The following is a 71795-nucleotide window of genomic DNA, read 5'->3' as shown; positions in this document are numbered from 1 at the left end:
GCTTGGGAGTTGGGCAGTAATGCAGCGGGTTAAATGTGAAGCGCAAGGACCAGCAGAAGGATCCCGGTTCGAGCCCCCACCTTCCCACCTGCAGGGGAGTCACTTCACAGGCGGTGAAGCAGGTCTGCAGGTGTCTATCTTTCTCTCCCCCTCTCTGCCTTCCCCTCCTCTCTCCATTTCTCTCTGTCCTAACCAAAAAAAAAAAAAAAAAAAGAGTTCTGGCTTATGGTGGTACAGGGGGACTGAACCTGGCACTTTGGAGCCTCAGGCATGCGTTTTTATGCGTAACCATTATGCTATCTATCCCACTTGAAAAGGCAAAATCTTAACATGAGCTATACAACCCTACATGTTCTAGCTCCAGGCAGGCTGCAGAACCCTTGTCTATAATTGTTCTTTTGCCCAGTTTCCTCCTCTGGCCACCCTGAACTTTCTCCCCTCATCCTCATCCTCATCCTCATCCTTTCTTGCCACATTCCACACCTCAGGGTCTCTGCACATGCTGCATCCCTGGCCCGGAGTGTCCTTTCTCCTCTATGCCTGCTCACTGTCTACTCCCCAAGAATCATTTCTTCAGAGAAGCCTACCTGAACTTCCCTGACCTCAAGGATTTTTTTCCCTAGTTTTTCATGAAGGCTCATTCCAGGCAGAGGGGAGTGTCCTCCTGGGTAAAAAGGGAGGACTGAGTAGGGCAGGCTGCCTCCTGCACTGCCCTCCCCCCACCCACACACACACTGACCCAGCTCAGGAGCCTAGGCTTAGGAGACTCATGAGGCAGAGGCTGCTGGACTGGGTTAGAAAGGTTCCCAACTCAGTCAGCAGCTGAAGCCACAAGGGGCTGGTTTTCTTCCTGTCTTCAACTTAAAGGTCACACTGATCCCAGGTCTCTCAGGAGCCACACAGAGCCCTCAGTTTTGTCCTTGCCCTCAGTTCCCTTTGGGATCCTGGCATTTCCAGACTGGACCACCTCTCAGGGTAGCAGGTCACTGTGAGAAGCACAGCTTGTCCTAAGCTCACCTCACTCAAGTTTCAAGGGGGGTATCATCCCAGAATCTCAGGAGTCAGTGAGGAAGGAAATGCACCGGGGGCTGCCGAGGTGGGAAGGGGAACTCAGGACATGTCTCACTCTGGGGACCCTTTCCATCACACCAGCCAACAAGCTGTGTTCCCACAACTGTGCAGACAGGCAGCCTGTCTCTCCGTCCCCTGCCTGGCCCCTCCATGAACCTGAGGACACTGAGAATGAGTTGATGAGCAAGAAGTGAAACTAGGCTGTTCAGCTGACTTCTCTCCAGTCAAGAGGATCCCCACAACCCTGTTGATAGCAGGTAGATGATAGGCCCCCTAAGTCACCAAGTTCCTTTAATTCCTCTTCTTCCCATCTGGGGCCCCTTTCTCCAGGAAGCCTGCCCCCACCTGCCACCGGGCACTGAGGCCTTTATCTAGCATCACAGTCTTCCCAGCACAACCCAGGAAACAACCTGAGTCTACACTCCCAAATCCTGCTGGTCTTTTCCTGTCCCCCACCCTACCCACTGCCCACTGACATGGCCTGCCAGTGTCACCTCCAAACCCCACCCCAGATCTCTTCCCTTTGACCTCCCTACCCCCTAACTTGCTTGGACAACCACAATAGTTTCTGTCAGCATGGAGCCCCCAGAGCATATGGCTCTCCCTGAGCTTCTGGTTCACTAAAGGTAAAATGTACAAACTCGAAGAGGTGTCTCAGGAATGACCCCAGGACCTTTCTCTCTCTCACTCCACCGAGCCACTGTGACCTGCTTTCTCTTCTTCAGGCTTAAGCCTATCCCCGCACTTTGCACTGATGAGAATGTTCATTCTCCACTCTTCAGTGTGACTGTGTGCTCAGTGTACCTAACAGATAATCCTATAGTGCTTTATTCTATGCTAGGATGAGTCTATGTCCTTTCCAAGTTCTGTGTCATTTGTTCTTCAAATAGCTAACACCCGCCCCCCCAGCCCTCGTCAGTGCAAATACCCCTTCTTGTAAAATGGATGTAGAAATCACTGCTCCCACTAGGTCTTGTGGGAAATATGCCCTTGATTTGTTCACAGCATAACAACCAATGGATATTTTCTTTTTATTAAATTTTTTATTTTAATGAGAGAGAGAGAGAGAGAGAGAGAGAGGGAGAGAAAGTCACAAGGAGAAACTCCAGAGCACTGCTCAGCCCTGGCTTATGGTGCTGGGAACAGGCCCAGAGACCTCTGAGCCTGAGGCATGAAAGTCTTTTGCAGAACCATTATGTTGTCTCCCTAGACCTTGGATTTTTTTTAATGTGTGTGTTGTTATGAGCTTATTGACCATCTCATCCATGAGACTGGGATTCCAGGAGGATAAGGTCTGTTGAAGAGGTTGGTCTTTATATCCCTTGAGCCTAGCACAATGCCTGCCCATGTACCTGCCTTGGAGAAGTTTCCGAGACCACCATGCTCACTAAATCCCATGGCTGATGTATGAAAAGTGCCGGATCTAAGTGGGAACACTTCCTGTAGACATTGCTTGGAGTCCTAACCAGGGGCTGGGCTTCTAGAAAGCAGGAATCAGGCGTTTGCATAAATATGAAAGTAACGACTAATTCATTCATAGCTGCTTTAGAGCACTCAAGGGACTTCACACACAGGAACTCTGAGGTAGCTTATTACGCAGGTCTTTAGGACAAATATATAAAGCACCTGGGACAGAAGCTGGTACAAAGGAGCCTACTGCTCTTTTTTCTTTAATATTTTATTTATTTATTATTGGAGGGAGGAATTGAGAGGGAAAGGAGGAGGGGGGGAGAGAGAGAGAGAGAGAGAGAGAGAGACAGCAAAATACCTGTAGACCTACTTCCCACTCATGAAGTTTTCCACTTGCAGGTAGGGACCAGCAGCTTGCCCATTTATAGATGAGGTGGCTGAAATGCAGAGAGGATAAGTCACTTGCCCAGTGTTGCATGCTTAGGTCTGGAAATTCAGCTAGCAGAGAATTCTGATAGCTGTGAGTCCAGTTGTGGCAGAAATGGCTTCAAGAGCCTCCTTTTGCCCCCTGGGTTTCAGCTTCAGTCTATAAGTCCAAGTACAGACTAGATACTGTCCATGCCTGGATGGCTCAGTGGACAGGGATGAGAAAAGGATGAGTGACTGCTGCTGCTTCTGGTGACCCCAGACAATCTGAGGAAGGCTAGCTATACATCTTGGAGAAGGCAGGCCATTCCATTGGATCCCAGCCTCCTGTGTTGACTGGGTGACAAAGACCAGGGCTGCACAGGAATGGAGAATGGCTAGAAGGATTTACACTTCCAGGACCAAGACAGTGACTCATCATGTCCATGGGGGATTTTAAGGTAAGAAAATGCTAGGAAGATGCCTAACATGGATTTCTGAGCTTCTTTCCACTCTAAGGTCCCTATTCTCATCTACTCTTGTTTCTACTTTTTGATTCCTGTTCATTAATCATTTTATTCTGCTTTATATCTTGCTGCCTTTCAGCCTCCAAGTTGCAGATGCTATCACGATTCCATCCTGGTTCCCTGGGCAGACGACCTCATCACTGTGTCTTGGGACCTCACCTCTCCAGAGCCCTACTCCACTAGGGAAAGATAGAAACAGGCTGGGAGTATGGATCGAACTGCCAATGCCCATGTCTAGCAGAGAAGCAATTACAGAAACCAGAACTCCTATCTTCTGCACTGCAAAAATATATATTTTTTATTTACTGAACTGGAAACAGCTGGAAATTGAGAGGAAAGGGGGAGATAGAGAGGGAGGGAGACAAAGAGACACCTGTAGCACTGATTCACCACTTGCAAAGCTTCTTCCCAGCAGGTGGGGATTTGGGACTCGAATCCAGGTCCTTGTGCATTGTAACATGTGCTCTCAACAAGGTGTGCCACCACCAGACCCCCCAAATAATTTTGATTCATATTCCAGTGGGGGAGAACTAATAGGGGAGAGATGACCAGAGGGCTCTGAACTCCAACTCCATCAGGAAACCAAGAGAGAGGAGGAAAAAGGGAGGGACATGGGGATGTGGTAATAGGTGTAATGTGTGACTTGGAAACATAAGAGACCATTGGAGGGAAGGGCAAATATATACAAATATAGACAGATAGATGCAGAAATAATAGTTAACACCATATCTGCAACCTTGGGAGAAGCTTCCAGTGGAGGGATTGGGAATTCAGAACTCTGGTGGTGGGAATGATGTGGAGTTATAACCTTGTTGTCTTGTAATTTTGTGAATCAACATTAAATCATTAATAAAAACTTTAAAAGAAGAAAATGTTATGAGAAACTGTAGTCAACAGACACTGAGAGGTGCCAAGCGAATATAGATCTCCCATGCTGAGTGTCCTTTGGATAATGAAATATTGAAATATTGCTCCTTTTCTATGGCTTCCCTTCCTTCCCTCTCCCTTCCTTCCTTCCTTCCTTCCTTCCTTCTTTTTCTCCTTCCCCTCCTTCCTTCCATCCTCACTCTCTTATCAGGATCCATGAGTCTATTGCTCTACAGAAATCTGGCCCTGCTGCCCCTTCAGTGTCCACTCCCCCCTCCCAGATAGATGGGCCATGTAGCATGGTGAGGAAGTGAGAGTCAAGACTGACTTCTAACTCTCCAGGGAAGTGAGAAGGGCTAAGTGAAAAGGGGGACAGGGAGAAGACTGAACCTGACCTATCCCCAGAACCAGTTGTGCAGTGGGCGGTGGCTTCAGTGTCCAATCAGTTTTAGGGACACGGCTCATCTTCTACTGTCAGGAAGGACGGCTGTCTAATGGGCAGATGAATCTGGAACCAGATACCCTGCTTGGCTGGAACTCTTGGCCTCAGCAGCAACAGTCAGTGTTGGCTAACACTGACCACTGGGCCATCTTCCATCTTCTCCTTGCTTCTTGCTTGTATAAAAATTCTCACTGTCACGTGACCAAAGAGGTGACTCAGAGTGCCCATGGAGGAAAGCCATGGTGGCAGGGTACGGCTAGAAAGAAGGCTGCCTGTACCCCTAAGCCACCTGTGCAAGTTGGGGCAGCTCCCTTTCCCCTCTTACAGCCTGTTTCTCCTAATTGTCCTATGAGTGATGTGGAGAACACTGATGGTGTTTGCATCCTCAGTGAGTTTGGCAACTGAGCAGAGGAATCACGTGCTCTTTAGGTCCCTGCAGGGTTGGAAGGGCAGAAACTCTTCCTTTCATGCCTGGTCAGGATCCAGAATTCAATTAACATGGCCCCATGGCTTTAGAAATCTCCCTACTGTTCCCCTCTTGATGAATCCTTTGCTTTCCCAACTCTCTTTTCAGATAAGCTGGGGAGGTAGATGCAGTGCTATAACCACAGTGTTTGAGAGCTGGACTCTCCTAGAATTTGAAGACACTTTTCAAAGTCAAGTTCTCGTTCACGTTTGGTAGAAAAGAAACAACTGGCCCAGAGACGGGAAATGAATGATCTACCAAAAAAAAAAAAAAAAAAAAAAAAAAAAAAACCTCACAGACAGTGGGCATCACAGAAATGAATCAGACCAGAAAGGAATCTCAGGTATCCAGAATGATGCACTACTAGGACAAATGAACACCTGACTTTAAAATAATAACATGAGAGATTTTTTTAAAAAAGGACTTCTTGGTGGGGGGTAGATAGAATATGCAAAAGAGATTCTCATGCCTGAGGCTCCAATGCCCCAGGTTCAATCCCCCACACCACCATAAACCAGAGCTGAGCAGTGCCCTGTTTAAAAAAAAAAAAAAATCCTTCCTTTACAGACTTCTGTGATTGTGCCTCAGAGTCCGTCCTGCACACCCAGCTCAGTGAGTCATCTCGCTCCTTCTCATCCCCACCCCTGCATGAAAAACAGAACATCCTGCACCTGTCAGCCTCCCTGAGTGCCAGTCAGCAGAGAAAGATGCTTCAGGAATGACATTGTCAAGTGTTTGGAACTAGAACGATGCGGAGCCTAGCCTAACAGATCCCACACCAGCTGTGACTAATAGGTAAGGCCACAGTGTCCAGAACTGAGCACTGTGGGGACAGGAAACTTCTGGGAGGGACTGGCATCAGGTTCCAAGCCTCAAGTGCAAATGAAGAGGACAGTCAGGCTGCCACTACCCTCCACCCCTGGGTGCCGTGGAACCTGAATGCTCAGCTCGAAGAGACTTCCATGCCAACAGGCAGACAAGCCTGGGAATGAATGACTGCTCTGTTACCACAGGCCCTGCCCTGTCCTGCCCAGGAGCCCACCATGGTGGGCCTGTGACTGCTCACATAAATATGTGGGGAATGGGCACCTATCTCTACACCACCTGCCACCAGTTGGGTGTTTTCTTCCAGCCCTAAGTAAGTCTGGCTTGCGGCATTTCTTCTGCACTTAAAGGGCTGAAATGGCAGACTGGCATAGCTAGCACCCACTGCCCTGGCTCTACCCTCTTTCCAGCCTCCAAGAGCCTCCCTAAAGCCTCCACTAACTAGAGGTGCCTGAGTGTCTTGTGAACCGGACCCACCATCTCCAACTCCTTTGACTGCATCCTCCGCCCCACTGGAGAAATTCCCACAATGCTTTTCTCCTGGCATACCTGTCCCCATGGACAGATGGCAAAGATGAAGGGGGTGAGGAGAAGCTGCAAGCTGAAAGCGAGTTTGTGAAGGAAGCTTGGAAGAATGAGCAGGCAGGCCTGGAGCCTGCATGGCCACTGGTCAGTTTCTGGAGGGGCCGACCCACTGGTACTCTTTGCCCCATATGCCCCCTTGTTCCCACGGAATCCTGCTGCTTTTGCACAGGCAAAGCCTGTTCCCCTTTGCTCTGGGGGACCCTCTTGCTGCCCTCCCAAGAACCCAAATGCAACTGGCCATGGGGTCCCTCTATGCCCCTGGGGTTGATGCCTTAGGAACAACGTCAACTGTGCAGGCCACCATCAATAGTGTGGGTCTGTGCTCCTGTCCTGGCTTTGGTTCCCAGCTTGCTTGTGGTCACCTCCCAGGGAAAGGGATCCCCACAGTGGGGGGTGGGGGCAGGAAGGGTTCATCTGATTCTCCCCTGGCTTCTGTACAGTCTCAGCTTTACCTGTGTACCCCTTTACCTGGACGGTGAACTTCTCTTGGCCTCCTTGGAACCCAGACTGGCACAGAGCCAGTGCTTGGAGACTGTTTGTTTTGGATGTTCATTTTGAATGAATGGGTTTATTTGTTGAATGAGTGAGAGAAAGAGACAGAGAGAGGCAGAGTGAGCCTTGCCTTCTGGCAATACCCCATTTACTCCGAGTCAGATTACTTGGGTTTCAAATAATTCTGGCTCCAACTCATACCAGCTCTGTGGCCTGGGGCCCAGTTTCCTGACCTCTTTGGGCCTTAGGATTCTCTTATGTAAATTGAAGATAATAACATTACATGCCACCCAAACTAAATGTGCAGGCACAATGTGCAAGCTTGATGTCAACAGTGCCTGGACAGAGAGAGTCCTCAGTAGGCACCATGGTTGTCATCTCTGTCAGCTAGTGTCCCCCAGCTTCCTGACATAACCTCCAGAGCTGAGTGTGTGACTATTACCAGGCCCTCAGTTTACCTGCCTGCTGGGCTCCCAGGCACCACTCTGGCTGCTACAGGATGTGTGTTGGGAGGACATTTCAGGACTGTTTCCCAATCCCCACTCTCCCACTTCCTATCCCTGTATTCACAAGCTGAGTGCTCTGACGCCCCTCACCTCATCTCCTCTGGAACAGGCAGTGAGGGGTGTCTTCATCTGAGAGCACTGCTGGTGGAGGAGGGACGAAGGAAGATGTGCAGGGGCAGAGTGGGCAGCCATGCCAGCGGTTCAAGCCCCCAGCTCCCCACCTGCAGGGGAGTCGCTTCACAAGCAGTGAAGCAGGTCTGCAGGTGTCTGTCTTTCTCTCCTCCTCTCTGTCTTCCCCTCCTCTCTCCGTTTCTCTCTGTCTTATCTAACAACGAATGACAACAACAGTAATAACCACAACAAGGCTACAACAACAAGGGCAACAAAAAAGGAGGGGAAATGGCCTCCAGGAGCAGTGGATTCATGGTACAGCACCGAGCCCCAGCAATAACCCTGGAGGCAAAAATAAAAATAAATAAATAAATAAATAAAAAAGAAAAGGAATCTGGGAGCCAGGTGGTGGCTCACCAGGTTGAATGCACATGTGACAGTGTGTAAGGACTCAGGTTCGAGCCTCTGGTCCCCACCTGGAGGAAGAAAGCTTCACAAGTGGTGAAGCAGGATTTCAGGTGTCTCTCTGTCTCTCTCCTCTATCTTCCCCTTCCCTCTCGATTTCTGGCTGTTCCTATGAAGTAAGTAAATAAATAAATAAATAAAATAAGTAAAATAAAAACAAAAAAGAAAAGGAATCTGTGAGGAGGTAACCGAGGTGACAAGGCTGGCTAGGTTGTGACAGGGGTGGGGGGTGGGATCAGGCAGCAATCAAGTGTGCTATGGGGGTGGGTACAGGAGGAAGAGCTGAGTAGCACTGTGTGCACTGCACCCCATTTCCTTCCTGCATTCCTTCAGCGTCACTGCGTAGAACACTGCGACTCTTTAGGGCAGAGAGGATACTAGGTTGGCACCGGGACCTCCTGAACCCTGGCAGCTTGGGACAAGCCCTAAGTTCCATTGCAGGCATGGGATCAGGTCTTATGAGGGACAGGCATTGACCCCAACCTGGCTCCTCGAGCAGGCTCCCCAGTAAAAAACATGTCCCCTTTCTCTCCCTGACAGTGCCCTCAGCAGCTAGTCGGTTACCAATGGAAGGCATGGCCTTTCTTTGCTAAAGTCACAGGGTTAGACAGCCCGCCACACTCCCCTCCTCCAGGGCCCTTAGCTCTTCCAAGGGATGTCCTGCACCCCTACCCACCACACCCCACCACACCCTAGCTGGTTCAGAACACAGTTCTGCACCCTTCCTCTCCAGTCCATAGTTCTCTACTTTGTCCCTCAGGGCAAAGATGCTGGCATTCAAGGCTCCTGGTTTTGACTCTTAACTGTGGGGCTTTGACAGTCCCTAACTATCTCTGAGCCTGTTTGCTCATCTCAACGGAGCAAACCATATCCCCACAGGACAGTATGAGAGCAGGATGCCATCTCTGAATTAAAAGCATGTCTGGTCATTACTGGCTGCCTAGGTTACAGCCTTTTAAAAAATAGTTTATTGGGACCAGGTGGTGGCACATCTGGTTGAGCACACATGTGCAAGAACCCAGGTTCAAGCCCCTGGTCCTATACTACACAAGTGGTGAAGCAGGGTTGCAGGTGTCTCTGTTTCTCTATCTTCTCTGCCTCTGTCCAATAATAAATAAAATTAGATTATTTATTTTAGATAGAGACAAAGAGAAATTGAAAGGGGAGGTGCAGGTGGGGAGGAGAGACCTGCAACACTGCTTCACTGCTTGTGAAGCATCCTCCTCTGCAGGTGGGGACTGAGGGCTTGAGCCAGGGTCCTTTCACACTGCAACGTGTGCACCTACCAGGTCTGTCACCATCTGGCCCCTCCCTACAGCCTTGACTCCTCCTTTGTCCACACCGAGCTGGAGGCTAACACTTTCCAATTCTACCCTCCACCTTTATGACTACCCTTAGTCTATTCCACATGCTATTCCACGAGTTCTCTTAGAAGGGTCATTTCTGGCAGAACTCTTTTAGCATAAATTTTAACGACATGGTCAGTGAATCAAATCCAATTACAAAGAAGACTAAGGCAAGCATAAACCTATGGGACTACATCAAATTAAAAAGCTTCTGCACAGCAAAAGAAACCACTACCCAAACCAAGAGACCCCTCACAGAATGGAAGATCTTTACATGCCATACATCAGACAAGAGTTTAATAACCAAAATATATAAAGAGCTTGCCAAACTCAACCAGAAAAAAACAAATAACCCCATCCAAAAATGGGGAGAGGACATGGACAGAATATTCACCACAGAAGACATCCAAAAGGCCGAGAAACACATGAAAAAATGCTCCAAGTCTTTGATTGTCAGAGAAATGCAAATAAAGACAATAATGAGATACCACTTCACTCCTGTAAGAATGTCATACATCAGAAAAGGTAGCAGCAACAAATGCTGGAGAGGTTGTGGGGTCAAAGGAATCCTCCTTCACTGCTGGCAGGAATGTAAATTGATCCAAACCCTGTGGAGAGCAGTCTGGAGAACTCTCAGAAGTCTAGAAATAGACTAACTTATGACCCTGCAATTCCTCTCCTGGGGATACATGCCAAGGAACCCAACACACCCATCCAAAAAGATTTGTGTACACATATGTTATTAGCAGCACAATTTATAATAGCCAAAACCTGGAAGCAACCCAGGTGTCCAACAACAGATGAGTGGCTGAGCAAGTTGTGGTCTATATACACAATGGAATACTACTACTTAGCTATTAAAAATAGTGATTTCACCATTTTCAGCCCATCTTGGATGGAACTTGAAGAAGTCATGTCAAATGAAATAAGTCATAAATAGAAGAATGAATATGGGATGATCTCACTCTCAGGCAGAAGCTGAAAAACAAGATCAGAAGAGAAAACCAAGTAGAACCTGAACTGGAGTTGGTGTATTGCACCAAAGTAAGACTCTGGAGTGGGTTGGGGGGAGAGTACAGGTCCTGGGAAAGGATGACAGAGGGCCTAGTGGGGGTTGTATTGTTATATGGAAAATTGAGAAATGTTATGCATATAGAAACTACTGTATTTACTGTCAACTGCAAAACATTAATCTCTCAATAAAGAAATAAAAAAAGGGAGGGCTGGGAGGGTCAGAGCCAAGATGGCGACTTGGAGGCAGCTGCTGACATGAGTTCCAACAACAAGTGCTGGAAAGGGCAGAAAACCTGGCCATCAGCAGGATGGTGAATAAGGGATCCTAAGTGTGACACCAAGGAGGTGACTGTAGCTCAATTTGGGTTAGAAAACAGAGAAAAAAGAAAGGAAATTTTCTGATTAATTCTGAAGCACACCCCTCTCCCCCACCCTATAACCAGACCCCAGGGGCTGGAGAGCTGCTACTAGCAGGCTCCCCGCTGAGCTTTTTTCTTTTCCAAGATTCCTGGCTAATTAGGGATGTGATTCCAATCCTTTTCCTTTCTGATTCCCTTTGCTCTTTTTTTTTTTTCTTTTCAAGCTCAATTGGAATGACAATGTATCTGACCAATCAGAGCCTTACAAGGCCTAGGAAAGACTACCTGAAGGATTTTTTTTTTTTTTTTTTAACAACTGGCTGTCTTTGCTCAAACTGCCTGAGACAATTGGGAGCCATCCAAGCTGCAGACTGAGTGTTAGGGTTTTTTTTTTTACTCTGTCCTATTTTATTATTACTATTATATATACGTGTGTCCTTTCCCCCCCTCCTTAAGGTTGATCAAAATGAACTTTTAGTGTATTTTCCTTTGCTAGGTGACCGGGTGTCCTATCCATTGTGAGAGGAACTTGTTTCACTCTACCTACCTCCTCTATCCACTCTCCCCCTTCTCCCTCCTCCTAGCTAATTAAAAAAAAAAAAACTATTTCCTTTCACTGCTATTTTTTATTTTCTTTTTTTATTTTCTTTTATTTTTCTCATTCTTATCTTCTTTTCTTCCTTCCTCCTTCTGCTTTCTGAATTCACAGATACTTGTTTGTGAATTATTTTGGGGAAGAAATCTGACTAAAAGTTGACTCTCTCTCTCTGTGTCTCTTCTCTACTTCCCTTTCTCCTCTTGCTACCCCTAGAATTTACAGTGGGCAGTAGATTTGCATAATAGTATATTCTTCCTATCCTTTTTTTCTTGTATCTTTCTTCTTCATTTGGATTTGGTTGCTATTTTTTCTTGGACTGGAGGCATTGTTTGGATAACTGGCATTGGTTAAACTGCTTCAATCTTTGCTTCAGTTACTATTGTAATTTCCAGGGTTGGTGACTGCATTTGTCATAAAGGTATTGAGTATAGCATGCCTTGTACTCAAAACACAACAACTGAAGAACAACAGAACATAAAAATAAAAAACACACCAATAAAAAATGGTGAAACCAAGAGCAAATAAAACTGCTACTGCAATGAATGAAGACAGGAGCCCAGAAGAAACCACAAATCAGTCAGAATTAATCATAGATAAGAAAAGTATGCAAGCAATAGTAAACTTAACAATCACAGAAATGAAGACAACTATGGAGGAAATGGCTAGCAGAATTAGGGAAACAACAGATGAGACCCTCTAGGAAAATACTAGCTACTTCGAGGTAATTAGAGAACTGAAAGCTGAAATAGCTGAACTGAAGAAAGAAGTTGAGGGAAGGGAAAGCAGACTAGCAGAAGCAGAAAACAGAATTATCCAGACAGAGGATGAGCTAGAGAAAACTAAGAAAGAAGTAAAAGAGCTCAAAAAGAGACTGAGAGACACTTAAAGCTGCCAGGCTAGCTTCGCAAGCAGGAGACAGACGACCAGGGACTCATGGCTGAGCTGGGAAGCAGTATCTCTTTATTCATGTGGAACACAGCACAATCTAAGCTATCTCTAATCACAATCCTGTCTTTATATATACTCACCAAGTAGGGTGGAAACAGGATGTGACATAGAGAGGGTGGAGTGAAAAAGACTGGTGGAAATCAGGGTGTACTAGGAGAGTGGGCGGAGCAAACAGACATCATGAACCAGTGGGGATTAAACCAATGCCCTGTAGGCAGGGCGGTGCTTAGTTAACAGTGGTTATGTAAACAGAATACAGTGTTAAGCAGGGGGGATTAAACCAATGAAACAGAAGGGGTTTTAGAAGCAGAATTAGAAGCATACCAAAAGAAAACAACAACAGAGACATATGGGATGATCTCAAAAGAAGTAACATCCATATAACTGGCTTGTCAGAGGAAGAAAGAGAGGAAGGGGAAGTAAACATTCTAGAGGAAATTATAGAAGAAAACTTCCCAGACCTGAAACACAGAAAGGACATTAAGATTCAAGAAGCCCAGAGAGTCCCAAACAGAATCAACCCAGACCTGAAGACACATCATAGTTACAATGAAAAGAAGTAAGGATAAAGAAAGGATCCTAAAGGCTGCAAAAGAAAAACAGTCACATACAGGGGAAAACCCATAAGACTTGGCTTTTAGAGTTTGAGTGGAGAAGTCTGCCAAAAGAGAATGGCAAGATATCTATGGAGCCCTGAATGAAAAAGGGTTTAAACCAAGGATAATATATCCTGCTAGACTTTCATTCAAACTAGATGGAGGGATCAAAACCTTCTCAGACAGACAACAGTTAAAGGAGGCAACCATCACCAAGCCTGCCCTGAAAGAGGTTCTAAAAGACCTTTTATAAACAAGAACATGACTATAATACTTGCAATATATCACAGCAAATAAAAAATTGTTGAATAATGGCACTACAATACATTCAATCCATAATATCAATAAATGCCAATGGATTAAACTCACCCATCAAAAGGAACAGAGTGGGAGGATGGATCAGCAAACATAACCCAACCATATGCTGCTTGCAAGAATCCCATCTGACTCAACAAGATAAACACAGACTTAAAGTGAAAGGATGTAAAACTATCATACAGGCTAATGGACCACAAAAAAAGGCAGGAACAGCCACTCTCATGTCTGACACAATAGATTTTTAAAATAGATAAAGTAATAAAAGATAAGCAAGGCCATTACATAATGATTAGAGGATCAATCAGCCAAGAAGACCTAACAATTATTAACATCTATGCACCCAATGAGGGGCCATCTAAATACGTCAAACACCTACTTAAAGAACTACAAAAATACATCAATAGTAATACAATAATAGTGGGAGATTTTAACACCCCACTCTCACAATTAGACAGATCAACAAAGCAGAGAATCAACAAAGAAACAAGAGAATAAAATGAAGAGATGGACAGACTAGACTGCCTGGACATTTTCAGAGTGCTTCACCCCCCAAAACCATAATACACATTCTTTTCAAATTCACACAACACATATTCAAGAATAGACCACATGTTAGGGCACAAAGACAGCATCAACAAATTCAAGAGCATTGAAATCATCCCAAGTATCTTCTCAGATCACAGTGGACATAAAGCTAACATTTAACAACAAACAGAAAATTACTAAAAAGACACAGAATTGGGAAACTAAACAACATACTGCTTAAGAACCACTGGGTCAGAGAGACACTCAAGCAAGAAATTCAAATGTTCCTGGAAACAAGTGAAAATGAAGACACAAGCTATCAAAATATTTAAGACACAGCTAAAGCACTACTGAGAAGGAAACTCATAGCCATAGAGTCACATATTAAAGAACAAGAAAAAGCTCAAATAAACGACCTTACTGCATACCTTAAGGACTTAGAGGAAGAGGAACAAAGGAACCCTAAAGCAACCAGAAGGACAGAAATCACTAAAATTAGAGCAGAAATAAACAACATCGAAAATAAGAGAACCATACAAAAGATCAATGAAGCCAAATGTTGGTTCTTTGAAAAATTAAACAAGATTGACAAACCCCTAGCCAGAATCACTAAGAAAAAAAGGTGGGAGGAGACTCAAATTAATAGAATTGTAAGTGATAGAGGAGATAGCACAACTGACACCACAGAAATCCATAAAATCATGTGAAACTTCTATGAAGAACTATATGCCACCAAGCTAGAGAATCTGGAAAAATGGAAGAATTTCTAGAAATATATGTCCTGCCAACACTGAAGCAAGAAGAACTACAAAACCTAAATGCACCAATCACAAAGAAATCAAAACAGTTATTAAGAATCTCCCCAGCAACAAAAGTCCTGGACCAGATGGTTTCACAAACTGATTCTACAAAACCTTCTGGAAAAAGTTAATACCCATACTTCTAAAGCTTTTCCACAAGACCGAAGAAACAGGAACACTCCCGTACACCTTCTATGAAGCCAACATCACCCTGATACCAAAAGCAGATAGGAACATAACAAAAAAGGAAAACTACAGACCAATATCTCTGATGAACATAGATGCCAAAATATTAAACAAGATCCTGGCTAACCTTATACAGCAATATATCAAAAAGATTGTTCATCATGACCAAGTGGGTTTTCTCCCAGGAATGCAAGGCAGGTTTAACATACATAAGTCACTAATGTCATTCACCACATCAACAAAAGCAAATCCAAAAAACACATGATTATCTCAATAGATGCAGAGAAAGTCTCTGACAAAATCCAACACCTATTCATGCTCAAAACACTACAAAAAATAGGAACAGACGGGACATTCCTCAAGATAGTGGAATCCATACATAGCGAACCTACAGCCAACATCATGCTCAATGGACAGAAGCTGAAAGCATTCCCCCTCAGATCGGGGACTAGACAGGGCTGTCCACTATCACCATTACTCTTCAACATAGAATTGGAAGTTCTTGCCATAGCTATCAGGCAAGAGAAAGAAATCAAAGGAATACAGATTGGAAGGGAAGAAGTCAAGCTCTCACTATTTGCAGATGATATGATAGTATACATAGAAAAACCTAAAGAATCCAGCAGAAAACTACTGGAAGTTATTAGGCAATGTAGCAAGGTGTCAGGCTATAAAATCAATGTACAAAAATCAGTGGCATTTCTTTATGCAAACACTAAACCTGAACAAGAAGACATCCAGAAATCACTCTCATTTACTGTTTCAGCAAAATCAATAAAATACCTAGGAATAAAGCTGACCAAAGTAGTGAAAGATTTGTATACTGAAAACTATGAGTCTATTCAAGGAAATAGAAACTGATAACAAGAAATTGAAAGACATCCCATGTCCATGGATTGGAAGAATAAATATCATCAAAATGAATATTCTCCCCAGAGCCATATACAAATTTAATGCGATACTCAGCAAAGTATCACCAAGCTTCTTTAAGAGAATAGAACAAAAACTACAATCATTTATCTGGAACCAGAAAACACCTAGAATTGCCAAAACCATCTTGAGGAAAAGAAACAGAAATGGAGGCACTACACTCCCAGATCTCAAACTTTATTATAAGGCCATCATCATCAAAACAGCCTGGTACTAGAACAAAAATAGGCACACAGACCAGTGGAACAGAATTGAAAGCCCAGAACTAAACCCCCACACCTATGGACATCTAATCTTTGATAAGGGGTCCCAAATTATTAAATGAAGGAGGCTCTCTTCAATAAGTGATGCTGGGAAAACTATGTTGAAACATGCAGAAGAATGAAACTGAACCACCTTATCTCACCAGAAACAAAAATCAACTCCAACTGGATCAAGGACCTGGATGTTAGATCAGAAACTATCAAATACTTAGAGGAAAACATTGGTGGAACACTTTCCCACCTCAAGGGCATCTTTGATGAAACAAACCCAACTGCAAGGAAGACTAAAGCAGAAACAAACCAATGGGACTACATCAAATTGAAAAGCTTCTGCACAGCCAAAGAAACTATCACACAAACAAAGAGACCCCTCACAGAATGGGAGAAGATCTTCACATGCCATACATCAGACAAGAGACTAATCACCAAAATATACAAAGAGCTCAGCAAACTTAGCACCAAAAAAGCAAATGACTCCATCCAAAAATGGGCAGAGGATATGAACAAAACATTCACTTCAGAGGAGCTCCAAAAGGCTAACAAACATATGAAAAATTGTTCTATGTCTCTGATTGTCAGAAAAATGCAAATAAACACGACACTGAGATACCACCTCACTCCTGTGAGAATGGCATACATCAAAAAGGACAGCAGCAACAAATGCTGGAGAGGCTGTGGGAACAGAGGAACCCTTCTGCACTGCTGGTGGGAATGTAAATTGATCCAGCCTCTGTGGAGAGCAGCCTGGAGAACACTCACAAGGCTAGACATGGACCTTCCATCTGACCCAGCAATTCCTCTCCTAGGGATATACCCCAAGGATTCCATAATGCCCAACCAAAAAGATATGTGTACACCTATGTTCATAGCAGCACAATTCATAATAGCTAAAACCTGGAAGCAACCCAGGTGTCCAACAGATGAGTGGCTGAGAAAGTGATGGTATATATACACAATAGAATACTACGCAGCTATTAAGAACAATGAACCCACCTTCTCTGACCCATCTTGGATGGAGCTAGAAAGAATTATGTTAAGTGAGCTAAGTCAGAAAGATAAAGATGAGTATGGGATGATCCCACTCATCAACAGAAGCTGAGAAAGAAGAACAGAAATGGAAACTAAAAGCAGGATTTGACTAAATCTGGAGTAGGGCACCAAAGTAAAAACCCTGGGTTAAGGGTAAGGGTGGACATTCGGCTTCCTGGGGTGGTGTGTGGGGGGTGGGATGGGACACAGTCTTTTGGTGGTGGGAACGGTGTTTATGTACACTCCTATTAATTTATAGTCATATAAATCACTAATTAATATGAGAGGGGAAAATTGATTGTATACCTCAAACTTTTTAAAACACAGTCTGAGTCTTTTTAATACATAGGCTGAGTCTTTGGTATGTTGACTCTTTCAAAAGCCTAGACCAGGGAGAACAGAAGCAACCGGTGGCACAGCTATATTCAAAATGCTGGGTATTATACAGCAAGTCCTAACAAAGGGACTTTTCAAAGTTAACACAATTACCAAATAATGTGATGATAACAATATCCATTGTCTTCTTGAACCACAAGACAGCAGGAACCTCACATTTCCACTACAGAGCCTATATTTGCCCCAGTCCTGGAACCTTAGGGTGGGGTGCACTTTCCTGAATGCTTCTCTCAATTCATATCAAATAATATTGCATCTGCCGATCACAACCTAATCAATGCAACGAGTGCCACCTCAGCATGCTTCACTTCAGACTGTGTCCAGAGACTTCAGGTGTGGAATGACAACCCTTCAGCTTCATTACTCTGGTGAGACCTTTCCTTTCATAGTATTCTCTAATTCCACTCCAGGTGTTTCACTTCCTAACAAAGTCCCAAAACCTAGATATAGACCAGGTCTCCTGGCATAGAGCATATGTTCACACGTATCCATAAACTAGGGCAAAATATACACCTGAAAGCAAAAGAACACAATAGTCTGCAGTGAGTACCCCCCAACACTTCATCTGCACTATTCCAGCCTTTAGGTCCATAACTGTTCAACAATTTGTTTGGCTTTGTATGTTAACTCTCTTTTCAGCCACCAGGTTTCAGATGCCAGCATGATGCTGACCAGACTTCTTTGGACAGAGGACCCCACCAATGTGTCCTGGAGCTCTGCTTCCCCAGAGCCCCACCCTACTAGGGAAAGAGAGAGGCAGACTGGGAGTATGGACTGACCAGTCAATGCCTATGTTCAGCAGGGAAGCAATTACAGAAGCCAGACCTTCCACCTTCTGCAACCCACAATGACCTTGGGTCCGTACTCCCAGAGGGATAAAGAATGGGAAAGCTATCAGGGGAGGGGATGAGATATAGAGATCTGGTGGTGGGAATTGTGTGGAGTTGTACCCCTCCTATCATATGGTTTTGTTAATGTCTCCCTTTTTAAATAAATAAAAAATTTAAAAAAGGGAGGGCCATTGCACCACCCTACCATCTGGGACTCTAGTCAGAGAATCCTAGGATTCCCATATAGATTTGAAGGGCCTAGACATCCAATAGATTCCCCCTCTCTACCATCACTGGTCATTTCCATCAGGAACATCAGTATAAGCCCTCTTGTGGATACTTCCAGGACCTTGTCCTCACTGTAGAGCAGAAATGATAGCTATGGCCCCATTCTCTGAAGGTGGCTGGGTCAACATATTACACCACCTGAGGAAGACTGGTCCTGAAATAAGTGCAGCCTAGAATTTTCCCAGCTGTGACCAAGGGCTGTGAGCTCAGACAGTCAGAGGCTGCACAGGTTCTTGTGCTAAATATGAGTCTATGGGCCCTGGGTCAGATTAATGAGGTTAATAGTTAATGTGTGTGTGTGTAGAGCTGGTGCCTCATACAAGCAAGATGTTACCACTCTGGGAGCATTATACTTTCCTCATATTTTGGTGCTACTCTATGCTTTAATCCAGCTTTATAGTCATGTTCCCAACTCTGACACCCCCTTTCCAGACAATACTTTTGTTAACCTATGTTAGCTGTCACGCTCAGGAAAAAAATTACAAAAGTCATGGGCCCCTTGGAAAATACCTAAAATAGACTTCCTAGTTTCTTCCCACATGAAGACCCCTAATTTCAACTGCTCTATTCCTACATCTGGGTTCCTGTTTATTAAACAATTTGTCCTTCTTACTGTCTTTCAGCCAACAAGTTACAGATGCTACTATGATTCCGTCCTGACTTCCCTGGGCAGATGATCTCACCAATGTGTCATAGAGTCTCACCTCTCCAGAGCCCTACCACACTAGAGAAAGATAGAAACATGCTGGAAGTATGGAACAACCTGCCAACATCCATGTCCGGTGGAGAGGCAATTACAGAAGCCAGGCCTTCCACCTTCTGTACCCCATAAAGAATTTTGGTCCCTACTCCCAGAGGGATAAAGAATAGGGAAGCTTCCAATGAAGGGGATAAGACACTGAACTCTGGAGGTAGGAACTGTGTGGAATTGTACCCATTATCTTATAATCTTGTTAATCATTTTTAAATCACTAATAAAAATACACAAACAAGACTGAGTAATAAAGGAGATATTTCCTGGGAAAAAAGGGGGGGGGGCATTGCAGACTCTCCCTGGCTCCTTGCCTGGATTCACCACAGCAGTCCATGGACTTTGCAGCCAGCAGCCTTGGGACTCTATAGGCAACGTCCCCTCACCTGCAGGCCCTGTCCCCAGAGGCATGAATCCCCCCCTCCTTACTACATCATGCCCACAGAGGCAGGAAACACCCTTTGAGGCATGAAATGCCCCAGAGGCAAGAGATGCCCACAGAGACAGAAAACGCCCTTTGAGGCAAAAGATGTCCCCAGAGGCAAGAAATGCCCTTTCACCTGCTAGGCACTGCCCTTTGAGGTAGGAAACGCCTCTTCAGGCCTCCCCTTGGCATCACACTGGTTCTTGCTGCTCTCCTATTTGTTCCTCCATGTCTTATGCAAGTTCTTTTGAAAATGCCTGTACAATATAGGTTTCTGTTCACCCCACAATCCTGATACTATGGCCATTAGTTAAAAAAGAAAGGGGGAAATGTTGGTCTGCTTCTAAATTCTGCTTCTAAGACCCCTTCTGTTTCATTGGTTTAATCCCCCCTGCTTAATACTGTATTCTATTTACATAACCACTGTTAACTAAGCACTGCCCTGCCTCCAGGGCATTGGTTTAATTCTCACTGTTTTGCATGCTTTTTCCTTCTCCCCATTCCCTATCCTATGTACATCCTCTTTGGACTTTGACACTTCCGCCTCAGGATATATAAGGACAGGATTGTGATTAGAGATAGCTTAGATTGCACTGTGTTCCACATGAATAAAGACTGAAATTTGTACCACTCAGCCATGAGTCCCTGGTCGTCTCTCTCTCCCACCCACAAAGCTAGCCCGGCAGCTGGAAGTATGGATCAACCTGACAACATCCATGTCCAGTGGAGAGGCAATTACAGAAGCCAGGCCTTCCACCTTCTGCACCCCATAAAGAATTTTGGTCCCTACTCCCAGAGGGATAAAGAATAGGGAAGCTTCCAATGGAGGGGATGAGACACTGAACTCTGGTGGTAGGTACTGTGTAGAATTGTACCCATTATCTTGTCATCTTGTTAATCATTTTTAAATCACTAATAAGAATACACAAACAAGACTGAATAATAAAGGAGATATTTCCTGGAAAAAAAGGGGGGGCTATTGAAGACTCTCCCTGGCTCCTTGTCTGGATTCACTCAGCCTCCACACTGCAGACATGCACAGCTGGCTTGTGCCAACCCTGTTCTGACGACCTTCCATGGCATCTCCAGGGGGTTGTCTAAGTTGCTCTGTGATCAGCTTCCTTCCACCCCCAACTTTTCTTTCCAACTTTATTCCACGAATTCCCCCCCAAAATGGACTTGCTGAAGCCATTCTAGATCGTTCCTTCTCCTCTGGAGAGGGGAAGGGCGTTAGGCAAGCTCCTCAGGCTATTCATTCACTGATTCACTGTCTTCTTTATTTACAATATTCTGCCAGAATGCTTTCATTTACTGACAGACATCTTATTTGTCTTCCAAGGTCTACTTTAAATGCCATTTCTTCCAAGGAATCTTTCCTGGTAGTTCTCTTCAAACATTACTACTCCTCAGGCTATATAGAGAGAATGTCTTTCCATGTTTGTAACTCAGCTTCCAACTCCAGCACCACATAAGGTCTTATGGCACTGGAGGAAGCTCTGCTACTGCATGTCTCTTTGTCTGTCTGTCTGTCTGTCTGTCTGTCTATCTGGACAAAAATGCTTCCAGAGTGGTAATATTGTGCCTATATGAGGCACCAGCTCTACACACACACACACACACACACACACACACACACACACACACACACACACCACTTTCTTTTTTTTAAGTTTTCCAAATGTGACACTAATGCTTTTGTTCAGGACCCACTAACTCTGGACAGGAAAGCTGTGTCTGAGTCACTGCTGTCACTGAGTCGTGGTGATGAACACAGGCCCTGGGGCAGCTGTTAACCCATAGTGGGTCACAGACACCTTGGATGTAGCCCACAGGCTGCCTGCAGTGCTAGACAGTACAGAGTAGACCAGAAGCCCGGCCTTTGGTGCCTGGTTTGACTCTATTGATGGAGGAAAGGTAGTGGGAGGTATGGGGGGTGATGATTAATGACTCTCAGCATAGTTCCTGCCCTCTTGAGGAAAAAGCTCTGATATATATGCTGCAAATGTCTGGGCTTATCACTGGAGTGGCTGCTCTTCTTCCCAGTCTCCTCTATCGGTCTCTCTGAGGCAGGTAGCTGGATAGATAGTGGTGCTGCCACCTACTCTGAGCTCACCCAGCAGCCAGCCAGCTGAGCCTTGGGCTTTAGAGATTCTGCAGAATCCTAGGGCTAGTCCTCTCTCTCTTGGGCCACACAGCATTGCTGACTACCTCGCTCTCTACAGATGAGGGGCTTGAACATGGGTTTTATGGGAAGCCAATCCCCCCAGCAGAGTGGTGCCAACTCCAGACTGGAGACAGTGGAGTAAAGAGAGGACGAGTCAGTCTTTCTCATAACCAGGGCTCCAAGTACATCTGACACTAGTGTTAGTAGCATTCTCAGCATCCCATGCTAACAGCCCATCACTGACTAGGTATGAAAGCCCCTCAGCCATGGTCCACGGCCCTGTGCTTACAGCCTCCAGTGCTCAGTGCAGCCTATCAGCCTCTCAGTGATTCCTTTCCCTTCAGTATCTTTAGTCTGTGCAGGACTCACCAACCAAGGACTTCTGCATCCCTCTGTGAGGTCATTTATTTACATAGAAGATGAGTCAGTGAAAACTAAGAGGGGTTAAGTGGCTTTGCAACTTGGTCTCCAGTAGGACAGAGAGAGAAATGGGGGAGGGAGGGGTACTGATGATTTCTATGTATCATGCCTTGTTCTCCATGCACCCTAGGGCCCCGTGTGGCCATGTGTCAGGACCCTGTGTGGCTGAGGGCAGCTGGGTAGAGGAGACTGAAATTTTGCCTCATGGTCCCAGTTCATCAGAATTCCATTTCTATTCAATATCATCAGTATCACCATGACCACCATCATCAGGGCAGCTAATAATCAGTTCAGGGGCCAGGCAGTGGCACATATGATTAAGTGCACACATTAAAGTGTGCAAGGAGCTGGGTTCAAGCCCCTGGTCCCCGCCTGCAGTGAGAAAGCTTCATGAGTGGTGAAGTAAGGCTGTAGATGTCTCTCTGTCTCTTTTATTCTCTGTCTCTCCCTCCCCTCTGAGTTTCTCTCTCCCTATCTAATAAATAAATAAATAAATAAATAATATTGTTGGTCTGCTTCTAAATTCTGCTTCTAAGACCCCTTCTGTTGTATTGCTTGATGTTGTGGTCTATTTACATAATCATTGTTTTCATTGGTTTAACCCCCACTGGTTTGAGCGCTATTTTCCCTCTCCCCACCCCCTATCCTACGTATTTCCTCTTCCTGACACTTCCACCTCAGACATAAAAGACAGAGCTTTCGAATGAAGAAAGATTAGAAGAGATTAGATTGTTGAACTGCATCCCCACTCGTCAATAAAGATTGAACTGCGTTCCCAGCTCAGCCATGAGTCCCTGGTCATCTGTCTCCGTCCGCGAAGCTAGCCCAGCCTGGAAAATGGCGCCCTGAACTGGGACCGGCATAATATAAATCTAATAATTAGTTTAGAGTCAAGAATATGCCTGGTCCCATATAGAGCCCAATAAAATGGGTACTACCATTATCCCCATTCTACATTATTTCAAGAAAGTAACTCATCTACAGTCTTGTGACCAAAAAAGAATAGGAGGGAATCACTGAGATTTGACTGCAGGCTATTGGAAGTCAGATCCCTTGTAACTGCTGGCATAGTCCCAGAGTCCTCCCTGCTACAAAGATGGTCCATTTCTCTCTCAGGAAACAGAGGCCTGACCAGAGTGCTCTGTACACTCCTGATCTTAGACTGCCTCTCCACAGGCAGGTAAACTGTGCACCACTGTGACTAAAGCCAGTCACTCTTGCTCTTTCCCACAGAGCAGGGAGGACTGGCAGTGGAGGAGTGAGAAACACAAAAGCAGACCATGATCAAGAAAAGATTAGGAGAAATGCTACATCATGATCTCCTTGACTATTATTTCTGGTCCATTGGGTAGACAAGAGCATCTTCCACTTACAGTGGTGGAGACAGAGACCCAGCAAAAGTATGGGCCTGCAGGAACGTTAACCCTCGGTGCCTGCCCAGGCCTACCTCCCCATGGAGCTGAGCATCTGTGAGAAGGTAACTCTGAGTGAGCACAGCAGAAAGGGCTGCCGTGGTGCTACTCCATGCAGAGGAGTCAGGAGGATGTCTCGGGTGGGGTCATACTGAGCAGAGCCTGAGGAGGGAAAGGGGGTCATATAGTATCACAGAGGGTATGTAAAGGGTAGTACAGCATCATGAGTCACCTGCCTCAACCACTGAGCCCTAGGAAGGTCATCACTACTGCTATGAGCCCAGAAGTGGTTGAAGGCTGCTACACTGGACCTAAAGTCCAAGCAATGACAGACACATCCTTGCCAGTAGAGAATGCCAGTTAGTGACAGTCAGGCCTGAAGGACCTTTTCATCATCCTCTAATCACCAACACCCTCTGTTCAACTACATGATTAAGAAATGCTTAACCTTCCATGTTGTGGACACTCAAAGAGGCATAAATAGAAACAGCTTTGCTTGTTCAACAATTTGTTTGGCTTTGTATGTTAACTCTCTTTTCAGCTACCAGGTTCCAGATGCTAGTCGACCAGACTTCCCTGGACAGACAGCCCCACCAATGTATCCTGGAGCTCCACTTCCCCAGAGCCCCACCCCACTAGGGAAAGAGAGAGGCAGGCTGGGAGTATGAATCGACCAGTCAACCTCCATGTTCAGCAGGGAAGCAATTACAGAAGCCAGACCTTCCACCTTCTGCATCCCACAATGACCTTGGGTCCATACTCCCAGAGGGTTAAGGAATAGGAAAGTTCTCAGGGGATGGGGTGGGATATGGAAATCTGGTGGTGGGAATTATGTGGAGTTGTACCCCTCTTATCCTATGGTTTTGTCCATTTTTCCTTTTTATAAATAAAGAAATAATAAAAAAAAGAGACAGCTTTACTCCTCAACATACAGAAATGAAGTTCTGATATTCATTCATTCCTTTACAATATATCTGAATCTTGAAAACATTCCAATAAATCCATAGACATAGAAAGTAGGTTAGTGGTTGCCTGGAGCTGACAGGGTTGTTGTGGGTGAAGGGGGTGGGGGGTGGAGGATGACTCCTAACAAGAATGGAGTTTATTTTGGGGGTGATGAAAAAATGTTCTAAAATTGACCGTGTTCATGGTTTCACAACTTTGTGAATATACGAAAAATCATCCGATTATACACTCTAAGTAGGTGGATGATATTGATGAATTATATATCTATAGTTTTTTATTCAATAATGATTGTGGGGTAAGAGGGGTATAATTCCACACAATCCCCACCACCAGAGTTCCGTATCCCATCCCCTCTGTTGGAAGGTTTCCTATTCTTTATCCTTCTGGGAGCATGGACCCAGGATCATTATGGGGTGCAGAAGGTGGAAGGTCTGGCTTCTGTAATTGCTTCTCCACTGGACATGGGTATTAGCAGGTTGATCCGTGTTCCCAGCCTGTTTCTATCTTTCCCTAGTGGGGCAGGGCTCTGGGGAGGAGGGGTTCCTGGATACATTGATGAGGTCAGATGAATTCTAGTTTAATAGAGTTGCTACCAAAAGTTAGAATGAACCATCCAGTTTAGTAGCTACCAGTCTAGTTGAGGCTATAGGGATCCCCAGCCTCTGCCTTGCACATCTTCCCCCAGAATCTGATGTTTATCACTCCTTCGCATTCCTTGATGTACTTACTTGTTAGGTCTATGTTCCCTGAACAAGCTATTGTGTCATATGCTATTTTATATTATAAAATCAGCATTCAAAAAATACTGCATGCTGAATTATATTATAATTTGAGGGGGATGCCTGGGGAGATAGCGTAATGGTTATGCAAGAATACTTTCATCCCTGAGCCTTGAAGTCCAGGTTCCATCCCCAGCACTACTATAAGCCAGTGGTGAGCAGTTTTCTGGTGAATAAATACAAATATATTTACAATTATAGTTCAACATAAGATACATAAATATTATACATAAAATACATGAAGTATCATGTAAAGATATTTTTAAATTTATTTATTTTTTTCCTCCAGTGGGCTGAGATTCATGTGTCCTGGTGTTGCTCAATCTGGAGTTTAAGTTCACCAGTCCCTGTTGGTTCGGCATTCTACTCATGAAAGCACCGTAACTCAATATACTAGAACACAGTTCCGTTCTGCTTCCTCTGGTTTCCTCTGCTTTTCCACTCCCCATAGACACACACGGTACAGTGGGCACCCTCCCAGTTTATGTGAGTATTTGGGCTGGGGGGGCAGCTTGCTGAAGACCATTTCACAAGTTCAGATGACGAGTTACCACATGTTGCCCAGTTCCTCAAAGTCGTTTGGCTCTCCTTCTGGACAGAGGAGACTTGGACCCAGAGAAAGGACAGTGCTCGGACGCCGAGAAAGGGACCCATTTCCAGTGCAGAGCTCTCTGGCTGAGGCACACTGCCTTTCCGGAACCCTCCACTTCCTTCTTTTAATTTCTCTACAAATCCCAGTGACCACCCAGCTGTTATCAGCTCTGATCTAGGAGAAACACATTATCAGCCTTGTCCAGGAGGACCAGGGATCTGGAATTTTTTTTTTTTTCTTTTCTTTTCAGAGGAAATGGGGAAGAAATTAACTTTAGAGAATTCCCCAGGCATTTCTAAAACGCAGAACGGATGGCCTTAAGAGCAGAGGTGCTTCCAGGGCAGGTGGGGCCTTTCTTGCAGCCACCTTCCCACGCCTGATCCCTGGCCCCCCTCCTCAGCAGGGCTGGGGGCTTCCCTAGTCCTCCTGTCCAAGGTAAGAGCCAGCTCCTTCTGGGGACAAGCTGCTCGCTGGTGATGGGCTCCCACAGACCATGGGAAGTACCTGGTTTGGAGCCCAGTGTTGGAGCTGTACCAACAGGGTATCTGACTTTTAAGGTGTTTTTTGTTACATTAATGAGATTTTCTTTTTTCTTTTTTCTTTTTCCCAGAGCATTGTTCAGCTCTTGCCTATAGTGGTATTGGCGGTCAAACCTGGGACCTCTGAGCCTCAGGCATGAGTCTTTGTGAGTACAGGCTATCTAGCTTCTGAAACACTATACCCCTGCTCTCATTTGGAGTGGCCTCCTTCACTCAAAGTGTCTCTTCTCCAAATGCAGAGGAGCAGAGATACTGGGGCCCTGGTGGAGCCTGCAGGGCATGCAGAAGGGACAATGAGAACGGGGGGGGGGGGGGGGGGGGGTGGGGCACACTAGGGAGCTAGGTCTTAGCATAAGGCTCCTGGAAAGCACTTCAGTGTTTCAATTAGTTTTGTGTATTAATTTGAGTGGGAGGGGGAAAGAAATGCTGTGGATTCCGAGTGTGGGTCCTGGAAGGGGTCCAGTTAGGGCCTATAGCAGCAAGTAAGGTGAGATCGTGGGAGTAATGGAAGCAGAAGAAATCTGTGGAATGGGACCCGTGGAGCTCAGTGACTGATAAAGTGTGAGGTGGTGTCCAAGCTGAGTCCCAGGTGCCAGCCTAGGTCCTCGGTGTGTGCAAGGGTGGCTTCAAAGGAGGCCTGTTGGAAGGGGCTAGGTGTGAGAAAAGGGTTCTGGCTTTAGCATGCACCCTTTGAAGATGGGATGTCTGTGACACATGCTGGTGTGCAAAGCATTGTGGGTAGGCTGAATAGACTTAAAAGGATAGTAGCCAGAACTCTCTTTGCCTGCGGCTTCTTCTCCTGGTCAGAAGCGTCTTGGCGGTGGTGCTCCAGGCATCCATCCGCCATGTCTACTTCTCCTGGGAACTGAACATGTGTGACTCTGTTAGCCAATAAACTTTTAGACCCCTCTACAGCCATGAGCAACCTTTGCCAGAGCTGATAATTGTTTATCTTATGGGACTAAACTTTGATAACCATATTGAGACTTTATAGACCTAGTGTATGCTTAACCCTTGATGATAATTGCTTATTTTGCCTTTTACCTGTTTCACCCTAATAAACCTTGTATTGATTAAACCAGTTCCCAGCTCCCAGCTTCTATGCACCGCAAGCAGCAATAGCCCGTCTCCCCCGCAAAACCAACTTTTAAGTTAATTTACAACAGTGGGGGTGTGAGAGAGGCTGTCCAGCGGGATTAGTGAGCAAGGGAGGTGTTTCTTGGCTGGAAATCCACACAGGGTTTCCTCTCTGTGTGAAAGTCTCAGGTGGAGTTTCACTATCAGGCATCCATGGAATCTAAGTCAAATGTCTAATGGCTGCAGCCTAGGGAGAAAGCTTTGCAGGTATGTATATCTTGGTCTAGCTTTACTTCCCAGTTTGAAGATGAATTACTTTGTCCCAGTAGGTGGTTTTACTTGGAGTCTACATTTAGCCCACACCAGGCAGTATGTTAACAGAGTAATCAAACAGTCAAGTGAATGGCCAAGGCTGTGGTGACTGGGACAGAGGGAGGAGGCGGTGAGGATGCTACTGCAGGCTTGCAAGGGCTGAGCACTCCCTGGGCAAATACAAAACAAACTACCTGAGACAGCGCTAGTGGGTGTACACAGCTAACACACTCATCTTCAGGCAGGGCATGCGAGCAGTGCCAGTTTCCCTGAAAGCACAGGAGTACTGCACAGTGGGAGACTGGTTAGAGGTGGAGGCAGAGAGATGAAATAGATTTATCCTTGGGAATGATGGCGTGTCTGAGCACTGGGGAGCCACACACGACTTTTAAACAGAGGAGTGGGATTGGCAGAACTCAACAATCCATGGAGTGAAGTGGGTGGGGAGAGGGAGGCATCTTGCTATTCTGGTGGGTTTGAGCCTGGGTGTCTGGAAGTTCGACTAGGTTATGAGACGAGACTACAGATGCAAGGCGACAAGGAAGCTGATACAACATGTGAAAGCCTCCCTTCCATCCCCCAGCTGCAGCAGATAAGGGAGAATTTGAATCAGATAGGAGAGTCTCGTCCCACGTGGCTCTCAGGCATGTGTTTTAAAAGGGGAATCACCAGTGGCCCCGTATTGATCTGCCTGACACTTGCATATAAGACAGGGTACATAAAAAACAGTACTTCTTTAGTTTAAGTGTCCTTCCTCAAGTGACCACCATCTCTGCCAATACTTAATTTTCACCAAAGGACAACTGGGTCTAATTTATCTCCTTCTGGAATTAATGAAGAAACCTACAAAAAAGGTGTGTGTGTGTGTGTGTGTGTGTGTGTGTGTATGTGTGTGTGTGTGTGCGTGCATGTTTGGTGGGGGATGGTCTATGGTTCTTCCCTCTGCAGCCCAGGTGTGGGGAAAGGAACTGACTTTGGAATGGAAGATCTGACTATAGAGTCTGCCCATGTAAAAATGTCATGAGGCAAATGGAAGAAAAATCTGGCACCAGGGTACATACAGCGAGGCTAAACAAAGATAAGGTTTCAGCGTGTGTAGGCACCAGTTCTCATGACCTATGGGAAAAAACTGAGCCTGGAGGCTGGAGGCACAGCCAGTTAAGTGCACATGTTGCAGTTTGCAAGGACTGGGGTTTGAGCCCCTTCTCCCCACCTATGATGGGGGGATGCTTCAAAAGTGGCGAAGAAAGTCTGCAGGTGTCTTTCTTTCTCTCTCCCTACCTCCCCACCCCTCTCAACTTCTCTCTGCCCTATCCAATTAAAGAAGAAGAAGGAGGAGGAGGAGGAGGAGGAGGAGGAGGAGGAGGAGGAGGAGGAGAAGGAGAAGGAGGAGAAGGAGAAGGAGAAGGAGAAGGAGAGGAGAAGGAGAAGGAGAAGGAGAGGAGAAGGAGAAGGAGAAGAAGAAGAAGAAGGAGGAGGAGGAGGAGGAGGAGGAAGAGAAGGAGGAGAAGGAGAAGGAGGAGAAGGAGAAGGAGAAGGAGAAGGAGAAGAAGGAGAAGGAGGAGGAGGAGGAGGAGGAGGAGGAGGAGGAGGAGGAGGAGGAGGAGAAGGAGGAGAAGGAGAAGGAGGAGAAGGAGAAGGAGAAGGAGAAGGAGAAGGAGAAGGAGAAGGAGAAGGAGAAGAAGAAGAAGAAGAAGGAAGAAGAATGGGAGAAGGAGGAAGAGGAGGAGGAGGAGAAAAAGGCTGCTAGGAGTGGTGGATTCTTAGTACTGGCACCAACAAGACAGAAAACAACCAGCCTGGAGAGGTAGTTACAACCTGAACATAAATAGCAGTAGAGGGAAAACAAAACAAACATGAAGCCTGGTTCACAGAATCAGTCTTTTGTTGCTGGTAGGAGTTTCCCTCCTCTCTAAACCACTCCTCACATCCCTGCCAGTTACTACTTTTGACTACAAATTGCATCAATCACATTCCTGTTCTTTTTACCTTCTCTGATACGGTATCTCCTCATGTGGAGGTTAGCTCCATCATAGGACTTGTGACCCACCACACCTATACCCATGGCAGACACCATTAAGTGATCACCACATTTGCTAAGCCACAACAGACACGGGATCTGACCTCACATAGTCTTCTAGGCAGACATTACTAATCAATCACCCTCAGGGTGGAAAGTATCGGCCTTCCCTTGGACAGAGATCCAGAGTACTTCAACCTGGTCCTTTGCTTTCTTTTTTCACCCTCACTGCCTATCACTGCTTCTGTGCTTCAGTTTCCCTACACTGCTTGCCATTTCAGACACTCCAGCCTTTTCCTCATTCCCAGAGCCTTTGTTACGCTGGTGCTTCATGTTGCTGCCCTGCAAAATAACCATGCCTAGCTGCCGCTGCACTGAGGATGGCCATTAATTTAGCAGAACAGGTGCAGAAGTGATGTTTATTGCCCACCCCCCCCCTTCAAGTTCTGCTCTGTAAGGTTTGAGCACAGAGTTCACTAGGCCCCTTTGCCCAACACATTGGGGCTTCTCTCTTGTGCAGGAAGGGTTGAGAACATGCAGCTGCCAGGGGCTCAGAGGTAGAAACCACAAGGTTGGGATGGCACAGCCACCTTCCAGCCTGAGACTTTGGTCCTCTAACTTGCTAAGAGGCCCACCGAGGGGCTGGGTTGTGATATACCTTGTAGAGGACACATGTTACCATATGCAAAGACGTAGGTTCAAGCCCCAGTTCTTCATCTGCAGGAGGAAAGATTCACAAGTGGTGAAGTAGTGCTGCAGGTCTCTCTCTCTCTCTTTCTCTCTCTCTCTCTTTCTCCCCTTGTCTCTATCATAAAAAATAAAAGAAAAAAATGATTTCAAGGAGGAGCTGGTACTGAACCCCAGAGATAACCCTGGTGATAAAAATAAATGAATAAATAAATTTTAAAAAATTGTACTTATTTTAATGAGAGAGATACAGACAGAAAGATATAGAGGACAAGAGCACTGCTTACCTCTGGCTTCTGATGGTGCTGGGGACTGAGACCTTAGAGCCTCAGGAATGAAAGCATTTTGCATAACCATTATGCTATCTTCCCAACACTTAACTTTTTTTTTTAAAGAGGCCCACTTTTCTGCCCAGTTGAAGGCACTATATTTGGGGGTCTAGTGGTGGTAGCTGAGTTGATATAGTCAATGCATGCCCTCCCAGCTGCTGCCTTGTTCCTCATGACTAAACTCTAGTGATATTTCCTCAGTGAAATTTCCCAGTATTCCAGATGCCTCCAGGATGCCCTGTGCTTTGTATCCACTTCTCACCAGCTCACTCCAAACCAGAGAGTGGCCATAAACTGACTCTCTCCACCCCCCAACCTGACCAAACACAGCTTTTCCACCCACCCTTGGTAGCAGATCAGGCCGTGGCATGGACACGCAGGCCTGATGATGTCACCCTGCCTATGCTACTGCAGCCCAAATTCCTGGGCCTGGTGGTGATGTACAGCCCTGGCCCATCCTTCTTAGAAATGAAGCTCAAAGAAGGGCTCTGGAGCAGCAGGTCAGCAAGGCTCCCTCCTTGTCTATAACCACACACCTTCCCTCCCACTGGCAGCCCTGCCCAGGACTTGGGAAAGCTGAGTCCCACCCAGCCCCAGCTTGGCGAGTCTGAAGTGGCTGCTTCCTTGCCAGGCTGAAGTCTTTATTGTCCTGCTGCTTGTCTGTTACTGAGAATATGGACGGGGGATGGGAGCATTTCTATGATCTTTGTGTTCTTCTCAAGTGGCCTTGGAAGTTCCATGGTTTGTATATCTGTTCCCAAGGCTCTTCTCCTGTATCACCATGCTTTACAAATGGCCCACATCTACTCTTCCAACATCACATCACCCTCTTTTTTTTTTTTTTTTTGCCACCAGGGTTATTGCGGAGACTCGTTGCCTAAACTATGAATCCACTGCACCTGGAGGCCATTTTTTCCATTTTGTTGTTGTTATTGCTGTTATTGTTATTGTTGTTAGATAGGACAGAGTGAAACTGAGAGCTGAGGAGAAGACAGAGAGAGGTGTGAAAGATAGATACCTGCAGACTTGCTTCACAACCTGTGAAGCGACCCCCCTGGAGGTGGGGAGCCAGGGGCTCAAACTGGGATCTTTACCCGGTCCTTGCACTTCATGCCATGGGTGTTTAACCCAATGCACTGCAGCTCGGCCCCCCACTATCACCCTCTTACAGGGCCTAATCTTGGGCATCCTGGGAACCCATCTCTCCCACAGCAAATGGTGCATATAACCCAGAGATAGGCTATAGCCAGATCTCAGCCAGTAAGTGGCTATTTTGGGACAGGGAGGCTCCTTGGAGGATGCTGGCAAGGTCAGAGTGGAAAGAGAAGGAGGTAGGTTTTCTGCCCATCATTATGTGTTCTGAGCCTTCTGGACACTGTCCAGGGACCCAACATGGCGATGAGGAAGAACACACCCACCGCTGGGCCGTAGCCTTGGCTCAGCCAGCTACTGAGATAAACTGGGGGGCAGGCATGCCTTTGTGGCTCTGGGCTCTGATGCAAGGTTACTGTGGGCAGGAAGAGCATGTATTTGTTACAACCCAACAACAGTGATTGCAGCTATGCCAGGCAAACCCCAGAGTTGTCTCAAGGAGGAGGGGGTATCAGAGACCAGTTGGAGAGCAGATGGAGAACATGAGGAAATCCAGTAACTAAGGAATGATTATTGTGAAAATGCATTGCCTATCCACTGAGCATCTCCTAATAGATGCTGACAAGGCAATAATGCTCTGGCTTGGTGTGTGGCATTTTGCAGTTGTCTAAACCCCTCTGTAAGTACTGGGATCCCGCAAGTGCTTCACAGTCTGGTTTATACACTCTGGTTTATACAGTCTGGTTTTTAACCCTAAGTGAATCATTAGAGACACATGATTCCAGTGTCAGAATACCAGCAGTGCCGTGCTCAAGACTTGGGGGGTAGCAAACTTTTTTTTTTGCCTCCAGGGTTATAGCTGGTGCTTCGTGCCTGCCCTACAAATCCACTGCTTCTGGAGGGCATTTTCCCCATTTTTGTTGCCCTTGTTGTTGCCATTGTTGTTGTTGTTATTTTTAATGTTGCTACTGCTGTTGTTGTTGCTGGATAGGACAAATAGAAATTGAGAGAGGAGGGGAAGACAGAGGGAGAGAGAGAGAGAGATAGACACCTGCAGACCTGCTTCACCACTTGTGAAGCAACCCCTACTCCCCCACAGGTGGGGAGCTGGGGGCTCGAACCGGGATCCTTATGCCGGTCCTTGTGCTTTGTGCCATGTGCGCTTAACCCGCTGTGCTACCACCCGGCCTCCGGTAGCAAACATTTTGGAGTGTCAGAAATTCACTCTGACTCTTTCAAATGTGCTGGGAAAGGTCACCCATCAATGTGACATGCACAGTCGAGTACTAGGCACATAGTAGATCCTCAGTCTGGGACAGTGGCAGTAACTGCTATTACTCACAACAGGGAGACAATCATGGCATTTGCAGACTTCCTTGTGGAGTAGGCCATTTCTCTGCTGGGTGAAGAGACTCAGCTTGGGCAAATGGGGCAGGAACCAGGACCAGCAAGACTCTACCCAACTTGACCGATGCATCTGACTCCATGGTTTTGATGCATCTGAGCAGCCCTTCTGGCCTCTCTGCTAACTCCCCAAAACCCTGGGTGGGTATCAGAGTCTCCTCCTGCTTTTTGTTACATTTGTCAAATTGCCACCTGGAAGAATTCTCTGCCACCTGGTACACCCCCTCTCAAAAGCTCGCTGCTCTCACCTCTCACCTCTCACCTCTCACCTCTGGGACAGCTCCGTTCCTGCTGGTGGCCCCCTCCCTGGAAAGAACCTGCTTCCGGAGAGTCTTCCTTTCCCTGGCTCCCAGTCTCCCTAGGACCCCCCTAAATCAGACACTCTCAAGCACAAAACTGCTGCCTGCAGGTCAGACACCCTCTGTGGTGGAAGACGGGACAGATTAAGCCTGATCAGGCAAGATAGGAAGAAAACCAACCTCCAGCTTGCCATAAATATACAGTCCACAGAGCCCACCAGGAAAGGGTGGTTGGTAAGTATTAGGCATCTCTTTGTCTCTTTAGTATGGAAGGGAGAATGAGAAAACAATAATAACACAGTGTTTCTAAGAGTTGCGAAAGATTTGAAGCACTTTCTGTGATGATTTCCCTGGAGCTCCACCATATACCTGCAGGGGGTCCATGGCCCCATTCTGCAGACAAGGCAGTGGAGACAGAGAGTGGATGAAGAGCTAGCTGAAGGCCCCACAAGTAGAAGCCAAACCTATGTCTTGAGTGGTTTCATGTCTCCTGCCGTTCACCAGCACCCTGCACTTGGAGCAAAAACAATTTCAGTTGCCTAAATGTTATGGAAACTTGCCTCCTTCTCTCTGCCCAGGCCTTGCCACCCCACCCTTTTCTCATCTCGTCTCATTAACCTTGGCATTCTTCTCCCCAAAGCTTCTCCAGATCCCAGGGCTCAATCTTCCAGCCCTGAGGGAGGGAGCTTCCCAGAGCTTCTGGGCATCCTTTTAATTAACCCCGACGACCCTCCTCTGGGGCCAGATGAACCCTATCATGGTTGCACCCTCTCTTGTGGCAGCACCCTTGAACTGTGACTCCCACCTCTGCTAGCTCACTCTCGGGAGACTGGTCTCTTCTCTTGCCAGGTGTCCAGCACCTGTTGGCGTCTCTTGCCTGCTTTCAGAGCCCTGGGTGAGGTTTCCCAGGACCCTTGGCTTCTGTGCCCAGTGGAGGGCATGGTAGAGAGCCCAGTGATGGTCCTGCCAATGCCACCTGCCCAGTATGTTTTGAGGTGGTTACACTAAGCTCTTGCAGAGATCCAGAGCAGGACAGAAGGCGATGATGGGAAAACATTATTTCTTTGCTCTAACCCTTCCTCGTGCTCACAGAATGAGGACTCTCCTATCAGTTGCTCATGGGGACTGTGAAAATGAGCTTCTGCCAGTCTCAGTGGTTAATGATAATGGTCAACAACCTAGCTTTATCATGGCCTATAACTTATCTCTGTTATTGACTATGGACAAAGCAGTTGAACCCACGACCCAGCATGATGCCCTGAGAGCAGGAACACTGTGCTGTGACCAGATGAGCAGAGCAGGCTGGAGGACAAGGAGACCACAGCACTAGCAGGGGATCCTTGGAGTGATCTATCCATACAGGCCAGTGACAGGCAATAGCTGACTCTGCATCCAGTTCAGACTGGTTAGCTTTAGCACCTGGCAACCTCAAGCTGGCACTTGAGTGTGTGCAATCCAGATGCCATATGGTGAGCGTGCGGCACCTCTAGCTTCCCAGTGAAGACTGGAAAGACTTTGGAATTATGGAGTCATTCATTTATTCACTCAGAAGTTCATTCATTCAGAAAACACTAGTTTCCCCCCTCCTATGTGTGCCTGGAGCTGGAGCCACAACTGTGAACATAAGAAGCCAGGTCCCCGGCTTCAAGGACTCAGCTTCTCTTCAGTGCTTTGTAATTTGCACCATGTCCTTTATCTTATCTGAGTTCACAACCCACTGTGCACAGTTCCAGGCCTAGAGAAGAGCTGATGAGTAGATGATGAATATTTGAATAAACGAATGATGAAGGGGGATGGGTGGACCAATCAAAAGCAGATAGAAGATAAACATCACTTATATTGTTTTCCCCATCTTTCAAATTAAACACAATTTTCTGAACAGGCTATGGCTGGATCCAAACCACTCTGAGGATCTCTGGTGCATGCCCCTCTCCTGGTCACCTTTTCGCAGGGCTCCTTACCTGGTGGGCAGTGACACTCTGGAGAAGTCTTCTGGGCCTCCCGGCGCGTCCGAGAATGGAGCTTCCATTTCTGCACAAGGAGACAGAGAGAGAAATAATGAGCCACCTATAAAGACGGAGGCCTGGAAAGCAGCTTTGGGCCAGGGGAAGGAGACAGGGAGGGGAAGGGACGCGGGGGCTGGGGGACTGGCAACAGCACTGTTTCTGGATCAAAGGCTGACCACCAGGCATCTGGTTAATAGGAAGCAGATGAGGCAGGTTTCATCTTAGTAATCCCAGTGTCTGATGTCTTTGGAATGCTCTTAAAGAAATTAACCCCAAACATGGGCCCCAGACCCCAGTCACGACCTTCCTGCCCATGCTCATGGGCATCAAGATCTGCTTTTCTTAGCTCTGCGCTGTTTCCTGACTCGCTCTGGGTTTCTGGGACCCTGGTGCAGCAACAGTGAATTCTTACGTTTCCCAGAAAGTTAGGTACAGGCATATCTGGACCTGGTGGTGGGAGGAAGACTAGGCAGACCCTCCGCTGCTCCATCAGATCTCTTTCTCATTCCTTTGCAAAGCACTGATCCAGTCTCAAAGGTCCCAAGCATGTAGCAACAAGTAGACGAGACTCCTCCAACTTCAGGGAACTTTTCCTCAGTTTCTCAGTGCTGAGTGGACAAGCATTCCCCTGAAAGCACACGTCTGGTAGCTTACTCTGCTAAGGGTCATTGCACTGAGTGCCTGAGTCCTCACATCCACAGGGCACAGAAGTGACAGGGATGCCTCTGGGGTCAGACTGCCTGGGTTCAGACCCAGTTCCCAGACTCCAAGTCGACCACAATCTTTAAGTCAGTGGGTTACTGGCAAGATCCAAAAGGCTAAGGCATAGAAAGAAATGCGCCTCACACTCAGGAGATTTTCACACTCGGTTCACAGATGGAGGATCCAGAGCCTGAAGAAGAGATGCGTCCCTAGCCAAGGTCAAGGTGCAGTAAGGCATAGGGCTGGGATTTGAACCCACACTCCTTGAAGCTATGCAACAGTGAGGATCTGGTAACCCCAGGGCCAAATTGGCCCTCAGTTGTATTTGATTTAGTTCCCATGGTGACTTATTTCCACTACAGGTGTTGCCAATATTTTGAAGTTGTTGATGTCACATGAAAATCCGCATTTCTAATTCTTCCTGAAAAACTGGATGAGCTGGTCACTTGGGCCCCACTATAGCTGGCAGTGCTGTGGCAAGCAAACTAATGTCCTTGTCACACTGACTAGTCGGGATGCTCACTAGCATAAACATTCTTCCAGTCAGCACCTGGACCTTCACTGCTGTGCAATTCTGCCACTCAGGAAGGGTCACGAGAGAGATACCTCTCATGGGAGGTACAGCTGTGGTGGGGAGGGGAAGGTTGGGAATCTTTTTTTATTTTTTAAAAATTTATTTATTGGATACAGACAGTCAGAAATTGAGAGGGAAGGGGGTGATAGAGAAAGGAGAGAAACAGAGAGACACCTGCACCACTGTTTCACCACTCATAAAGCTCCCCCTGCAGGTGGGAACCAGGTGCTCAAAACCGGGTTGTGTATTGCAACACGTGCACCCAACGAGGTGCATCGCCATGCGGCCCTGGTTGGGAATCTTCATGAGGATTCAAACCAAACTAATGTCTACTGGGCCCTACTGTGGACTGACACTGAGCTGACACTCCCATACGTCTGTTTTCCACAGTCCATCTATGAAGTAGTTTTAGTAGCCTTTATTCTCTCCTTAAGAGAGAAGGCTCAGAAAAACTGAGTGGCTTTCTAGAGTCACTCAGCCAGGATGTAATAGATCTGGGATGAGGCTTCAGACCTTTTGATGAAAAGTCTACTCCACCCTGCTAGATTAAAAAAAAAAAAAAGTGCACAGAGGAGCCAGGTGGTGGCACACTTGGTTAAGTGTTCACACTACAGAGCACAAAGATGCAGGTTCAAGCCCCTGGTCCCCAGTTGCAGGGGGAAAGCTTTCTGAGTCATGAAGCAAGGCTGCAAGTCTCTCTCTGTCTCACTCCCTTATCTCCTAATCTCTATTTACCCCTACTTCCCCCTCCCTTCAATTTCTCTCTGTTTTAATCCAATAATAAAAATATTTTTAAAAATAACAATAATGCTATTAAGAACAATGAACCCACCTTCTCTGACCCATCTTGGATGGAGCTAGAAAGAATTATGTTAAGTGAGCTAAGTCAGAAAGATAAAGATGAGTATGGGATGATCCCACTCATCAACAGAAGTTGAGAAAGAAGAACAGAAAGGGAAACTAAAAGCAGGATTTGACTAAATCTGGAGTAGGGCACCAATGTAAAAACCCTGGGTTAAGGGTAAGGGTGGACATCCGGCTTCCTGGGGTGGCAGAGGGGCAGGAGTGGGAGGGTGGGATGGGACACAGACTTTTGGTGGTGGGAATGGTGTTTATGTATACTCCTATTAAATTGTAGTCATATAAATCACTATTTAATTAATATGAGAGGGGAAAAATTGATTGTATGTCTCAAACTTTTTAAAGCACAGTCTGAGTCTTTTTAATACATAGGCTGAGTCTTTGATATGTTGACTCCCTCAAAAGCCTAGACCAGGTAGAACAGAAACAACCGGTCACATAGCTATATACAAGATGCTGGGTATTGTACAGCAAATCCTAGCAAAGGGACTTTTCAAAGTTAACACAATTACCAAATAATGTGATGATAACAATAACTATCCATTGTCTTCTTGAACCCTAAGACAGCAGGAACCTCACATTTCCACTACAGAGCCTATATTTGCCCCAGTCCTGGAACCTTAGGGTGGGGTGCACTTTCCTGAATGCTTCTCTCAATTCATATCAAATAATATTGCATCTGCCGATCACAACCTAATCAATGCAACGAGTGCCACCTCAGCATGCTTCACTTCAGACTGTGTCCAGAGACTTCAGGTGTGGAATGACAACCCTTCAGCTTCATTACTCTGGTGAGACCTTTCCTTTCATAGTATTCTCTAATTCCACTCCAGGTGTTTCACTTCCTAACAAAGTCCCAAAACCTAGATATAGACCAGGTCCCCTGGCATAGAGCATATGTTCACATGTACCCATAAACTAGGGCAAAATATATAACTGAAAGTAAAGTACACAATAGTCTGCAGTGAGTACCCCCCAACACTTCATCTGCACTATTCCAGCCTTTAGGTCCATAACTGTTCAACAATTTGTTTGGCTTTGTATGTTAACTCTCTTTTCAGCCACCAGGTTCCAGATACCAGCATGATGCTGACCAGACTTCCTTGGACAGATGACCCCACCAATGTGTCCTGGAGATCTGACTCCCCAGAGACCCACCCTACTAGGGAAAGAGAGAGGCAGACTGGGAGTATGGACTGACCAGTCAATGCCCATGTTTAGCGGGGAAGCAATTACAGAAGCCAGACTTTCCACCTTCTGCAACCCACAATGACCTTGGGTCCATATTCCCAGAGGGATAAAGAATGGGAAAGCTATCAGGGGAGGGGATGAGATATAGAGATCTGGTGGTGGGAATTGTGTGGAGTTGTACCCCTCCTATCCTATGGTTTTATTAATGTCTCTTTTTTAAAATAAATAAATAAATAAATAAATAAATAACAATAATGAATAAATAAATAAGGTTAACGGGACCAGACAGCTAGCAAGGCAGGGTGCCCGCTTTGCCACATGCATGACCCAGGTCTAAACCATAGCACCACCTGGGAAGTACTGCATCACGCTGCTGCCATGTCTCACCTTCTCTGTCTGAATGAAAAAGCAGACCAGCAAGGTGGTGAAACCACATATGTATGTGGCTGTGTTCAAAAACAAGCAAAAAAGGACAGAAATACTCCTAAGGAAGTGATCAGAGCAATGAAGAGGGGAGGAATTCTCTGAGGGCTGAAAGGAACTGGAGGTCAAAGGAGGAGAGTGGGGAAGAAATGTTCCAAAAAGGCGTGCGTGTGTGTGTGTGTGTGTGTGTGTGTGTGTGTGTGTGTGCGCGTGCGCGCGCGTGCGTGTGTGCGTGTGTGTATGTGCGCGTGCATGTGTGTGTGTATGTGTGTGTGTGCGTGTGCGTGTGCGTGTGTGTGTCTGTTGGGGGAGAGAGCTTGGAAAAGAGACATTTGGAAGCTAGCACACAGGTATTGGTAGATGAACGCTGAAACCAGACTACAGCTGGGTACTAGGCAAACAAAGGGTATCTCAGGACAGGGGCCCTTCAAGAGATTTGTTAGTGATCCTGTCTGGCAAACAGTAGGTGGAACACATAGTCTGCTAAGTGCCAGAGCCAGGAACTAACTGAGTTTCCAGCATTTGCATTAAAGGTAGTAAGCAATGGGGTTGTCACTTATTCAGCTGCAGCTAGAGCAAGGTGCCACACATGGCTTGAGCCAGGAGATGGAGAAAACAGAACAAGATGGATAGGACCCTGTCCTAATGGATCCACTGTTTTGGAAGCACTCAGTTTCCAAAGTGCACGTGTTCCTGAGAGCTGCTTCCCAAGAGCACAGATTCCTCAAAGAGAGAGCTGCTTCTGCAAGTCACCTCTTAAGTCACCTCTTAAGTAGCTTCCAGATCTGATGTCGCTATAGTATTTCCATCTCACATTAAGTTCTGTGCTGATACTAAAATTGTCTGCCAATGAACCCTCCACTGGCCCGCCTTCCTCTCTGTTTACTGGCTTTAACAGGAATATGTAAGCATGTGTTCCCAAGGCAATCCAATATGTATGGAGCTTCTATTGTTGTGGAATCAGGCAAAACGATGGTAAAGGTTCAGTCCTTATCGACAGAAGGGTGTGAGCCTTGTGTGGGAGAAGTGAGTGGCAGTGAATCTGATAGGCTGTAGACTGGGACATGGGGAGCTGTGTGCCCAGGTAACAGGTGTGCATCACAGGAGGCATATGGTCTTGTCTGGCCTGGCCAGAGCACTCCAGCAGCATGCGGAGAGTAGACAGGACAGTGAGAAGGCTGGAACCCAAATGACCTCTCTGGAAGCTGTCCATCCAAGAAAGTGAGCCTGGTGGTCTGGCTACAGTGTGACCCTGTGATGGGAAGAGAGAGGCAGACCAAGTTGCAGATGTTATCAAGATTCCATCCTGACTTCTCTGGGCAGATGGCCTCACCAATGTGTCCTAGAACTGCACCTCTCCAGAGTCCTAGCCCACTAGGGAAAGATAGAAACAGGCTGGGGGTATGGATCGACCTGCCAATACCTATCTCCAGCGAAGAAGCAATTACAAAAGCCTCGCCTCCCACCTTCTTCACCCCAGAAAGAATTTTGGTCCATACTCCCAGTGGGAGAGAAATGGTAAGATGAATATGAACAGAGGGCTCTAAACTCCAATTCCATCAGAACCTGGAGAGAGAGAATGAAAAAAGGGAGGGGTAATGGGATGTAGTAATAGGTATATGTGTGACTTGGAAAGACAGAGAAGACAGGACCAGGGAAAAAAATGGGCGAATATATAAAAATATAGACAGATAGTTGTAGAAATAATAGTTAACCCCTATCTGCAACCTTAGGAAAACTGCTATAGCTTCCAAAATGGAGGGAATGGGAATACAGAACTAGACTGGTGGCAATGATGGGGAGTTGTACCCCTGTTATCTTGTAATTTTGTGAATATATATTTAATCATGAATAAAATTAAAGAGCGAGGCATACAGCAGGGAATGATATGTAAGAGGCAGAGTGAACAGGACATAGAATGGACTCGGTGATGAGGTGGGGAGATGGCGACCAGGACCACCTTGGGCACTAATGTGCTCCCACGGAGACAGGGCAGAGCGAGAGCAGGCTTATGGGAAGTTGCTGCATTTGGTTAGCGATAAACTGGATTTGAGGGTTCTCCTTGTGGAAGTCTGTGTGTGGGTGGGGGGAGGGGGGAGGCAGAGACACATTTGGCTCTGGGGCTCAGGAAGGGGTTCTGAGCAAGAGAAGTGGATGAAGGAGCACCTATCAGTGGGGGAAGGGGATGGCTGAGGGGCGAAGCCACCAGGGACACAGAGCTGGGAAACTAGCTCAAGTCAGGGATGTATTTTCCTGGCCCACCCAGTGTTCATTTTTTAATTAATTAATTAATTAGTTATGTATAAAAAGAAAACACTGACAAAACCATAGGATAAGAGTGTTCATTTTTATCAAAGCCGTAAACTCCAACGTCACTGCAGCCCTTCCCCAGTGTGAACTTCAGCACTACCCATTGACCCTCATCACCACTCATGCCTTCTAACACCTCCTCCTCCCCCCTGGCATCCTTCCGGAGTGGGAGGCCTTCAATCTGTGGGTCCCTTCGCCCTTTCTCTGAATTTGACCGCCATGTTTCCTTTGCCTACTTGTCCAGCTCAAATTTTGTGCTCCGTCCTTCACCCCCAACTGTCTTGGTACCCTTCCTCTTCGGCACTGTCTTGGTTGAACCTGGGCAGACCCCACATGCCCACCCACACTGAGCCTGCATCCTATCGATGAAATGAAACCAGAAGTGCACCTCCATGACCAGCCTCACTTTAACCCATGAGACCATTCTCTCAATACAAACCAAACAAGCAGACTGAGCCCCCCTTGTCTCTTTATGTTGCTACCCCAGAAGGTCTCACAACTTCCCTCTCTCTCAATGGCCAGTACTCACCTTCAAAGTCACTGCCAGCTAACGACCTTGAGAAAACAGGCCAGCTGAAGATGACTTCTCCACTCACCTCCACCCATCTGCTTCTGGCCCCCACAGAAGCCTCTGCCTGTCCCCTCCTCCCCACTCACACACAGATTTCCACAAGGAGAACCCTCAAATTCAGCTTCTCCTCAACTAAATGCAGTAATTTCCCGTAAGCCTCCTCTTCCCTTACCTGTCCCAGCTGTGTCCCCAGATGAGACCAGCCCTCCAGCTGCTGAGAACATCAGTTCCCAAGTGCCCCTCCCACCTGCAGCATGACATCCCTCCCCCCAAGACTGGGCCATTTATACTGGGGGGCTGGGGAGGGGGTGTCAGCAAGCCTCTTCCATTAAGAGAGAACTGGTAAATGTTTGAGACTGGCTGAACCATATGATGTCCATCACAAGCACCCCACTCCCCATCACAGGTGGAAAACAGCTTACTCCGTGACACCAGGACAAAATCTGCATGGCTGTGTTCCCACAGAAGACATATTTACAAAAACTGGATTTGAGTGGGATTTAGCGGTGGTTTGCTTGGCCCTGATGTCATCATCATGTAAACAAGCGCTGATCCTCCCATCATAAGAAAAACCCTCACTCAACCACTCTTTTCCTAGAAAACTCCCCTGAACAGGCTGTGTTCCTTGTCCCTTCTCAGCCTGGTCAGACTGTCACCCTCCGAAACATCCCAGGGCTCAGTGCAATGTCCCCCTCATGACCTCAGTGTGGTTAAGCCCACGGGACCAGCCACCCCTCATCCAGGCATTCAGGAGACACTTCCTCTGACATTCTTTCTTCTTTTTATTTTTATTGGGTAGCGATAGAGAGCAGTTGAGAAGAAATGGGGAGATAGAGAAAGAGAGGCGGCCAGAGCTCTGGTCCACTAGGGAAAGAAACAGGTTGGAGGTGTGGATGGACCTGTCAACACCCATGTTCATTGGAGAAGCAATTACAGAAGCCAGACCTTCTACCTTCTGTACCCCAAAAGCAACCTTGATTCCCACTCCCAGCGAGGGATAAGTGATAGGAAGAAGTAAGAGGGCGCTGAACTCGAGCTGCATCAGCACCCAGAGAGAGAGGAGGAAAAGGAGAGGGACACATGGAGGTAGTAATGTTGTCATGAGTGACTTGGAGGGGAAGAGAGGATTGGGCCAGAAATAAAAAGAGGACAATTATGTGTAAATGTGGACAGATAGCTGTAGAGATGATGGCTGGTCTGTGTCTACAACCTTAGGGGGAACTGTGATGGCTTGCAGTGGGGAGAATGAAGATTCAGAACTCTGGTGGTGGGAATAGTGTGGATTTAAACCCCTGTTGACATGTAATTTGTTGAATAACACATTAATAAATAAATAATAAAATTATAGAGAACATAAAAAAAGAGAAATAGAGTGAACAGATAGCATAATGGTTATACAAAGACACTCTCATGCCTGAGGCTCCAAAGTCCCAGGTTCAATCTCCCACACCACCATAAGCCAAAATGAAGCCGTGCTCTGGTAAGCCGAGGGGGGACGTGGGGGGGGGGGAGACTTGCAGCACTGCTTCGCCGTCTGTGAAGCTTTTCCCCGCAGGTGAAGGCTGAGGCCTGAGCCTGGCCCCTTGACCATGTGTGCTCTAGTGAATGTATCACTACCTGACCCCACTGATGTCCTATCTTTTCTTTTTTTCTTTTTTTGCTATCAGTTATCGCTGGGGCCTGGTGCCTGCATGATGAAACCATCACTCCCAGTGGGCACTTTTTCCTTTTACTATTATTATTAGATAGGACAGAGACAAATTGAGAGGGGAGTCTGGAAGATAAAGAGGGAGATAGAGAGACACCTGCAGACCTGCTTCACTGTTTGTGATGTATTCCCCTCTGCAGGTAGTGAGTGGGGGCTCGAACCTAGGTCCTTGCACATAGTAATGTGTGCTCTAGCGGGTGCACCATCCATCACCTGGCCCCTATGTCCTGTCTTTAACGCCATCTAAGTGGCCTCCAGCCTGGATCTTCTACCACACAGGCACTTCCCCGCCCACAGGCAACCTAACATGGGCCCTGGGATCCCCAGGTCTGCCCCTCCCATCATCCTCCTCACCACTATAAAGGCAACGCCACCCCTCCAGCTACTCAAAGTCTTGAGCACCAGTGATGCGTCTTTCTCTCCCACTCCACACCCAGTTGACCGACCAGAAACTCCTGTTCTTGGCCTTCTAGACACACCCAGCATCTGCCCCCTGGCCCCTTCTCCACCGTTGCTGGTCCAAGCCTCATCAACTGCTTCAATTCCGTCACAACCTCCTGATGGTTCCCCTGCTCTGCCCTTGCTCTACAAGCCAATCTCCTGTAGGTGCCAGACTTTCTCCTACCCCAGGACCTCTACACTTGCTGGTCTCACTGCTGGGGCATTCTCCTCCTAGCTTGTCTATTAGACTATTCTCAGGAAATCTTCGTTGTCCATGTATCCTCAGTTTACTTAGTCTGCCTCCCTGTTTTTTCTTTTTCTTTTACTTTTCTTTCTTTCTTCTTCTTCTTCTTCTTCTTTTTTTTTTGGTCTTTGGGGCTTTACTGCACTGGACAAGCCATTTGAGATGGAAAGAGAGAGAGAGAGAGAGGCAGAGAGTGAAAGATACCACAGAACTAAGTTTCTTCCAAGGAGAGAAGGGGGAGGGGGAGGGGGAGGGCTGGGGGCTGGGCTGGAATCTGAGTGTGTGCATGACAAAGCAGGGTCCCTCCCAGGTGAGCTCTCTTGCCAGTCCTCCACTCTTTGCTTCAGCTTCTCTCCTAGTTGTCACTGGTTTACCTGAGTTACTATCTCACCAACCTGTCCCCACCCCCATGAAAGTAATAGTCTGGTCTATTGTATTCACTGTTGTAGAACATGGCTTGTCAGATGGTGGGTACACAATACACAGTGGTTGCTTAAATGTCGGGAGATTTCGCATAGGGTTTGGGGTTCCATCCAGTCTTTCCCATACAGCAGGAGATGTGACAGGGGTGGTGCTGTGTTCTGGCTGTCCCTTTCAGAAGGGCTCCTGCTATCTGGGTCACCACTAGGGTCCCTCCACCTATGCCAACTTCACCTGCTTAGCCACCAGCCTGGCTCCTTAGGCACCGTGATTCCACATTTCTGGTGAGAAATGCCCAGGCTGAGGCTCAGGGGGGCAGTGGGAACTTCCTGAGGCCATGGGGTGCTGACCCCTGCAGCCCTAGGCAGAGGCGCCTTCTGCTTTGCCCTGTAGACAGCCAGGGCCTCCTGGAATGCCCAGCCAGGCCAGAGCTGAAACACACCCTCCTGATCACCACAGCTATTAAAATGCCTGTATCAGTATCAAAGCGAAAATGCCACGTGGCTACTCACGTGCCCCTGGAGAATGTGGCTCCAGCCAGGCCCTAAGTTTAGGGGCCTTTCCCTCCCCGTGCTCAGCCCACAGGTTCTAAAAGGCTCAGGCTCATATATATGTGTGGGCACAAATGGAGGTTTGCTGGAAGGGTTCAGGTCAGGCGAGCTCAGCACTCCACAGCTATGATCCTGAACCTGGCACCTTCCTTGGTGGGAATCTACCAAACAGGGGTATCATTCCCCTGCCAACTTCTTAAGAGTTGTTGAGGAAAGCACCTGGGAAAGCACAAAACTTTTATTAATATCAAAAGGCACTGTCACACAGGTGTTTATACTAGTAAGAATAGCTCACATATGGAACAGTATATACCAGGTCTTTAAGAGTAAAAGCTCTCTTATCCTATGGTCTTGTCAATATTTCCATTTTATAAATAAAATTTTAAAATAGAGAGAGAGAGTAAAAGCTAAATACCATGCTGTGTGACTTGGGTGGAATGCCATTTTAATTGTTCGTTTTAATTATTCGTGTATGACTCTGCAGTTCATTTTCTTTCAGAGGCTAGAGTCAAGTCTATTCTGACTTGACACAGAAGACCCCCACCCCCACCCTGAGCTCCATCAATGCTTCCGCTGTGTGTCGAGCTTGGCAGTGTTGCTATGGACTTGAGCTACACTTGGGAATTCCAGAACACGGCTGCATCATCTCAGCTCTCCCACTAGCTGAATGTTAACTTTCCTCAGTTTCCTCACCCCCAAAATGCGCATTTGTTAACTTAACTGCTGGACTGTGCCAGACAGCTCAGAGATCAAATGAGAAGCTCAGAAGACAAAGAGATTCATGTGTGTGCAGGACAGGCACCTGTTCTGTCAGCTTGTTGCTCTCAGTGGTTAGGGGAATGCCATTGCCACCAGGGTTATTGCTGGGGCTTGGTGCCTGTAAGACAGATCTACTGCTTTTGATGACCTCTCTCTCTCTCTCTCTCTCTCTCTGTCTGCTGTCTGTCTTTCTTCCCTCTTTTTTTTTTAATAAAGACAGAAATTGAGAGGGGGAGAGAGGGAAAGAGGGAGGGAGAGATAGAGAGAGAGAGCGTGCATTGAAGCACTGTTTCACCATTTGTGAATCTTCCCTCCTGCAGGTGGAGATGGGGGTTTGAGCCTGGAGCACAGTCATGTGTGTGTGACTGCCAGACCCCTGAAGGCCACTTCTTTCTTGAGTCTGTGCCAGGTCTGCCTCCTCCCACCTGCCACAGAGAGGGCAGCCTGACAACTCACCCTGCTGCGAACGAACGTGTGGTCAAGTTTCCCACTAGGCCCCTCCCTCTCCCAGGAAGCTTTCCTTCTTACATGAGGGAGCTTGAGCTCCTTGCCTTCTGGTCCTGAGAATTAGAACTTGAACTTGAAAGAAAGTGTAGTCCATTAAATGACCACACTGGACAAAGCCTGGGGCTCCTGCAGCAGCATCTGATTACAAAGCCTGGCACAGAAATGGTGCTTGATCCCATCTGCTAGAGCCCTTTTTTCAATCGCTCTGCTCCCTGTGACTAGGCCAGCACTCTACTGGAGACTAAGCCAGCCCTTTGAGGGTAGAGCCAGAGCTGGTGTCTCTGATCAGCACTTGGCCCTAAGAGCTAGGACTCAACCCTGTAGTCATAGGAGCACATGGTGTGTGGCCTGGGGTGGCAACCTTTGGGTAGACAGATATGGAGTGGGGGCTGGGTGGTGGCACACCCAGTTAAGCACACATAGTTCTATGCACAGAGACTCGTGCAAGGACTTGGGTTCGAGCCCACAGCCCCCCACCTGCAGGGAGGATACTTCATGAGGGTGAAGCAGGTCTGCAATTGTCTATCTTTCTCCCTCTCTACCTCCCCATGCCCTCTCAATTTCTCTCCAATAAAATGGAAAAGAGGGGGGGGGGAGAAGGGAGGAAAGGAAGGAAGGAAGAAAGGAAGGGAGGGAGGGAGGGAGGAAGGGAGGGAGGGAGGAAAAAGGCTGCTGGGAACAGTGGATTCCTAGTGCTGGCACCGAACCCTAGCAAAAACCCTGGTGCCAATATAAATAAATAAATAAAATAAAATAAAATAAAATAAAATAAAATAAAATAAAAAGATAGATACGGAAGGAGGAGGACATCCCAGTGAAGAGCACAGGCATAGAAGCATAGAAGCATAGAAGCCAGACCTGGGCAGCTCCGTGCAGGCTCTATAGGCCTGACCCAAGGACTGTGGGGAGGGCCGGCTCCACAGACAGGACTTGTGAAGGGCAGAGGCCCTTGTGAGGCCACATGCCCCAAAGCACAGGCGGCGCAGTGGGATGAAATCAAAGAGGAGGAAATCCAGACACTCAGCCCACGCCCACCCAAACAGGACTCACCCAGTCTCTTGCTGCCAGGCTGTGTGCTGAGTGTCAGGAGTGGGTTTGGGGTGGGGGGGGGATGTCTGAAGAGCTGTCCCTTCCCTCCCTCCACAGCTCTGTTTGTGTGACAGACTTGGCTCAGGATCATAGGCTCCCAGGGCCGTGAAGCTGGGGCCCCAGGGTTCTCCGGACGCTGGGGACTGCCTTTGCCCCCCTCCCTATTTCACCAGAACCACAGACAGCTGTGGCCTTCGGCTCTGCAGATCAGAAAAAATTGGGAGAAGGTGGTATATATCCCTGTGCTGTCTCTCTAACCTTCACTTGAGGAAGTCCTTCCCTCCAACAAACCCAGCGCCCTGCACTCAGGGTGCCAACTGTGCAGAGCTGGCCCAGAGCTAGGTGGGTGCATGGCCTAGGGCCGTCATGGTTTCAGAGGGTCTGGGGTTGTCTCTCGGCCTGATGCAGAATTAAACAGGGGTTCCCCATAGCAGGGAAGGTCTGGGGGTGGGAGTGCTGGGATGGGAGCTGAAAGCCTCCCCCTTCTCTTCCTTCTATGAGTGAACACTGAGCATTTATGTGTTAGAAGCACATGTGAGCTAAGACTGTGGAGGCTGCTCTCTTGGTATTTACTCCCCAAGGAAGAAGCAGAGTCCACAGGCCATGCACAATGATGTGAGACAGGACCAGGAGGGGTGAGGTCTGAGAGCCAATCCTGGGTCATGAACTAGATTGGTTCATGGCAGGGAAGTGGGGGCTGGGTTAGGTTCTGGGAATAACAGTCAATAGTTGGGAGCAAGATCCAGATCCAGGGGAGTGGGTAGGGCTTGACAAAGCCAGATGCTTCTTATGAACCAGGCAGGGATTTTTCACATATCAATCCATCTAGAACTAGCAGTTCATATTCATGAAGGTGGATTGACACAAAGAGCTGAATTATATTGCATGATAGCAAACAGCCAAGAAGGGCAGAGGCAGGATTCGAACTCAGGAAGCCTGGCTTAGAGTTCAGTGTCTCCACGATGTGCCTCTTTCCAGGAAACAATAATACCTATCACCAGAATACCAGGCACTGCTCAAAATATTTCTTTACCATTTTAATCTTTAAAAAGTCCTCTTGTCAACTAAAGGGCAGTTACTGTCCCCTGTTGCTGGGAAATTATGCCGATGCAGTCACATCTGCCATGTTGTCCCCTCAGGCTACTGCTAGTTCCCATGAGAGTTGGGACATTCTCGGAGTGCCTGTTCCACCATGTTTTGCCCTCAGGGCACATTGTCTATATCCCCGCGATATCCGGAGAGCTTTGGTTACTCCTCCCCCCTCCCATTCTCACGAGAGTTATCATCCTATCCTGGAGTGCTATGGTTACTCCTCCTTCCCAATCTCGCGAAAGCTGCTCCTATAAAAGCCTTTCTTCTTCCACACCTCTCTCTCTTGCCAGCGCTTCACTCAGGTGTTCAGACACAGGAAAGGTTACTGCGTGAGGCAGCCATTTTCGCTACCTCCACGTGGCCCAACCTGCTTCTCTAGCACCCAACTCTGAGGTGCCAGCGCAAATAAAGATTTGTGTTTCCTCTTCACTCTGGACCCCCTCTCTCTTCTCTACGGCCAGCGCACAACAACATCTGGCTCAACAACACCCTGTAACAACACTGATTAGAATCATCAAACAAGCAAAATGCAGTCAAACTTAAGGTTAACTGAGATCCCACTTAAGCCCTAGGTCTATTCCCTCCGCTACTGGAGGCCAGATCCCATAACCCCAATACTGGTTTGAATACAACAAATGACACTCAATGATTTAACAACTAGGAAAAAGTTTAACCTTATCAGATGAAAGAACTTCAAAAGCTGGATAAGAGCAAGAGACTAGCTCACAAGAGACTAGCTCACAAGAGACTAGCTCACTTAATGATGGTCTTTTGGGTCAATATCAGGCCACCACATCATCCCAAGCTGGGAACTCATGGGTTCCCACATAGATATGATGGGATTAATTATTTAATAGATCCCTCTTTCTACCATCACTGGTCCCTTCCATCAGGAATGTCATCATAAGCCCCCTGTGAACCTCCCCAGGATGTTGCCTTCACTCTAGAGCAGCAATGGTAGCAACTGCCCCACTCTCTGAAGGGAGGCTGGGTCAACCTACTCTGCCACTCAAGGAAAACTGAATGCAGCCTAGAATGTTCCATGCTGTGACACAGAGAGCTTGAACTGTATGGCCAAGGTCACGCAGCTTATAACTAGTAGAGCTGGACTTGGGACTCAGCAGTCTGGCTCCTAGCCATAGCAGTTTAAGGCCAAGTGGCTGGATCCTGAGAGTAAGGGGAAGTGAGGCTGGAGAGGGTGGCAAAAGACAGGCCAGGAGGACATCACGGCCCACAGTGAGAGATTTGATCTCTGGCCTGAGAGCAATAGGAAGTCACTAAAGAGCTATAATCAGGGAAATGTCATGATCACACTTAGACTCTTCACAAAGATCACTTGGCTACTTTTTGGGTGAAGGAGGGGGTGGGCAGGGTGCATGGGAGCAGAGGACTTAGCAGGACTCACTGTGGACTGAGCAGATCAGGGTCACTCCAGTGGGAGAGAGAGGGGTCCGGAACTGTGAGGAGATGAAGGACACACAGAATGTTACAACCATGACTGTCTAATCATAGAGCAGCTGGCTGCAGGTAGTAGTGAGAGCTCTTGTCTCTATGGATGTACAAGCCTGAGAAGCAAGGATGCTGTGGGGATTCCTGGTCCACTGCAGGACTTCTTTCCCTCCACCACTCTGACCTTGTGGAACAGGGAGAAGCTAGGCGTGGCAGGACCACTCTCTGGTTTCCCACGTCAGTCTCCCTGAACCCAGGTTACCACAAGTGTTGGCTTACAAGGAATTAGACTAAGACTGAAAGAATTCCAGCCCCTTTATCCCTGTCTGCCAACCTTCCTTTCCTGTCCTTCAGGTCATCTTGTCAAGTGAAGAAAACCTCAGAACAATGACTTCAGGGGCTCCCTCACAGGTGGCTGCAGACGCAAACTCTCTGGGCCAGCAGAGCCCCAGGTCCTGCAACAGCCAGCTTTGTTTTGTGGAAGGTGTGTCCTCTGGGGGTAGCAAGGCCTCTCTGCAGAGCACCTAGGACATGAGCACCTGGCAGGAAGGAGGGCAGAGGGAGGCCTTGGGCAGCAAGCAAAACAGAGAGAAAGACCTGACTGCAGGCTTCAATGCGGTGGGTGCCGGAAAGCAGGGAGGGTGCAGAGGGAACAGAACTCATGTGGGCTCAGTCCATGTGGAGTCTAGCCACAGGGATTTGGGAGAAGCCCACAATAGCCTCCAGGAGGGATACAGGGACCCGGTATCTTCTGCAAAGCTGGGCCAGCCTGCTGGGCAGGCAGTTCTGCCTGTCTGTGCTCAACTTGCCCTTTGAAGGTCCAGAGGAGCCAGGCCCCACTCTGCCTGTCACCAAGAGCTTCTCTTGAGGGAGGACCCCACTGAGGAGACAAGGCTGGCTTGAGCTGCTGCAGGGGTCACCTGGCAGCCCAGGTGACACCAAGGGGGGGGGGACCCTGAGCTCCCCAGGCCTTCCAACACCCTCTTCAGACCTGGCCTCAGTTTCTCCTGGAGGAGGAGCCTACTCACCACCTCCCTGATTAATGGAGGACTCAGCAAGATGCTTCTGGGAGAGCAGACTCAAGCTAAAAGTCTGGAACAGGGATTCCCAAGGCTGTTCCTAACGCCTACTTTCCCCTGATGGCAAGGCGTCAGCTGATGTTATTTTTCTGTAAAACAAAAGAAACCCTTTCTTCCTCAACAGCCCCATGCTCACCCTTTGTGAAACCTCCCAGCCTGTCAAATGGCACCTTGCATGTTAAGACTTGTACTAACACCTCACTGTGACCCTCACTGCAGCCACCATCAAGCTGCTTGGGACCCGGGTTAGGGTGTTAGTCACACTGCACTGGGAACACGGATCCACAGCAGTGTGTGGGGAGGGGGTGGCCTTGTGCATCTCAGAGCTCCCCAGGTGATGATCTGGAACTGCCTGTCATGGGGACAAGGACGGCCTTTGAGAGTGTGAGGAACTGAGGAAGAGGAGGGAGAGTGACTTTAGAAATGTTAGGTTCTATCCAACTCCATCAGGACCCAGAGAGAGGAGAGGAAAAAAGGAGGGACATTGGGAAGTAGTAATAGGTGTAGCTGTGACTTGGAAAGGAAGAGAAGATGGGACCATGGGAAAAAATGGCAAATATATACAAACATAGATAGTCATAGAAATAATAGTTAACCCCTATCTGCAACCTTAGGAGAACTGCTGTAATTTCCAATGGAAGGACTGGGGATTCAGAACTCTGGTGGTGGGAACAGTGCGGAACTATACCTCTGTTATCTTGTAACTTTGTAAATCAATAATAAACCACTGATAAAATTAAAATATATAAGGAAGAAATAATTGGGTTCTAAAGGACTTTTTAAAAAGTTCATTTATTATTTTTTAAATTATTTGAATAAGAATATACGAATATAAAAATAAGAAAGAAATTGAGAGGAAAGGAGGAGCTAGAGAGAGCGATACCTACAGCACTGCTTCACCACTCATGAAGCATCCCCTCTGCAGGTGGGAACTGGGGGTGGGGTGGGGAGGCTTGAACCCAAGTCCTTCCTTACCCAAGGGCATGTGTGCACTCTGCCTGGCCCTTTAGAAGACTTTTACTGCTGTCTTGCTGCTAGGGATGGGTGCATAGACAAAGAAACACACGTCACAGGGTAAAGCTGTGAGACAAATAGGAAAGGAAGTCCTGGTGGCAAGTACATATTGATTTATGCCTAAGCAAATAGAAGGCCAATATACTTTATTTAAATTTCTGCCCAAAGGGCAACTCTCTGCCACGGAGTGATCCCCAGATTTTGTGCTAAGCCTCGCACAGTCTAAGCAACTCCAGTTCAGGACACAGAAACACCAGACACTGGTGTTCCCATACTAGTGAGTGGCAGAGGGCCACATGAAATCAAATGCTAAGGCCTTGCCCACTTCACTGTCTTGCCCCAGCTGATAACATAGTGGGGTAGCCCGGGCAAGTGAAGATGAAGTTCCTGACCATTGGGGTGGGAGGTGGGAGACAACGGCTGTTCCCACTTGTGCTGTCCACACACCCTGAGTCATCCAACTCTCCCAGTCAGAACCCAGGAGGCAGCCTGGGAAGAGATCATTCATTATTCCATGCTCTGCTGGATGCTGCAGGCTCCCTGCCCCACCCCGCCTTCAGGGCACAGGCCTTCTCAGCACATGCTGAGCACACAGCTAGTTCTGGGGCAGTGGAGGAGTGGAGGAGGAACTGCTGACTGCCAGGAGGGAACCTCAGATCAGCAGCTGAATGGTGAGGGCTGCCTACTATGCGCAGAGTTCTTGGTTTCTTTCAAACATGTGCTTAGGGAAGATGGTATTTGTTTCAGATGTTTTGACTTTTCCTGCCACCTACTAGGAGGGTGGCTAGCTACTTAGTGGAGTCCTCAATTTGGTTTGGCGTGTGACCCACAGTTTCGAGGCCTTTAGAGGAGCTGTGAAGCTGTAGCAGATCCTCTGGCTGTACCTATAGTGAATACTGTTTTAAGCTTAGAGTCGTGAAGTAGCTCTTCACCTTGCAAGGCAACTCTCTGGAGTTAGCAGAAGTTTCCTGGGACAGTGCTGAGGATTATTGAGGCTGCATGTGAGCTCTATGGAGAAATGCTGCAGTTGGCTGGCAATGGCTGATCACAGGTCTGGGAAAGGGAGACACACACACACACACACACACACACACACACACACACACACACACACACACACACCTTTGGCTACCACTTCTTACTCGGGCAATCCACCCCTGTGAAAAGGAGAAGGTTATGACCTGGGCAGAGATGCCTGCTGGAGGCAGGGATCCTATCCCTGGATCCTCTGGGGCCTGGTTGTTTTTAGACCCTGTTTTATCAGCTATAGACTGAACTTGAGGGTCTCTGGGGACCTTCTTTTATGAACTCCCTAGGAGTTACTTATTCATCAATAAAAGATCCCAGTGCATACCCTACAATGTGAGAAATGCTTGTCGTTGGTTGTTGTTATACTTATTTTTAGGGGTGAGGGAGTCTGTCTGGGGATCTCCATCACCATATCCTATAGGTTTCAATCCATGAATTTCTTCCTGGATGTGAGAGAAGCTTCAACACCCAAAGGGTTGAGTCATGGATAGAAAGCAAGATGGAGGTATAGAGACAGCCTTCTATTATTATTTTTTTTTTTAGTGATTTAAAATTGATTTACAAAATTTTAAGATGACAGGAGTATAATTCCCTACAGTCCCCCCCACCAGAAGTCTGTGTCCCCATCTCCTCTGTTGTACTACAGAAAACTGCAGTAGTTTTCCCAGAGTCACAGATGTGGGCTGGTTCTATAACTATATATGTATTTTTTCCTCTCATCTTTCTATGGTCCTGCCTTCACTACCTTTGTAAGTCACCCCTACATGCATTACTACTTCTGAGTACCTTTCCTTTCTTCCTCAGGTGTTTTCCAGATTCACTTCCCTTTCAGTGATGGCATAAAAACAATATTCTTGGTGACAAACGCTTTGGATCCTGGAGGAATGGGGGTATATAGCCCTCCCCCCCATCAGTTACCCCTTTGGGAAGTATGGACCAAAATTCTTTATGGGGAGTTTTGGCTTCTGTAATTGCTTCTCCACTGGTCATGGACATTGGCAGGCTGATCCATACCCCCAGCAAAGACATCCTTCTTCCCAACAGTAACATAGCAATGGCAGTGTCAGTCCCTTATGGAGCCTGTGGGCAACCAAGCACAGTACTGACTTCTTTGTGTCCCCTGTAAGCATGAGACATTTCTCCTCGGAGCAGCTGTTGTCCTTACAATCAGGAATGGGCTGTCTGCCTGGCATCTTTGAAAATTCAGGGTGGCTACTTGTCCCCTTGTTCCCTGTTGGTCTCCTTAGTGGGTTTGCCTCTTTAAAACTCCACTCCCTTCCCTTTCACTGTATACCAGCTGCCCAGCCGAAGGTGACATCTGATTTCCTCCATTTGGGACATTCCAACTTCTTTCTTCACAGCAAGCAAATCAAGGAACCAGCAGCTGGAGTGCTCATTAAGGGTCCCAGACCAGGGGAGAGACACTGATGGGGGAAGGGAGAAGAGTTGGGGGACTGGAAGCCACAGTCTCAACTCCACAGGAGTTGCCCCCCTCACCCCCCCTTCCTCCTCTCCTGACTCTGACCCTCCATCCCTGGGGCTCCGTCCCCCAGATCTGACCTTTGGCCACAGTCTGCCTTTGACTTGCCTCGTTCCAGGCTCCTCTCCAGCTGGGTTGCCTGAGCCAGGCTCTCCCCGCCTGTTTCCTTCTCTTTCTGCGTCTCGGACACAGGCTCTGCTCTGCACCCGGTGCCTTCTGCACAGGGTGGGTGCTATGCCTGTACCTTGCTCCAGGCTCTCCTGCTGGCTCTGTGTCTCGTCTGGTGGCCCTGCCCACTGACTTCTGCCATCTTTCAAGCAGTGGGCCGCCCATCCCACCTGCTCCAGGACAAGGTTCCTGGGAACCCTCCAGAAACACTCCTGTGCTCTGGAGCATGTTCCCTGGTGGCACCTTTTAGAGCACTCTCCTGTGTGTCCTCTCCTGAGAGTGTACAGCAACCCTTAAGGGAGGCAAGGCCTGGGCTTTCTGGAGGATGGGGCCTAAGGTCGGAGAGGTGGGGTGGGGTAGTGGTCTGGCTTGTTTAAGATCACAAGACTGGCAAGACCCAGCTAGAATCCTGGGTCACGGCCTCCATGCTCATAGGGTACCTGGTGTCCCTCTCTGTATATGTGGCTCATAGAATCATTCCAGAATAAAACCAGTTCTTCCCCTTTGCATCTTCTTCTTCCTTCCTGAGGGGGCTTTTGCTGGTCTGCTTCTCCCTTTCTTGCTTCACCCCTTCCTCACCTTTGCTCTTTTCTCAGATCTGGGAGAATAACCCAGAAGAGGCAAGACTTGAAGAAGAGGAAAGAAAGCAAAGCCCTGGAGTTGTTCTGTGACAACTTTGCTGACCCAGAAATAGCTGTGATTCTAATTTTCTGCAGGGATGTATATGTTCTCTTGCCTGTATCTGTGTGGCCACTGGCTGCAGGGATCTATTGAATAGGCACTTGAAATGTGGTTAATGTAACTGAGGGACCCAATTTTTAAATTTAATTTTAATTAAGTATAATGAGTTACATGTGGCAGAGATAACTACTTTGGACAGTGCATCCCTTAGAGTATCTATCCTTTTTAGGAGCTCCTGGTCTGTAGGCCTCACCCAGGGGAGGCTTTCTAGAACTATCTCTACACAGATGATCACCCATGGGACAGCTCTGGCCTTCTGGCTTCAACATCTTTTCCTACTGACCTCAGGGCCCACTGCTACACCCACTCTTTCCTTCTTTCTTTCTCTTTGTTTTTGCCTCCAGAGTTATTTTGGAGGCTTGGCGCCTGCACTATGAATCCACTGCTCCTGGAAGACAGAGAGGGGAGAGAAAGACAGACACCTGCAGGCCTGCTTCACCACTTGTGAAGCGATCCTCCTGCAGGTGTGGAGCTGGGGGCTTGAACTGGGATCCTTGCACCTGTCTTTGCACTTTGTACCACGTGTATTTAACCAGCTGCGCTACTGCCTGACACCTGCACCCACTCTTTCTACTCTCCCCTTTCTGTCCTTACTGTACCCCCAGTCTGGCTAACAGTTCCCTGTAGCCTGTATTGGCTTCCTGAGTAAACTCCTTGGTCTGCTTAAGCTTCCATTCTAGGGACACAACTGTGTTCTCAAGAACTTTAAATGGCTCCTCATTGTCCCTACACAGAGCTAACTGTCGCTACGTTCCTTCTTGAACTAGACTACCTGTCTCTCCCCACACATACCATTCTACCTTCTCAGCCCTCCAAGGGTCCTGAACTTCTCTCTGCTCCTTAAGATAAACCCCTCCTCTGTCTTTCACACCCACTCTCCACAAGCTACTCCTTTTGCCCTTCAGAACAAGGCCCCTTTGCCTGGAAAACTCCTGTTGTCCTTCAGGCTTTCACTTCCACAATGACTTTCCCAGGAAGCCACCACCATCAGGTATATTGCATGGTAATGCATCCCCCAGGCTTCTCTGCTTCCAGGGTGATTGTATCTTCACACAGTATGGTCACTGTCCATTTTCTCCTTTTGCTTTATTAGTCTGTCCATTTAGATGGGTAGAAGTGTGTATCCTGGTGCCCTCCCCCCAATGCCTGGCCCATCACTGCCCCTCAAGAAACATCTTTTGGGCAAACAATAAGATCAAACAAAAGAACATGTCAGGATGCAGTGGAAAGTGCCTTGAAGTGGAGTCGGGGACTGGGTCTCCCCATGTGGGTCCCCCCACTGGCCCTCTTTGGGCCTTGACCATCCTGCCTGTAAAAATAAAGGCAAGTTCATATGCTCTCACTAGTAAAAGGTCCAGAAGCCAGTAAAGTACATGTGAAGTTGCAGTTCACATGTCTGATTACACTGAGACATGTCTGATTACACTGAAGTCAGCCCTGAAGTCCCTGAGTGCATGTGACTTGCCCTGACTAAGTCATGGAAACAAGGCTCTGGGAAGAGCGGGGGCAGCCTTGGCTAGCAGGAAAGTCTGGGAAGAGGAGAGGATGGAGGAGGAATCAGTTGCTCTCTCAGGGCCAGAGGTGTATCCATCAGCACCCAGAAACCCAGAGACACCTCTGATTTGTCTTTGATTCCACCTTTGATTGGCCTGACATCCTTCCCACCACCCAGCTGCTCTCAGGTACAACTCCAGCCAGCCTGAAAGGCTACCTCCTCATATTGCTGAGCCCAAAGGCTCTGTCACCCCTCATCCCCAGGGTACTTGGGGCCACTTGACAGAACTTCTGGGGTCCTTGGAGACTTGTGGGGCATGAGAATGAGCTGATGACAGCAGTCAGGGTGCATCACTCACACAAGCTAATGTACATTGTGATCCCCTTCTTTCCAGGGCCACCCTAAGGTGCTACTTTGGCAGGTGCCTGCCTCTGCCTGGGAAAGGCACCTGAGAGGAACCTGGCTGTGGGAATCCGAGTGGCACTCTATTGATAGAATGGCCTCCACACACACTGCAGTTAGAGGTTGGTTCTAACATGTGCCACTATCACCACCAGATTGCCACGCAGAGGGGTTAGGGTATCTGGTCCAGGTTACACATGGCTTCGGAGTATCAGACTCCACTGCTCCCTGCCACCTCCTCCCCATAGACACCATGCCTGCCCAGCCTGCTCCAGGACAGCTTCCTGGCTTCTGCACCTTCCACCTGCACCCCAAGTTTTCCCCAAGTACAGATTGTCCTAAATCACCAGGCCTGCCACTCTCAAGATTCCATCTTTATGTCCTCTGATGACACTAGTGAGACTATGTCCCTCCTCCCTGAGAGGAACGATGGTTTTTGATGGACTCCCAAGATTACCATGGCTTTGAGACTCTAGGAGTAGAAGGAACAACAGGAGGCAGAGTAAGTTCAGTATTCCCAGAAACACACACACACACACACACACACAATAATTGAGGACAAGTACAGGGGAGCAAGAAATCTTCTGAGGGATTCGAAACACTGTCCAGGGTTTAGAAAGTAAACCTGTGCCCAAAACCAGCAGGACGAGGTAAGCCCACACCTGGGCTCTTGAGGTCTGGGGCGGTGAAGGGGGGGCACCCACCCCTGCGGAGACCACCCCTTTAGCTTCTGGGATGACTCACTCCCTTACTTTCTTCTCCCAACAGGACGTGGCAATGAAAATCAGGCACCACTAATCTTCGGGGGATGGGTGGGGGAGGGCCATGGGGGCCCAGCTAGGCTGGGCTCAGGGCCGCTGGAAACACAGTGGGCGCCGACGGCTCTGGCACACCGGAGTGGGGCGCGAGGAGAGCGCCCCGGAGCGTGGCCGCCTTTGCGCACCTCGGGGTTGGTGCGGGGACTTCCTCCACCTGCCCCGCGCACCCGGAGCGCTCCCGGGAGGGGCGCAGGCGGTGTCTGCGGGACGCGGGAGCTCAAAGGCTTGGAGTCCCCTTTCCCCCAGTACTCCGGGTCCCCCACAGAGAAACGTTCACACCTGACACCCACTTGGCAAAGACAGCTGTGAAGAAGCGGGGCCCCGTGCACCACGAGGAGAGGAGTCAGCGACCCCGGCACCGGTGGGTCCAGGGCGCGGAGGCTGCGCGAGGGGAGGGAGAAAAGGCTGCAGACGAGGCAGCAACAAAGAGCACAAACCTCGTCCAGCAGTCGGTTGACTCGTCCCAAAATAGCCGGGTCCACTTGCGGCTCCCCGCGCTCCTCTTCCAGGCGCAGCACCCGGGCCTGCAACTCCGCAGTCCGACAGTGGGCGAGCAGACTGAGCACCAGCGAGCAGAGGGCCAGCGCCAGGAGCCCGCACGACCCCGCGCTTGGCAGCCGCGCGCAGCGCTCCGCCGCCCAGGCCACCCCCGGCCCCTGCAAGGGCGCGCCCAGCTCCCCAGGCCCGCGGGCTCCGGGCACCGCCGCCGCCGCCTTGCGGGTGCGCTCGGCCACCATTCTCCGGCGTCTTGAGAACCAATAAATAAATAAATAGAATAAATAAAAGCGAGGCCCGCAGCCCAAAGGCGCGATCCCAGCAGCGGGGCCAGGGGGCAAAAAGGCTCGAGTCCCTGGGAAAAAGAAATGTCCCTTTTCTCTTGCTCCCGGCAAAGAGTACGGAAATATTAGCACAAAGAGGCGAGGACTGGGAAAGGAAGCCAACAAGACCCAACTGGCGATACCGTGGGGGTACACTTAGGTGAGAAGATAAAGGAGAAAAAAAAAAAAAAGAAAAAAGAAGAAAAAAGTAACCTCGAACTCAAGTTCCAAGTCCGGGAAAGTTCGGGGAATCTGGTTTCTCTGCTCTCCACCAAGTTTCCCCCGCGTCTAGTTATCTGCAGGGTCCTGGGCTCGGTTGCGCGCTGGGTCCTCCTCGGGAGGGGCGCCCGGCAAAGCCCGGGGGCAGCGGTGGGTCGGGCCGCTGCGGGGGAGCGCAGGGCCGATTCCGGCGCCTCTGTAACTTGACACAGCAGTCGCGGCTGCACAGATCGGATGAGCAATCTGTGCTACTTCCCAAACTAATCTCTCCCGCCCCCTCCCTCCTCCGCCTCCCCGCGCCTCCTCTACCTCCCGCCCCCGGAGGACCGCTAGGATTTGTTTATTTATGCAAACTCGCCCGGGGCGGGGGCGTGGTGAGCTGGGCCGGCCGCCCATCCCGCCCGCCCGGGAGCCCCTCTGCAGCTCTCCAATTTGGCTTTGAAGTGACACGGGGTTATTTATAGGCGGGAAGGGGGGTGTGGAGTGGAACCCGGGCTTCACTTCTCTCCCTCTCGGGGACATTCGCACCCAGGGTTCTTTGCGCCTTCTCTGAAATCAGGGGGCTCAGGAATCAGTTTGTTTTGTTGAGAAATTGGCAACGCGGGCCTTGGGGTACTGTAGCCACCCTACTGGGTTATAGCCGCCATCCCGAAGGCTAAGCAAGCTCCGGGCTGGATGATCTTATTCTCTCTTGCGGCGTATTGCATCTGCCTTCCCCAACCCGCCTCCCCACCACTATCCTTGGCCTCTGCCCCTCCAGTCTCGCAGCTCGCCCTTGGGTGTGGCGCCTTCTGACAACTTCATGGCCACCCGGAGAAGCCTTTACTGCCCTTCCGGGACGGGATGGGAGGGGGGGGGGGGCGGGGGGAGGATCTGAATTGGGGCGCTTTATCTGACTTTCAGGATAAATATACAACAAGGCAAAAGAGAATAAAAGTTAACAGAAGTGTTTATTCCAGGGCATCTGAGAGGCAGGACAGCCCTGCTCCCTGTCATTCCATTATCTCTCCCAGGCCTAGCCTTGAGCTGAATCCTATCTCTCCCTTCCTCTGCCGGGCGATCGGGGCCACCCCCACCACCCCAGCCTTCAGAGACAGCGAGGTTCAGACTGGCATACCCCAATGGGGAATACCTTCTTAGCTCGATTCCTCCCCCCCACCCCAGTTCCAGTGGGAGAAAGCTTCTGAGCTGAAGGGCATTTTTTGTATGTCTTCTCTTGTCACCCCCCACACACACACACACAGACACATACAAGTTAAGTAACATTTCTTTTTTTAATTTTTATATTTATTTCCCTTTTGTTGCCCTTTTTTAAATTGTTGTAGTTATTATTTTTGTTGTTATTGATGTCGTCTTTGTTAGACAGGGCAGAGAGAAATGGAGAGGGGAGGGGAAGACAGAGAGGGGGAGAGAAAGATAGACACCTGCAGACCTGCTTCACCACCTGTGAAGTGACTCCCCTGCAGGTAGGGAGCCGGGGGCTTGAACCGGGATCCTTATGCCGGTCCTTGTGCTTTGTGCCACCTGTGCTTAACCCACTGCTCTACCTCGACTCCCTTAAGTAACATTTCTATCCAAGAGACTTAATCTCCTTGTGCCTCTTGACATTCCTGCCAAGGAGGTGATGAGATGGAGCAGTGGTAGGCCAGGGGATGAGAGGCTGGGTCCTGAATGTGGAGTGGGGTTGGGGACACATAGGAGGGTTGCTGTGATCTGATCTTATAGTGGTAACTGCACAATTCATGTAGTGACCTGCTGGGGCTTGCTTGATAAATAGTGCAGCACACCCAATAATATGGCACGTTTATAGACTACTACATCGCTTCTAAGTAAATGTCATTACATTGACTTGGGTTACTCAACCATTACAGAGGGCTATGGGGTAGAAAATTACGTCGTAGACAGCTGGTGAAATACTCACTTGGATAGTGTGCTGCTTTGCTGTAAGTACATGACCCAGATTCAAATCCAGCTCCCACTACATTGAAGGAAACTTCAGTGCTAGAGGTCCCCCCCACAGAGGAAAGTGATGTTGTGGAAAGAGCTGATAGCTAGGAACTCCGGCTCAGTCCCAACATGTCCTCTATGATATCTCTCAGTGCTCCTGAGTTTCCCATGGGAATGGTGAGGTCTCAGCCTCATCCTGCACCTAGAAATTTTTGAGATGATATTGGCGATGGTATTGGCGACCAGCAGGGGGCACCAGAGAATGCAGACACTGAAGGGTACATGCCAGAGTTCTATGATTTTGACTAGATTTTCTGCTGTTCCACCTACAGCAGTTCCTAGGTTTGTGGGAGCAGAGGGACTGGGGGACGGGGTCTCCTCATCCCTTGTTTGCCCCACAGGCTGACTTTTCTTCTTATTCGGATCTTAGAGGTCCTGAGGATCTCCAAAACAGTGAGCCCTAGAAGATCTGGGCTTGGAGCATCATGTGGGGCTGGGAAGGAAAGAGAAGATCGGGGCATGATCCAACCCCTGGGCCTTTTGGGAAGACTTTGGAGTCAAAGACATCCAGGTCTAAGTCACAGGCCTTTCACAGCTGGAGTTGCTTAACATCTGTCAGCCCCTGTTTTCTCATCTGTGAAATGGGATAACTTAAGTTAACACTGAAGTGATATTTAGTAAGTACTTGCTGCAATGAGTGCCACATTCTAGGAAACCAACACCTTCTTCCTTCTTTAGAAATTCAAACTAAACTGCCAGGTAAGATACAGTCACCTTTGTAGGGTTCAGCTGCAAAACTGGAAGACGGTTCAACTTCCAGCAAAAGCAAATGAATAATAACCTCTATTTCCCCACTACTGATAGTGTATGTGGGGGGACACTATTCCTGGACACCCCTTCCCTTCTTCCTGCACTGTTGGAGACTTTTACCCTGGAGGGTTCTCCCTTGCAGTTGAACGTTGTCTACCCAGGCAGATATTACAGTGTGGCTTAGGTGCACCCAGGGCCTTACGGATGAAAAGATATTGCTTTTCAGGAGCACAAAGTTTATCAGGGAAGAGAAGATACATTCAGAAACAACTGCTGAAAAAAGACAGAATAGTGAAAATCCACAGGAAGATTTTTTTTTTTCCCATGAAGTAGTGGTTAAACTTCTTGAGAAGGTGGATATTTCAGGCTCCCAGGCTGGAAAGCCAGGAAAGAATGTTCCTTTGTACAAAAGTTGTACAACTCCCAAGGTCTTTTCTGCTTCCACATATTGACTTCTGCTGTATTCCTGGCCAGGAAGTCTGCCTTCATTCCCCTGTTTTATGCACCTTAAAATTCTGTCGGGGTTACTGAGTGAGTCACTCTCCTCTTTTCTCGCTACGTGGTTTTGATAGCATCAAACCCTCTCTTCCGGGAGCCATTCCTAGCCGAGTTCTGGAGACCCCACTGCCCTAGTCTGATTTTCAATCATTCCTGAAGACTATTTACTATTCTCTCACTGTAACAAAAATCATGACCCTATATTTACAGGACACTATTGCAGAGTTTTGTCTGGGCTGGGCTATTCTCCCTACAACTCTTAACCTTACTGCTGACCAAAGCCAGCAATGGAGACTACTAGAAGCAGACACCTATACACCTTTTATGTGCTCTGAGTCTGTCCCCCTTTCTCCTATCAACTGTGATTCAGTTTACCGTCAGCCCACGTAATTCTGATGAAGCTGACCCCTACCTGGCAAGAGGATATGCTAGTTAATGTATCCAGGTAGCACCTCCAGCTACCTTGGCTACTGTGGATAGTCATTTGGCCCAGTTCACAGTAAGAAGAGTCAGACTGGAATGATTGGGAAGGGGTGGTTATTTCTTTGCAAAGAGCTTTCTAAGAGAGTATCGTCAACCGGGTCTTCAGGGATTGATTTTCACTTGTTTGACTACTAAAGATGTTATTGAAATCCAAGGCTAAGGCTTCACCTGAAGCTCATCCATGCCTGATGCCATTTTTGCTCAAGCCAGTTTGACCAGCAATCTTCTCTTACAAGTAAAGGTGTCCAGGGTCACACATAGCCCCCTCCCCCCAGCCCCTCTTGCTTTATAGAGTCAGAATCTCCTTGAAGTGAGAGGGCACAGGGAAGCCCAGATTCCCATCCTGTTTATAAAATCTCCCCAAGGCGTTGGGATGACATCCAAGGTAGAAGGTCACTGCACTGTGCATTCTCGCTGCGGGAGCTTGTCCTTCCCTCTGATGACAAGTCTCCCGAGCAAACCCCAGGCCTGCCTCTCCTGGTGTTTCTCACTCATGTCTACAGCTGCATACCAGCAGATCCCTTTGAAGCCCTCTCCCTCTCAGCTACACACACACACACACACACACACACACACACACACACACACACGTCTCTCACATTCAGTTCTTGCACATTCTGCCTCTTTTTCATCCCCCTGATATGTGGCATGACATCATCCTGTGGCTCAGGTTGGACATTTGGGGCCAAGTGCTGCAGATTCTACTGTCTGTGTTTGTTTCCTATACGCCCCTCCTGTTGTGCTTTCTTGTTTCTGCCACCTGCCCCAAACCTGCCCTTTAACCAGGTTCAGCTCCTCCATTTAGAGATCCTAACCTAGAAATACAACCTACAGTGATCTAGTCAATGGACTACAAACTTCCTGTTCCTTTTTTCTCTGTTTTTAGGATTATCTTTACTTTTATTGCCTTTATTTACTTATTGGATAGAGACAGTCTGAAATCGAAAGGAAAAGGGAGTGACAGGGAGAGAGACAGACATCTGCAGCCTTGCTTCACCACTCACAAAACTTTCCTCCTGAGGGTGGGGACTGGGGGCTCGAACCCGCGTTCTGCCTTCTGCATGTATTGTCAATATAGGAAGGGCGGAGCTCTAGTGCCTTCATGAGACAAGCTGTCAGATAAGTGTAGACTTTCACATGACTGTAGAGCAATTGATCTCACACAAGTCATTGTTGTTCTGGCCTGGTTTTTGTACCATGCTCAAATTATGACTGTGAGTTTCTAGAAATCAAGGGATAGCTGTGTCCACCTGTGCATCCTTCATTATCAGTGCACTTTAGGAGTCCAGGGAATGATGATTTGAATGAATGAATGAATGAATGAATGAATGAATGAATGAATGAATGGAGAGTGGATACATTCCTCCATTTCTTTCCCGGTTATGTTACTTAACCTATGCATCCCCTTCCTCTTATGCGAGGTTTAGAGATTGACGGCCAGAGAAGGGAAAGGAGAACAGCGGTTTGTAGGGATCCTCCCAGCTCACAGCTCATTCACTCAGCAAACATTCTAGAGCCGGGCTCTGAGCTGGCACCAGCGACACAGTTGGCTTTGGCCTGTTAACGGAGGAGTCTGGCAGGGACGAGTGCTGGGTGCGGGCAAGACAAGGCACAGAAGAGCCCCTGCTAGACTTGGGGATGAAGTCTGCTGGTGAGATGAATGAAGGGTGCAGGGAGGGCATGCCAGACAGAGAGACCTGCCCCAGCCGGGTCTGGGAGTGAGAAAGAGCCTGGTGTTTGGGGAAAATCATAAGTGCCTCACAGTGGCTTAGATATGGAACACAAAGGGAAGGAGAGAAGGCTTACGCTGAAGAATCTGACTTCATCCTGAAAGTGAGGGGGTCACTGATGGGGCTGTGCTCTTATGCTGGGTGCTGGAAACCACTGACAGGCACCAGGTGGGAATTCTAAAGCTCAAGAAGGGGCCAGAGAAATAATTCAGCTGGTAGGGCACAATCTTGCCTTGCCTGTGACCTGGGCTCGAGCCCCAGCTCCACAGGAGAATACCACTGCAGCAGGTGAAGCTCTGGTGCTATGGTGCTCTCCTCCCCAACCCCATAAGAAAGAAGTTATACCGGGGCCAGGCGATGGCACACCTGGTTAAGCGCACACACTATAGCGCACAAGGTCCCAGGTTCAAGCCACTGGTACTCACCTGCAGGGGGAAAGCTTCACAAGTGGTGAAGCAGGGCTGCAAGTGTCTCTCTGTCTATCTCCCTCTCTATCCTCTCTCCCCTTTCGATTTCTGGCTGTCTTTATCCAACAAATAATAAAGAAAAAAAATTTAAAAAGAAAGAGGTTATACCAAGAACATAATGGAGTATATATAGCTTGGAGCAGAGAGATGAGCTGGGCAGTCTTTCTCTTTAGGCCTGAACTCTCCATCTTGACCCTGTACAGACTCTAAGATTGAAGGTTTGATCCAGATCGAATGACAGAAGCATAGAGTCTCTGGGGAGAACACATTGCTGTCTTAGGGACCACTTTGAGGGTCCTGTTTGGGACTGCTGAACAGACTTTTTAAAAAAGCCTTTTTCTGCATCCTTCCTTCCTACACAGCCACGACTGCCAGTGCACTGGCTGTGACTCAACAGAGCAGAGAGTGGGGTCGAGGGGCAGGGGATACAGATGTGTGGGGGAAGGCCAGCTTGCCCAGGAGGCCCCAGGAGCCTTGTTAACTGGGGCCAAAACAAACTCTCTCATTAAGTAAAGAGCAGAGCCAAGTGTGGAGGCTCTGCAGATTGAAATGCTGGGGGACCCTCTTAAACAAGCTGCAGGGCTTGGAGGAGTTGGGTGCTTCCAGTTTCAGGCAATGAGTGATTGCATACATATGTGTGGGGGTGGTGTGTGACTCCTAGCTGCCATCCTCCTAGAAGCATCTCACTGGTGTACTTGCCCGTATGTGCTTTACATTTTGATGCCCATGAGGTCATACACCATTGCAACCACTCGTGGACCCATATAAGATTAAACCAAGAAGGGATTTATTTAGAAAGTACAATAATCATGAAGAAGTGATTCTAGTTATGAGAACAGGCAAAGTCCAAAGTCTGCAATCAAGCCATCCAAGACCACCATCTGTGAGGATAAGTCTGATATCCAAACCAACAGGAGCACGCTGCTCCGAAGGTGACCCTGCAAGAGAGTGAGCTGCTCTCCCCTCCTCCTGTTATGTATCCCCCTCTGTGTCTCCTCCTCCAGCGGATGTCCTCACTCATATGCTGATAGTCCCAAACTCCTGTTGGGGTCCCAACAATACACACTTTTGCACATGGGTACAGATGGGTTTATCCAGGGAAGTGCAAATTCTGTAAGTGACTGCAGGGACTGCCCCATGGTAATATATGGACTGACTCCAAGTTACTACCCAGAGTGTGTGTACTTGTGTCACACACACACACACACACACACACACACACACACACACACAGAAAGGGCTAGGTGATGACCTCTATCTGTATAATGCTGTGTAAGTTCAGATATTCCCATGTGCTTACTTCTGAATAGTCAGGACCACAGTCAGTCCTAGGAGACAGAGTGGCACTAGCCGGCAACAGTGTATTCATCATCTAAGGCTGCATTATGAATGCTCCCAAAATTTAGTGACTTAAATAAAATGATATTTTACTCCTCACAGTCCTGTGAGTTGATAGGGCTCAGTCGAGTGGTTCTCCTGCTCCAAGTATTGTGACTTAGGGAACTGGTATAACTTTTTTTGTGGAAGCTCTACAAAGGGGAGAAGATATTCAAGCAGGCCTTGAAGCATGGCAGGACTCAGAGAGAAGATAACTGAGCAGAAATTCCAAAGGTTGGTGGTTCATCTGTGTGAGTTGATCATGTGACCTGGCCCTCAACAGGCCCAGCCATCTGTCCTCCTTCAGTATCAAGGTGTGGTCATGTTTGGCGTATATTCTCACATCAGAAGCAAATCACCAGTCTATCAAACACCTCCACACTCACATACTCATTTAGATTTATCAAAGCAGGAAGTTGTTATCAATCTATTGGAATTAGTACTTGGCATCAAACCATTTTGCTGACTCCAGTTGAGTCAAATTAAAGCACTGTCTTTGAAACCCAGAAAGGCGGAGTCCTGACCACTTGGGACTCCCTCATGTGCTTTTCTCGATGTGTCTTAACCTCTCTGGATCTCAGCCTCCTGTCCAAAGCAGGACAGTAATTCCCTCTCAAGGGAACACTGGAGGCTTGAATGAGATCATGTGTGCTAGGCTCTAATCGAGTGCAGAATTCTGGGGAGATGATGGTGACGGTTTTGCTGCAGCCAGATGTCAGACAGCAGGAGCAGACACACTCGTCAGGGTTGTCCACAGCATTTTGGAGGAAAAACAATAAGCTGAGGGTGGAGAGTGAGGAACAGACCCTCCAGAGCAGTCAGCCTATGGGAATGGGGCTTGGAATCCAGGCCTCAGGGAATAGAAGGTGGGAGGATACCATAAGCATGAGCTCCAAGAAGCAGCCCAGGACTGGAGTTCTCCCTGCGAGGAGGCAAGAGCTGTCGGAAAGGCAGGCAACTGCGGGTTAAGAGACAGATATTTTTTTGTGGATGACAGATGGGTAAGGATGAGCACTGTTAGTTTACTGAAGCTGATCCTTGTTTCCCAGCATCTGGGAATTGCGATTGAGGCTGTCTTGTCTCTGCCCGCCCCAGCACTGTGTGACTTATCTTGATCATGGCGCTCAGACTCTGAGCCTCATCTTAGGGGCTATTCTCCTGGTTTGAGATGGGGTCTATTCCTACCCTTTACCCAGAAGAACTGCAAGAGTCCACCAGAATATGACATCTGCGGAAACTGAGCACAGAGGTCAGAGTGCGATCCAAGGTCACAAAGCACATTAGTGGCGCAGCGTTAGGAACACTATGCCACAGGTTTCTTCCCCACCAGGCACCCCACTTTCCCTGCCCCTCCAGGTTCAGTTGTAGTTCAGGGTCAGAAGTACTGCCAGTGGCCAGTAAATCCAAAGGAAGCTTTGACCACTTGCAGAGCTTTGTTCCCTCATTTCCATTCCCCACTAGTACCCATGAAAGTCTGGAACATTTGTTCCTGTAAGCCTCATTTACAAAGACCTCCTACCTCCTTCCCTCTTTCTGACTACTCTCTTAAAGGCTTCTGCTTTGTTAAGGTAGCTTCTGAAGTTGGGAAAAAAAGGAGTATGTCGTGTTTGTCTTTCCTATAGACTCCACCTCCATCAGGAAATGTGGGGCCTTGCTTCCTGCAAGTGGTCCTTTCTGAACATTAGCTCACTGTCCACAGTCAGGTCTGCTGTTGTTATATTAACTTGAGTCTTCCTATAGGACTCTTAGACAACATTTGGAAACATATTTGCTGGGGGCAGGGCAGGATCAGAAGGCATGAGGCCAAAAGCCTGGGGAGGGTGCAGATGTTCTGAGACTGGCAGGTTGTGGTTGGTAGGCTGGTGTAAGGGATTTGCACATTGGAAGGAGAGATGTCCACTCCAGGCTGGAAACAGTCATGTAATGCAGGACCAGCCTAGAGATTAGGACCAGTTATCTTCCCCTAACATTTACCCCTCTGGAAGTATGGATCAAAATTCTTTATGGGGTGCAGGGTGTGGAAGGTTTGCCTTCTGTAATTGCCTCTTCACCTGACATGGGCATTATTGGCAGGTTAATCCATACCCCAGCCTAGTGGGGTAGGGCTCTGGAAAGGTGAGACTGCAGGACACATTGGTGAATTCATCTAATCAGGAAGTTCAGGATGTATATCATAGTAGCATCTGATCTAACCCAGGGTCCGTATCTATTCATATTATGTCATAGTAGCATCTGATCTGTCCCAGGGTCTATATCTATTCACATTTAGCACAGGAGTTTGTATAACCTCATAGTCCCTGTCAGTCTGTATTCACAGTCCATGGTCACAGTAGAAACATTCTAAGCTGCACTCATTTCAGAACCAGTCTTCCTTGAGTGGCAGAGTAGGGTAACCCAGCCTCCTTTTGGAAAGTGGGGCAGTCCTTACTATTGCTAGTTCATAGTGAGGATATGGTCCTGAAGAAGCCCACAAGAGGACTTGTGATGATGTTCCTGATGGAAGTGACCAGTGATGGTGGATTGAAGGATCTATTAGAGGTCTAGGCCTATTGAATGGATGGGAGAACCCAAGGACTCCCTGACTCGGGCCCCAGGTGATGGGGTGGTCTGGCAGTGACCAAGAAGGCCATCACTAAGTAAACCAGTCTCTTGCCTCTTTTCAGCTTTTGTAGCTTTGGTTTTCTTTCTTTTCCTTTCTTTCTTTCTTTCTTTTTTTTAATCCAAACCAGGGTGATGGAAGTTATTTTGTTTATGGTTTAACAGGAACCCAGGATATAAATCACTGACACAGAGTTTGTCTGCAGAAGAAAAATAATTAAGTAAACAACACAGAAAGGCAGAAATAAGAAATGGAGGAAAAGAAAACATCCTTGAGTTGTCTGGATATTTGAGTCTCTTGGTAACAGTCTTGTCCTTTCTAGTTTGCATGTGTGGACTGTGACACCCATCTCTATTTATTTAGATTCCTTAACCAGGGTTTCTGCCACTTGCTACCAGAAAGTTCTGACTGAGCCTGAGCACAAAGAGACGATGGAGGTGTAAAGGAGACCATGTCAGAGCGTGCTAGTGGTGACAGGAGCAGAGGTTAACAATGGCGGCGTCATATGGAGGTGGTTACAATGGTGCAGCAGTGCTGACCACGCTTTAGAGTAAAGGGTGGCCTAGACCGGGATGATATTAGTGATGACAGTGATGATCATGTCATGAAATCTGCTGAGCAGGTCAAATGAGCCTCACCTGTGTCATCCAGGCAAGTGTCTTAGAAACACATGCCCCAAAGAACCAAGAAAACAGAGGCAGGGTGGGAAAAAGATATTCTTCCAGAAAGTCAGATGTTATCCTTCTACTTACTTGGATAAATACTAACTAACTCTGTAAAGAAGTGCTCTAGCTAAAACTTCATAAATGCCCCTACTGTCAACTCTGACATCATCTCCCCAGACAATACTTTTAGTCTACCTAAATGTTAGCTGTTGGGCTCAGGCAAAAATTATGAAAGTACTGGACCCCTTGAACATATCTAAAATAGACTCCCAGCTTCTTCCCACAGAAAGATCCCTAATTTCATCTGTTCTATTCTTACCTTTTCGGTTCCTGTTTATTAAATAATTTGCCCTGTTTTATATCTTACTGCCTTTCAGCCATCAATTTGCAGATGCTACTTCCCTGGTCAGATGACCTCATCAATGTGTCCCGGCACCTCACCTCTCAAGAGCCCTACCCACGAGGGAAAGATAGAAAACAGGTTGAGGATTTGCATCCACCTGTCAATGCCCATGTCAAGCAGAGAAGCAATTATAGGAGTCAGAACTCCCACCTTCTGCAACCCCCCAAAAGAACTTTGGTCTATACTGTTGGTGTGCTTCTAATTCTGCTTCTAAGACCCCTTCTGTTTTGATCATCACTTTAGGTTCGCTTGCATTGCTTAACCCTGTGATCTATTTACATGATCATTGTTTTGTTTGAGACCTGCACTGGTTTAATCCCCATTGGTTCACACTTTTTCCACTCTGCCCCCTCTCCTAGTCACATCCTGTTTTCCACTGTTTAATCCCCACTGGTTCGCACGCTTTTTCCTCCCCCCCCCCACCTCCTATCCTACGTACTTCCTCTTCCTGATACTTCTGCCTCAGGAGATATAAAGGACAGGATTTTCTAATGAATACAGACTGATTGATTGCACTGCATCCCCACTCATAAATAAGGACTGGACTGCGTTCCCGGCTCAGCCATGAGTCCCTGGTCGTCTGTCTCCTACCAGCGAAGCTAGCTCGTCATCTGGCACCTGAACAGCGACCAGCATATGGTGCACCAACGTGGGACCTAACCTGCCCATCCCCCAGACAAGTATACGCCGTTTGACTACCTGTCCTCCATGGATTACCTTCCTGCCTATGAAGAGGTTTCCCTCGTAGTCTGTCTCCCACCCACGAAGCTAGCCTGGCATCTGGTGCCCA

The 71795-nt window shown here is 47.8% G+C and overlaps 1 protein-coding gene across 1 annotated transcript; it reads right to left on the bottom strand.

Moving 5' to 3' along the window:
* Positions 1 to 35429: 35429 nt before the first annotated feature.
* LOC132540392 (collagen alpha-1(XIII) chain-like) lies at positions 35430 to 60332 on the bottom strand. Its single transcript, XM_060197767.1, has 4 exons — positions 60021 to 60332; positions 59427 to 59736; positions 35827 to 35896; positions 35430 to 35611 (listed from the first exon to the last, which is right to left on the bottom strand). Exons 2-4 carry the CDS (start codon positions 59724 to 59726, stop codon positions 35601 to 35603), a joined length of 381 nt encoding a protein of 126 aa, XP_060053750.1. The 5' UTR covers positions 59727 to 59736; positions 60021 to 60332; the 3' UTR covers positions 35430 to 35600.
* Positions 60333 to 71795: the final 11463 nt, after the last annotated feature.

This window comes from Erinaceus europaeus, chromosome 1 (genome assembly GCF_950295315.1).
Source record: "Erinaceus europaeus chromosome 1, mEriEur2.1, whole genome shotgun sequence".
NCBI lineage: Eukaryota > Metazoa > Chordata > Mammalia > Eulipotyphla > Erinaceidae > Erinaceus > Erinaceus europaeus.
This window is presented reverse-complemented; position numbering and strand designations above follow the sequence as displayed.

Bases quoted from the DNA above. Each gene is read 5' to 3' on its own strand.
- LOC132540392 (XM_060197767.1), bottom strand. From the start codon at position 59,726: ATGGTGGCCGAGCGCACCCGCAAGGCGGCGGCGGCGGTGCCCGGAGCC. The intron at 35,897-59,426 runs GTTTGTGCTCTT...CTCCTTGTGCAG, and splicing joins TCAACCGACTGCTGGACGAG to AAATGGAAGCTCCATTCTCG.